Here is a 72089-nt window from a genome sequence, read left to right on the forward strand (position 1 = left end):
TGTAAATAGACTGCGGGCTTGTTGACACCAAAGGAAGTAATGTTTCAATTAAATCAATGCTGATTTCTCCTACCTTTGTCAAAAACCTAGATCAAAAAACCTCAGTAAAATATTTATTCTTTTGGAAGTCTGCTCTCCAAACTAAAACGCTATATTTGAGTTTAATAATTAACATGTTACGTGTTATATTAACAGTAATTATGCATAATTACGAAGCATGTCAATAAACCAATACCCTAACAGTAAGGGTGTACCATTGACTGACAATATTTTTTTTTTACCATTCTGTGGAAGTCATGGATACCCTGCCACGGCTTGATTCCACGTTCTTCCAAATATTTCTTCTGGGTGTCCGCAGCAGAAGAAAATTTCATAAGGTTTGGAATGACACACAGTATATAGGACAGATTTTTTGGGTGAACTGTTTCTTTATATGTTCAGTAATATTTGTGTAAATCACACCTAGCCTATTTAATAGTCAACTAAATATGAATTTCCATCTGGTGACAATAAACAATAAAATGTGTGCAAAACAGTACTTTTTTTTATTCCTGAAAACACAAACACACGAAAAAGTTTAATAGCACACCATCTTTAAGCAGCTAGTTGTCTAAACAGAAATTGGCTTAAAAAAATAAACCAAACCCTGAAATCATTTACTAGGGTAGCAAACTAACATTCTCTCTTACTCATTATATCATCGGAAAGAAAAAAAAGTTAAAACTTCTATCTAAACTGATAACTTCTGTATTAAAAGTTATTTAAACTAGATTTTTGCATGTTTTAAAAGCAAATGTACATGGCTTCCATAAAGAATATTAGGATGTTCTCCAGGGTTGCATTTCAGGCTGCAATACCACCATTCAGCCACTAGATGGCAGTGGCTGCATTTGGCACTACTCAAGACATTCCACATGTCGGTCTAACAGGTGAGTCTCACATGGCAACAGTGCATCCGACCCTCCCTCCCTCCCTTCACTTACCCGTGTATCCTGGCCTGCAGAGACAGATGAAGTGCCCGATCTTGTCCAGACAGGTGGCTCCGTTCCTGCAGGGCCACGACACGCATTCATTCACCTCGATCTCGCAGAGTTTACCCTGGAATCCCGGCACGCAGAAGCAGGTGGGGCCATCCCTTCTGCTGCGGCAGATGGCACGGTTTCGGCAGGGGTTGGGGGAGCAATGGTCCACCTTTTTCTCACAAGAACTCCCGGTGTAACCCTCTTGACAGATGCATGCATACCCCGGGTTCCTGTCTTGCACTGCTAGACATTGGGCACTGTCCCCGCACAGCCCCTGAGCGCAGAGCTGGGCACTGGAATGACAGTCTTTCCCCAACAAACCAGACTCACACTGACAAACTAGTTCCCCCGGGTGGGCGCCGGTGGGCTGACATGTCGCATTGCCCTGGCAGATGGACAGTTGGCAGAGCGCACTGGAAGAATCGCAACGCATGCTGGGCAGGACTGGCGCAGGCCACTGACACTGGCACAGGAAGTCAGATGGGGCTTCCCTGCACTCTGCCCTGTTTTGGGGCAGCTTCAGGCAGAGCGTTGAGGTCTTGGGAAGTGTTAAATCTACAAAAGAAATAATAATAATTTTCCCAGCGTCAGAACATACCTAACCTATAAGGACCAGCATAACACCAACATCTCAGCATCAGAACATACCTAACCTATACCTATATGCTGTTTTTTTTTCAACAGGGTAGGTGATAATATAGTTACATTTAGTGACACTATGATCAATAAGATAATTACATTTTGTGACAATAAAAAAGCATTTCAGCTTTGTTGTACAGAGACTTTGCTATAGAGTAATAATATATTGATTTTTATGCTTAACGTAAATGCATAGCCTTTCAGCCTATACTCTATTTGATTGTACGTGCAAACATAGGTATCATAGCTGTTTGCTAGTGAAAGTTTAATAAAGTATATTTATTTATTTCAATCAGCAAAACACATAAAAAATTGTACAGAGTTGCAATACTTACATACAAACACAAAAAGTTGGCATGTCGTGCTTTCTAACAGTCACATGGTCAATTAGCAAAACACAGGCAAAAACTTACCCACTCTCAGATTAACTGTAGTCCATTACTGCATTTAGCAGTTCATGTCTCACTGCTGTTTAATGCTACAACACATATTTATTTTCCAAGCACATCATTCTCTCAGATTAGCTCACAGTTAAAAAGTAAGCTACTGCTTTCACATAGACCAACAACAAGGTAATTTATTATTTTATTAATCCATTCTTGTCTTTAAATGGTTGTTAAACCATGACGCTTAACAAGAAGATTTCAGGACCGTTGTTGCATATTTTGTGTCTTGCTGTCCTTGTATAATGGCCTTCAAACAGACAACATACAGCCAACAAGCACTGGAACAAAAGACCAATAATAGATGAATCATCTAATGAGCCAAATGAACTTCAGAGACAATCAAACATCAGGTGATGGAGCCCTGAAGAAAATTTAAACTTGTCATTGACTATGAGGCAATGTTGGAATCACTTTGTGATTTTGTGCTTTATTGTATATATTTATAATTGTGAATATGAGCTTTGAGCACTCCAAATCAGATCATGCACTTTATGCGACTGCATCCTATCTAGTAAGGATAGGGATGCTTGTATTAAAACAGAGAATAAAGCCAGACACTTTAACTTGATGCGGTTAATTCATTTGCTTTCATTGTAAAACTACCGTCTCAAAATAGGGTCTATAAAAAATCTTGTGCAGTCTTAAAAGTGTGTCTTTTTTACAGTATATTTTAGTGTGCATTTCAAACTTGATGTCTACACTCAAACGACTTTCTTTAGCCACAAAAGTTAGATAAGAAATTATCCAGAGTGTGCTAAATAAATATGTTTGCAAACAGAAATTGCTTAGCATAGCATAACAACTATTTACTTGATGTCTACACTACAGTACATTGACAAAACACAAGTTGGGTCATTATCACATTATTGTTGATTTACATGTTATGAATGCATCACTGGAATCCTTAATCAGTGCATATTTTTTCACTTTATCTATGTGGCCTCTTATTTTTCTGATGAAATGAATGAAACAAGATCTGGTGAAATGACAGATTTTTCTATAGTGATGTATGCAGGATTTCTCCAAACATTTAGTCTGCTAAAAAGCATAGTTCACCCCAAGATTAAAATATCTGTCATTAATTACTCACCCTCATGTCGTTCCAAACCCGTAAGACCTTCGTTCATCTTCGGAACAGAACTTATATCAAATATTTTTGATAAAATCCGAGAGCTTTCTGACCCATAGACAGCAACGCAACTGACACGTTCAAGGCCCAAAAAGGTAGTAAGAATATGGTTAAAATAGTCCATGTGACATCAGTGGTTCATCCGTAAAGTTATGAAGAATGGTTTGTGAACAGCCGTTTAAGACCGACCGTGAAGAGAAGAAATGTTAATAAAGTCTTAATTTAGTTTTTCTTTTGCATACAAAAAGTATAGGTTGAACTGATGTCACATGGACTAATTTAACGATGTCCTTTCTGTTCCTTGAAACGTGTCAGTTTGCATTACTGTCTATGAAGGGTCAAAAGGTCTTGGATTTAATAAAATATCTTTATTTGTGTTTCAAAGATGAACAAAGTCTTTATGACATGAGAGTGAGAGCTTAATAACAGAATTTTCATTTTTGGGTGAACTAACACTTTAAACTCTGCCCCTTTCTTGCAATCATCTGCAGACTCACATTCAGAGCTACCTCAGTCAATAATCATTATTTATAACCAAACCCATGGAGTACATTTTTTTTTGGTGTGTGTGTGGGGATAATTTGCTATTCAGACGTATATCACAATACAGAAGAAAAGATCTGTCGCTACTTCCATTACACTGCAACTTTAAGATAATTAGGTAACTACGTTGCGGGTTGCAAAAAGATAAACCTAAACCAGTTGCGCCAACAAATTCTTACAAACTTCTTACCATTTAAAGTTATGAGAAAGTATTTAACATTAAAAAATGCCACACTTCCACTTCATCCAACATCAACACTACAAAGTCTAAGGCTAAGTTTCATGTATACACGACAACGTTTTTAAAAAAAGTTTCATGTATACACGACAACGTTTTTAAAACGATTTGCGTTTACACATCCGCGAAAAGGGCCCAAAACACTGTATTACGTATGCCAGGCCAGTAGTTGGCGCTGTCACCTTGTTAGGAAACAGTACCTGTAGGAAGTGACGATTATATGATGTATATGATGCATCTCCTCAGTCGGTTGTAATATTGGTGAACTAAATCCACACTTTGCTGAAGAAGTGTTAGCAAACTCTTGAGCAGAAACAACACTACCATGTACTCCACTATTGTTGTGTATGTTTGTTCGCACTTGCCTTTAAAATCGACACGTACTGTGCATGTCTACATACCTAACACGTACTACACACGCGCATGACTTCACCGTTTTCAAAGAATTCTGTATTGGTGCCGTTTTCAAAAACCTTTTTAAAAGTATGCATTTTCAGTCCCCAAAACGATGTTGTCTATAAAACGAACTGTCAAAACGCATAAAAAGTTCCCAGTTTTTTTGGCTGAAAACGTTTGTCGTGTAAATGGCCCCTCAGTGAATGCATATACCTGACTGGTCACACACCTACACACCGCAGGGCCTGCTGCTTTAGATAAAGCACATATATAAAAGCCTCCTTCCTGTATTCAGCTGGTCATTCTCGGAAATGCCAGAGAAAACAATGGCCTGTTATCTATCCAAAAAATGGCTTAACCTCTGTGACAGCCCTATTCACGGTGCTCACAGTGCAAGGACGTTTGCAAACTTTGGAGTCTCAACAAAGCATCAAATTCTGTCCCCATAGCAACCAATTCCACACGTCCAGCTTTCCTTTAGCAGGGGTTGCTATGGTTACCGGCAGTAGACATAAGTCAGTCATTTAAGGGGTGTCTAGAAACCCCATTCAAACCCTGCAGTCTGCAACGTCTTTTTATAACAGACTGTGCATTGAGACAAAGGCTAATCGCGCAAGCAATCATGAGCGCAATTTGGCAATGTTGTTATCAGGATTGCCTCTTGTTCACATTCAGGGGCCGTAGAGAAGAAATGCTTATAGATATTTACTGATACGTTGGTTTATTGCATCAAAAAGTATTAAAAGCCATGTAGTCAATGGCGTTAGAGCATGTTAACATGCACAGCATTTCTTTTACTTCCAAATCAAATGTCTATATTTTAACTTGTTCAACAGTTGGGACCCAAATTGTCATCCCAAAAACATTTCGGTAAGATCAGCTTATAGGAAGTCTAGACCAGTGCTCAGCATGAGCCCACATTCATCCCCAAAACACGAGGATGTCAAACCATATGTTCATATAAACAGCACTCTACAATTCTACTGCATCAAACTCAAATTCTATACTATGGTAAAAATGCACACATTTAAATGCCATTTTCGCTTGTGATGAAAGCAAACCCCAATCCTTTTAAATGCACCTATTTTTCAAAAAATCAAAGCCTTTTATGTTCTTAAGTGCCACTGCGGCTAATGCGTTCAGGGTTACGATACCCCTGACCACACTCATGCGGAGCCGATTCAAAGCAAAAGGGAAAAATATCAAGCTATCATACAATCTTTTTCCACCCATAAAAGAAGAAGATTTGCATTTAGTAAACACACACACACACACACACACACACACACACACACACACACACACACACACACACAAGTAAAAACCATCATGAAGTGTTTAGAAGACTTTCTTACATTAAAAAAAAAAAAAATCACATGAATGAACAAGTGTACAAGTTGCAGGTCAATATGAATTCTACTAAAACAACCAAAAATAGCAATATAGTATGTCTAAATCTCTACTCTTTGATACTAGAACACTATTCAACAAGTGGACTAACAATTACGTCATGACTGCATAAAGCAACAGGTTGGGCTACTTACTTTCTGTCCACTGTAGAAGAAGAAACAAGACACATGCAACTAATCTGAGCCACATTGAACCCAAAACAGTAAGATCCATATCCATGCTTGGATGTCATTGTGATGGTGGGCAAGCTGGCATGATTACGGTGTGTGTTACTCAAGCATCCTCCAGAGTGTCTACACAGTCTGTCTGTGGCTCTCTGAGTCTTAGCATGCTCTCATTCCACATGCCCCACCAATGGCTGCAACTCTCTGGATCCTCAATACAAAGAGAGGCCACTGGGGATTGGTGAAGACTTGAACAGAGAAGGGGCCATCAAGCATGCTGTCTGAATAATAATTAGCAGTGGATGATAACATTGGATATTAAATAAGGAACAGCAGACAAAATGCAGCTCACAGTACTTTTCACCCTCTTGCAATCATGGCCTTCCATCCACTCCAGTCTAATGACTTCACTCAAAAAGCTCTTATTTAATGCAAAATAGACCATGCCATCTGCCAGGATTCTTGGGTAAGAATGTGCAGTGCCTTCTGGTTAGAGTTTAAACATTTAGCTCATATGCCATGAACCTTGTGCACTTGGTGAATCTGTCTTTTTTTCCTTCTGTGGTTTGTAATAATTCTCCACACAATTCTCTATTATTATGTTTTTTGTATATTCTTTCTTTCCCCTCAATTTGTATGCTTGTTTTTTCTTTAAATGAGGACTAAAATACAAATTAATTCATTAAAACAGAAAAATATAGATTCTTTTTGTCCATTTTGGACTATAATTTAAAGCAGAACAAAAACAAGAACATAATAAATAGGAAATTCCTATAATAATCATGATAATAATAATTAATCTTGCAATTCTACATAGTCTACTTCTAAAAAGCAAAGAAATATAACATACATATGCATTTTTATAAGGTTAAATATAAGAAATCATAATTTCCTAAATAATAATAATAGGCAATTACTATAATAAAAGTCATAACAATAATATTAATCACTTTCCTTTATTTGCAGCTAATTTTTTTTTTTTTAAACTAACTGTAAACAGACCTGACTCAAATAGCAAAGTTGCTGTTCTATTTTATTTTGTAAACGTGTGTTGTGGACAAACTACACAGGCTGACGTCTTTTTACTCTCCAAATTACATAATGCAATAACTGCAACACAGCAGCCGTGTCTGAACAACTTTTCAACGTGCGTGAAGCAGCTTCCTGCTTTATGGGCGTGTCTACAGATTTTTAAAGGAATCCTAGAACTTTGATTGGTTTGCGTTTGCTTTTCTTTCCAGTGATTGGACAATTCTGTCAGCTGCAACGAGCTGATTGGCCGCCTGGTCTAGACTCAAATTCAAACGCTCGAAAACGCACTCTGGTTTTAAACGGTATTGTAGCTCAGCATCACTAACATGTGGATGTTCTGAAGAGTCGTTCATTTAGATGAGTTAAAAACATGTCGTTTAAAGTCGCGAAAGCGGAATGTTTGGAATTTAGTCCAACATTTGATTCTCACTGTAATCGCGATAAACCCGGCAAGGAGAACAACACTTCAATACCTGTACTGAGTTTACTGCAGTTCTCCACTTCTCCTTTCGTGTCATTTGGGACGATCAAGTTGGGATCCTCAAAATCTTTGTCTTTACGAATCGAAAATCCCACCGAAGATGCAACGACGACAGTCATTGAATGGATAAAATTGCAGCATCCAAAGGCTTTTCACTCCAGTTGATCAGACGTCTTTTTACAATACAAGTAAAAAGCGTATAAACAAGAAGTTGTGTTTCTAAACTTAGTGATGCTTTCCAGCTTGCGTTAAACAAAGCGAAAGAAAACCTGTTAACTATTTTAAAAAAGGGTGCATATTGCATTCATGTTTAAGTAAAATGACTATTTTACTATGCTATGGGAATGAGACATGTTCATTAGTGTATATAAGCTACACTGAATAGGGCTTAACGTACAGAATGTACACATGCACAAAGCTATTTTGCAATATAGAAATAACTCAGCAAGAAATGAAAATTGTTATTAATTGACCCATATCTGTTTAATTATTATTATTTTTTAATTCTGTGGAACACACAGGAGATGTTTGGGAGTGTGTTCATGTCACGTGACTGAAGATGTCAAGCTCTTAAACTCAAGAACAATATCATAACCCTACTCTATATGACTCCGTCACATTAAATATGAGTCTGCTGAAACAATATGATTGTTTTTGTCTTAAATTTAATTATTATTTACTAAGTCATTATTCACTGGAAATCCCCTTCAACGTAGCTTTGTGCTGTCTAAATATGAGCATGTTTCAAAATTAGTGCCTTGTTATTGATTACAAAACACATGAGAGGCAAAGACATTGAGCGGTAGTAATGTTAGTTGATGTCAAACCAGATGGGACGCTTCTTGACACACTATATTTGAGTATATGCAAAGAGGTTAACTTGTGCTGAGTATTGTGCATGAGTTGAATGGGCTTCTTTTATGATGCTTTTTGTCATTTTTGAAGCTTGACAGCTCAGACAGTCCCTGTTCACTTTAATAATATGGAAAAGTCGAGCTGCATGAACATTCTGCTAAATATCTCATTTTGAGCTTTACTGAAGAAAGTTGTACGTTTTTGAGCTGCGCTGAATAAAGTAAGTCGTAAGTTTGGAATGGCTCGAGGGAAAGTTAATTAAAAGTGCATTCTCTATTTTTTAGCCTGAAGGCAGCGTTATTTTAACTGTCACTTGGACACCAGTGGAAGAAGGCGGGGTTCGAGAACTCCTCAGCTTTGTTGCGAATGGAATTGTCAAACACCAGGCGATTTTGCTTGGGAAAGCAGAGGCGAAAAAGAAGAAAAAGGTAATCTCTCTCTCTTCCTCGGGATGTTTTATTTTTTTACATTTACGCAGAGAATGGTGTAAACTTACCTATTAAGCTCACCAAAATCTACACAGAGACATTTTTAATGCACAAGATACTGGTTTCAGTACAAGTTGTGTTAAAATAAAATATTTATCTCTCACACAATAATATTTAATTTTGTTTTAAATGATAAAAGCATTTCAATTAAGATGTATATCATTAGATGGAAAAATTCTGGCTGTGCTTAATGGGTAAATTTTTGTACCCTGTAAGCCCTGTTCCCAATAACCCCACATCATGTTTTATTAAAAAAATTATTTATAACAACAATTTTATTTGAAGGTACAGAGTCAATAAATAAACAAACAAACCTATAAAACATTTCATTCATTGGGATGAACACAGATACTGGCCTCATTATGAAGCCTCTTATTAAATGGATGTGAACTTAATTATATTCTCTTAAAGCTCCAAATTTCCACCGATTTACAGTCAGTAGAAGTTGAAGGCAGTTGGTAAAGGTCAGAGCCAGTCTGCAGATTTGAGTTGACAGATTTAATAGAAAAATGCGTAGTGTATGATAGTCACAGACTTCGATTTTTTTTAGCTTCAGACCTTGATTCCATCCAGTCAGAGGAGATCAAACATGTTTGATATTTCAGACGATTTTAGAACACATTGTTTTCATTTGTCAGGAGTCTCCTAGCAACAGTGTGCAGATTTCTGCATGAGTTTGTTCTGATTGGAAGGAATTTAAAGTCTGATAGTGTGTGATCCTCAGTCATTTAGTGTACGATGCCCAGGTTTCCTTGTGACTAGTCAGTAAGTGTATTATGCCTTTTGTTTTAAAAATCTTTTGGATCTAACTCTAATTAGGCCTATATTTCACATTATAGTATGCAAAAGTTTAAACCTTAATCTCTTAATTTAGCAGTAAGTAGTGAAACTGATCCAAAATATAGGCTTAAGGTGAAAGTTTTCAGACATCTTTCAAAATTTCTGCCAGACAGTTTTAGTAACAATCGCATCAATTGGTCAAGAAAAAAAACACAATAACACATTAACAATATAAACATATATTTAATCAATTATAAAATAAACCAAGAAAAATAACACATCTAAATATTTAAAATCAGATCAATAGGTATGATATATATATATATATATATATATATATATATATATATATATATATATATATATATATTTATGGTAGTGTGCTTAATGGGTACGTGAGCTTAATAGGTATGCTTACTCTATATGTTTTAGTATAATATTTATAATCATAGCACTCAAATAAAACCAAGCTTAATAGGTATGCTTACCCTATATGTTTTAGTATAATGTTGAGTGCTTACAAATTCTTGATTTGCAGAAAACCTTATGGGATTCAATTAACTCCAAGAAGGGTGTCCCGGCACCCCTCAAAAGAGAAGAAAGTGTCTTCAATGCCGATAAAGGCTGCACATAAGACATTTCATGTCTCACGGCAGTCGCAATACAGAAAAGATAGAACATCCAACCCGTTGTCGCCATTAAACCAGGAACGGCCTGCCTATGGGTCCAATGCCATTAGGATGAATGCACCATCCTCCACTCCTGAGATGTCAAAGCCTGTTTTTGTGACAGAAAAGTTTGAAGATGTGCATTTGCAAAAGAACTCACCAGTGGTCGTCTTAGTACCAGCAGAGAGATTTTTGTATACACCTGGTAACAAGGATATGCCTTTTTTCAAATGTAAAGCAGAGTGCAAAGAAATCTCAAAGGGTTTTGAATAAAACACTCTCTCCCTGCCAGCACCCCAGAGAGAGAGGTTTGGAAATCCATTGTCTTCATACTTTCAGAGTCCACTTCCCGTGATTGGACAATTTGCGCAAGATCAAAGTCGAGAGCCAGAGAAACCGTCTTTGTCTGTAAAAGGCGCTTGGATGTTATAGGATCAGATCTGTCGCACGCGGTGAGTCCTCCCTAATGCTTGCTCAAGCTTTGATTTTCTGATTCTCTTTGAGTCTGAAAAAAGCGGATCCAGAAAGATCATTCAGAAGCTGGCAGCAGTCATTTCACCACCAGTTGAAGGCGGCTCACCCGCGGTTGACTTTCTGTGTGAAACCCAACAAAGTCATAGGCATTGAATCAAATCATGATGCATGTAGGCTCAAAGTGTTACCTTTTAGCACCGCCACAGTGACCAAGTTGAGTAAAGTGGATGATGCCCTTGTTCCTGATGGTCCCAAGAAGTTTCCTGTAATTCTACCACAGTGACCAAAGGCAAACTAGAAGCCTCTGTTGAGAGTCCAGGCTTGCGTAAAAAGAAAACTTCCAGGCGCAGGCTCTTGGAGAAGACCTTGGAGCTCTCAGAAGCTAGTAATGCAGAATCCAACAAAAGTTCTCCTGACAGTGCTTTACCTGTCATCAGCTCAGATTCAAGTCCAGATGTGGCACTAGAGTCCAAATGTTCTGTGTGCAGACAATGCAGATTACAAAAGAGAAGCCAACCTCAAAGTTATCCCCTCCCTGAACAGCTTTTGTCCTCTATATCTCCCATACGACCTCAAGTTTTGACCATGGTTAGTAGCAGTCCGTCAAGTGGTCTGGAGTTGGCAGCTGGTAACGTCTTTGACAAAGTGCAACCAGGTCTTTATCAGGACCAGTTTCCTGTGCAAAGCAGGACATCTGTGCAGAGTAAAAAGAGAAAAAGTGATGAGTTTTTGAGGGGTCAGTCAGAAGACAAGACAAACGTCCGAGCACAAAAGTGCCGTGCTCTCGCACATGCGACAGAGAGACCAAGCCATGAAAGAACGCGTTCACTTCCAAGGTCCACATCTGGACAGCAACACAAAGCTATAGGTAAGTCAAGTGTACTCATTGTCAATGTCGTTCTAAAAATCTAGTATGCATTATCAAATACACACTGGTATATATTATTTGAGAGATTTGGTCCAAAATATCTCAACTTTAATGTCCAAGAATTTGGACATTGTACGAATTTAGAACTTACGGAGCCCTGCATGCCATGCAGCAAAAAAAATGTTGGCTAAATCGTGTGCACAATTTACTATTTCATTCCCTCAATTTATAAATTATGCGCTTACGATTTACTAATTAGTTCCCTCGATTTGTAGTAAGTTGTGTGTGAATTAATTAGCAAAGCGAGGGAATGAATTAGCAAAGCGAGGGAATGAAATAGTAATCGCGGTGCGCGTTTTTAGTACATCGAGGGAACGAATTAGAAAATTGTGCGCACAATTTATTTATTTTTTTCCCTCGATTTATAAGTTGCTCACCACGATTTGCTAATTAGTTCCCTTGATTTGCTAAATCGTGCACACAATTTATAAATCGAGAGAACGGATTGGTAAGGTGTGTGTGAATGAGATGCAAAGCGAGGGGAATGAAATAATAATCGTGTACGCGTTTTAGTACATCGAGGAGAAGAATTAGTAAATCGTGCACACAATTTATTTATTTATTCGTTCGATTTATAAATTCTGCATACGATTTGCCTAATTAGTTTCCTCGATTTGGTAAGTTGTTTGTGAATTAATTACGAAGAGCTATCTGAATTACTACAGCTAGTAAGGTATAGTAGTGAACCAGGTGTGTGTAGCGAAGAGCTATCTGAATTACTACAGCTAGTAAGGTATAGTAGTGAACCAGGTGTGTGCGGTCGAGGCACACACAAGCCGGAGTATCAGTTTCCATAACTTTAATCATCATAAAGTATGATAACCCAACAGTAGTGAAGGAAGAACAGCCTTTACATAAACTGCAGATAGTGGTTAAATGTCAGGATCCTGAAATATGAGCTTTCGGTCACAATGAGAGGTTGGGTATTGTGTTCAGTCAACAGGCTGCTTATAATAATCAGATGAGATGAATATTCTTAGCTCTGTTCCGTCTCTGTACACATCGAGATGGTGAGGCTGAATCAGGTGTGAGTTATATCCTTCCAGAGGGAATCAAATGTACAGGCTATCTGCTGTGCAATCTTTCTCATGCAGTTGGTTTGACTCACGACAGACTGGATGATTATCAACGAATGAGAGCTTGATTGTATGCTTGTAGATATGTGCAGGACATATGTGTACAAATTTGTGAATGCGTGTGGTTTATCTGCAAACACAAAGAACAAGAATCTAACATCAGCAATTAACGTAATAAATTAACATAACTGACATACATTATAGGCTGCTCCCCTCAGGCTGTAATACAATAGTAGAAACACTGAATATAACAACACATTCACTGTTGTCTACATGAAGGCGATAATAAAGGTATTAACATTGTAACTCTAACTGCAATCATAGATACAGCAGACGCAGCACATCTCGTTCAATAACTGTGTCACAACTAACAAACAACTATAAACTAAACAACAGTATAAGCGATCGCTACTCACTCCTACAGGACGCACACGGCACAAAAATACAGTCAAGCTGAGGCTGATAAATGATAATGAAGCGTCTCTGGCACCCGTTGTGCAGAGAGACCGATCGCTAAGTGACACAGACACAGACTGTCAACTGCTTCATACTGGCGTCTGCGGATCGTACACCGCATTACACGCATCGTGATGATGGCGTATTTCAAAATCAAAGTCCTCAACAGATTCAATGTAGCAGCAATATCACTCTCTTTATCGCCTTTTGCTGGCAGCCCCCCCAAATTGTGTGCAATTTGTTCCCCCACAAAAGGCTAAGTTGAATCTTTGGCCACTGGAGTGCATCGCACATCAAACTCGGGGAAGAGAGTTGTGGGAAGAGCAATCAGCCGGGCAACGGGCCTAGTATAAACCTTATCCTTGACTTGGATATTCTGCCCGACCCACGTGACCATCTGCACTGCCATGTACTGCAACCACTCTACCAATGGGCCAGAGTGCTCTGGGGAACTGTGGGTCTATCAACAGAACTACTGAGCCCACTGTCAGATCCTTCTGGGGCTCCATGCCACTTCTGCCTGTGCTGCAAGGTGGGCAAATAACTCCGAATGAACCTTGGCCCAGAAGTGATCCACTATAACTTGGCACTGTCGCCATCTCCGTCTGCTCAGACCTTCACTCCTTGGATACACTACTTGAGGCAGTGCCCCATCCCGCCTTGCGCCCATGAGGAGAACATTTGGGGTTATGGCATCTAAGTCAACAACATCAGATGGGGTGTATCCCAGTGTGCTTCAATTTAAGATAGCCTCAACTTCAAGTAGAACTGTGTGCAGTACCTCTTCAGAGGTTGGCTGAACTCCAATGACCGTGGTACAATGCTGTCTTGACAGACTTGATTTCCGCTCCCCACGCACCCCAAAATGCAGTCGCGGCAGGAGGATTGAAGCGAAATCAATCTTCTGTTTGGCAAGAAGTTGTCGGAGATCTGAGGACATACTGTGGAAGCATTCACTGAGCTCCTTCTCACCTCCTCTAAAATTGCACTCTGGTCTGAGTAGAGCTCGCTGGAGTCCCTCGGGCGGGCAATGAATCTTCTGAGACTCATCAGAAAGGAGTCGGCATCCATCCCGTGTATGAGGTCCAAGTGCACTGCTCTTTCGGGTGGTGAGGCACTTATAAATGATACCCCATCTCTTTTCTGGAACGCCTCCCAGTTTGACTTGGAACGGTCCAAAACAATCTACTCCAGTCGAGTAGAACGCTGGCTTGTATAACTGTAAGCGGGCTACTGGTAAATCAGCCATCTTCGGGATTGATGGCTTGGATTTCCATCTCCTGCACTCTTGACATTGGTGTTGAACCCTCTTAATCGCCTCTCTACCTCGAGGATCCAGAAGTGGCCGCCGTATATTTCTAAGACCGCTCTGGTCCTGGGTGACACAGGCGTGCATCATAATCTTGGATAAGCAGCTTAGTTGTCCAATATGAAGGGTCCAAGATGATTGGATGTTTGAGCGCGGGGTCCAACCACTCTCTACGCCGGAGTCTCCTCCTACTGCATTATCATCACTCTCTTGACCGGGTCTAGCTCTGGGGAAAGGGTGTAAGAAGCTGACTCCTCCGACATACTATCTTTCCAGCTTTGGAGACGCACTTAACTCCTCTGGCAAAGCACTCTCCTGATTGACTTCCTACGGAAAACCTGTCAACTCTGCTTGCCGATAGTCCTCTGCAGACAAGGGGATTCTTCAGGTCAGCCGCCTCATCTGTAGCAGAGGAGTCTCATGAGGTCAACTTTGCCGGCTGCTCCACCTTCCACTAACTTGTGATCGCTACTGCACTGTGCTCTGGGCTCGTAAAGAGTCCGACCCAAGCGTCTTTCAAGACTCCGGAGAGTTAGGTAGAGCTGACTTTGATAGAAGCTCTAGAGGGGACATCCAGCTTACGTAACTTGGTAGATTGCATATCTGAGAATGTTTCCAACTTGCACTTTCGATGAGTCTTGGCCAACAGCTCCAGGGCTTCTCTATCCTGCTTGATCGCATAGCCAGCTTACTGCTCTGATATGGCAAGATATCAATCTTCCAGAGCCTCTCCACATCCTGTCTTCAATGCGATAAAGGCTGCACATAAGACATTTCATGTCTCACGCCAGTCACTTAATACAGAAAAGATAGAACATCCAACCGTTGTAAGCCATTAAACCAGAGCGGTCTGCCTATGGGTCCAATGCCATCAGGGCAGAATGCACCATCCTCCTCCTGAGATGTCAAAGCACATTTTTGTGACAGAAAGTTTGAATGTGCATTTACCGGGAGGCACTCACCAGTGGTGGTCTTAGTACCAGCAAGAGATTTTGTATACACCTGGTAACAATGATATTCCTTTTCCGTAAAGCAGGTGCAAAAAGAAATCTCAAGGTTTGAATAAACACTCTCTCCTACCAACACCCAGAAGGTTTGAAATCCATTGTCTTCATACTTTCAGAGTCCACTTCCCGTGATTGGACAATTTGCACAAGATCAAAGTCGACCAGAGAAACTGTCTTTGTCTGTAAAAGGCTCTGGATGTTATAGGATCAGATCTATGCATCGCGGTGAGTCCTCCCTAATGCTTACTCAAGCTTTGATTTTCTGATTCTCTTGAGTCTGAAAAAAGCGGATCAAGAAAGATCATTCCAGAAGCGGCAGCGATCATTTCCACTACAGTTAGAAGGCCACTTACCCGGGTTGACTTTCTGTGTGGCGGAAACCCAACCAAAGTCATGAGGCGTTGAATCAATCAAATCATGATGCATGTAGGTTCAGAAACGTTACCTTTTAGCACATACAGTATTAAGTTGAGTAAAGTGGATGATGCCCCTTGTTCCTGATGGTCTGAAAGTTTCCTGTGAATTCTACTACGGTGACCAAAGGCAAACTAGAGCCTCTGTTGAGAGTCAGGCTTCGCGCATGAAAGAAAACTTTCCAGGCGCAGGCTCTTGGAGAAGACCTTGGAGCTCTCAGAAGCTAGTAATGCAGGAGTCCAACACAAGAAGTTCTCCTGACGGTGCTTTACCTGTCATCAGCTCAGATTCAAGTCCAGATGTGGCACTAGAGTCCAAATGTGATGTAACTTCAGTACAGATTACAAAAGAAAGCCAACCTCAAAGTTATCCCCCTCCCTGAACAGCTTTTATCCTCTATATCTCCCATACGACCTCTCAAGTTTTGACCACTGGTTATAGTAACAGTCCGTCAAGTGGTCTGGGTTGGCAAGCTGGGAACGTCTTTTGACAAAGTGCAACCAGGTCTTTATCCGGACCAGTGTTTCCTGATGCAAGGCAAAAAGGACACCTGTGCAGAGTAAAAAGAGAAAAAAGTGATGAGTTTTTTGAGAGGGCGTCGGAAGACAAGACAACGTCCGAGCAAAAAAGATGCCGTGTCCGGCACATGCGACAGAGAGACCAAGCCATGAATATGTGTCAATGTCATCTAAAAATCTAGTATGCATTATCGCTACACCTGGTATATATTATTGAGAGATTTGGTCCAAAATATCTCAACTTTAATGTCCAAGATTTGGACATTGTAACGGTTTAGAACTTAAAGAGCCCTGCACATGCCATGTGCATGCAAAAAAATTGTTTGGCTAAATCGTGTGCACAATGTTTACATTTCATTCCCTCATTTATAATTGCGACCCACAGTTTACGAATTAGTTCCCTCTATTTGGTAAATATGTGTGTGAATGACCATTAGCAAAGCGAGGGAATGAATACCGCAAAGCGAAGGAACAAAATAGTATCGTGTGCACGTTTAAGTACATCGAGGGAACGCATTAGAAAAGTGTTGGCGCACACTTTATTTATCTTTTTCTCCCTCTCGATTTATAATTGCTCGCACGATCTTGCTAATTAGTTCCCTTGATTTAGCTAAATCGTTGCACACAATTGATAAATCGAGAGAGATGGATTGGTAAATTGTGTGTGAAAGGATTAGCAAGCCGAGGGAAGTGAATATATAATCGTGTGGCACGTTTTTGTACATCCGCGGGAACAATTAAGTAAATCGTGCACACAATTTAATTTTATTCGTTCTATTTAAAAATTCGGCGCAGATGTGAAAAAAAATTCTGCGCAACGATTTGCTAATTAGTTTCCCTCGATTGGGTAAGTGTGTGTTGAATTAAGTTAGCAAAGCGAGGGAACGAGAATAGTAATCGTGTGCATGTTTTAGTACATTGAGGGAACGAATAAGTAAGCTCGTGCGCACAATTATGTGTTTATTTCTAGCATGTCATGATTTAGCATCCGTGCAAGTGGGCTTGAGTTGGGCAGCTGGTAACGTCATTGACAAGTGCAATCAGGTTCTTTATCAGGACCAGTTTACAGTCTCCGCAAGACTTACAATTTTTTCCCTCTTTTTTTTTTTTTTGATTTTTTTCTTCCTTTTCTTTTCTTCCTAAAGCTCCACCAAGCTCAAAAGTATTCACAAAACCCCACCAAAGAGAATCCTCTCCCAAAAACTACTCAGAAAGGTAAGAATACATTGTGTTTCCCTCTTTTGGAGAATGGCAATGTCTTAAAATAAGCTTTGAATAACGTGTACTACAAGTTAGTAGACAAAGGAGACCATTTAAATGTATTTCCCTCATATAAATGGCCGGTTCTGTGAAGTCACTGAGCAGCTCCGAGTTCGACAGCCTGCAAGGATCGTGGCTGTAGCGCAGGCCAAACTGACCTTTATAAAGCAATCACAGAACTGGTATGTTTCTTTATAGCTACTTTCGTTACTCACGTTTCTTTTGTTGTAATTGTTAAATGGCATAACTTGCTTTATATTGTACAATCTTGACAGCCATACCAAGGCACTCCTCTGCCATTTGCTGCAAAGAACATGTTTTATGATGATCGCTGGATCTGAGAAACAAGAGCGGGCTGCGACCTGGTGGAATTTAATTTAACTCTCACTCCTGATGATTTTAGAAGTTTGCTACTGAAGTTACCGAAGGTAGGTGCTTTTGTTTTCCCCCTTGTATTAAAAAAACTGGCAGAATTTTTTAATCTTTTTGCTTATTTCAGGCAGCATTCTCTATAACATCTTTCGTCAGTTTATTGTGTCTTCTAGTGAATGCCTTATCATTAACTATTGGGAACGACCAATTCAATATACCCAAAGCACCAACAAAGAAGAGAGTCTTTTAGTACCTACACAGCCCGTCACGGCTAAACCCGCCTCTTCGGCGAGGTCGGCCTTGCAAGCTTTTTACGTCAGACACCATGATAAAGGCCATCCAGAGACTGGAGCTTGGAAGAGAAAGCAAGAGACTCCTTGTGCGAAGGACCGACATCTCCTGGAAGGACAATAGGTATGCCCCGATGCATCATGCAATACGATATATGGTTGTCATTTGTGAAATTATGCTTGTATGAACACGGAAATCTCTTTATACACTTTGTGGTAATGTTTTTGAGAAGTGTCTTATATCTCAGCAAGGCTGCGTTTATTTGATCAAAATTTACAGTAAAACACTGTTTTTGTGAAATAGTATTATAATTTAAATATTGTATTTTAATTATTTAAAACTGTCATTTATTCTGTGATTCAGCGCTTGAATTTTTCAGCATCATTTACTCCAGATGATCCTTCAGAAATCTTTCTAATATTCTGATTTAGTTGCTAAGAAACCATCTTTTATTACCAATAAGCTAATATTTCTGTGAAACCATGATGGGGCTGTTTTTTAGGATTCATGATGAATGAAAAGAAATCTTTTATACATTACAAATGTCATTAAGTGTCAGTTGTTTATCAATTTAATCTGTCCGTCCTGATTCTGAATTATAGGTCCATTTAAAAAAACAATCAAACTACTAAAACCACTCTTAATAATACAAAATATTGCTAAGTACCTTGTTTAAATGGGCAGTTTTTTCAGCAAAGTCTCTACGGTGCATCTTTTTATTGTTTATTTCTCAGGTGAGCGTCAGAAAGTTCTGAACTGGCTGATATCATACAATCCACTTTGGCTGCGAATCGGACTTGAGGTATTAATTGTTCTTTGTGACAAGCATAATGCTCATTTGTTGCTGAAACTATTACATTACATTACATTTATGATTTCATGTATGACATATCTCTTACCCATTCCTTTTTTCAGACAATCTATGGAGAGCTCAATATCACTTGAAAGTAACAGTGATGTCATGGGACTGGCCATGTTTATTCTTGGACGTCTCCTGTGGAACCCCGACTTAGCCGCTGAGTTCAGACACCCTAAAGTGCTTCAATTTGTCAGAGATGGTAAGGAATTAGATTTTTTTTTTCTTTTTTCATAGTGTTTATTATTACTATTATTTCTTCTTCTTACTTTTGCAAACAGTGTGTCTGCTACAAACAGGTTCTTAATTTTTTCACTTTCACTCATCAGGCCACGAGGAGGCGCTCTCCGTGCGTCACTCTAAAGAAGGAAACTTATCCTGCGGGTCTGCTTTCTGGATAAAGCCAAAGAGTCCAGACTGATCGAACATGATCCTGTTTGTTCTGCATGGATGCTGAATTTAAGGTGTGTGCATCTATGTATATAAATATTAACCAGAAAAAGGCATTTAAAACACAATAAGGAATTTCACAATAGTGCACCTTTCTTTCTGTATTTCCTTCCCTATAGTCAAGCAAAGATCTGCTACTGGCGTTTTCTCGGGACTTCCTCAGCGGTGAAGGCCATTTTTGTCACGGCACCTCAGCCACTTGGGCCTAGCTGTATCCCATGTTCAGACTCCTCTGGATGAGTTCAACTTTGCTGTGAAGAATCTTGCTGTTGATTTGAGATGTGGCATTCGTTGGTGTATGTTTGAATTTTTTTGCATGTCTATTGTTCATGCGTCATAATGAAATATCATCGCTAGGTTGTTACCCAAGCCAATATTTAGATTTGACGTTTAAAAAGCCCTCCAAAACCCATTATATACATCTTTATTCAATGTTTCTATATTCATCTTCAGACGGGTCATGGAGCTCTTCACTCTGGACTGGACTTTGTCTAGAAATCTGCGGATACCTGCTCTTAGCCGCTTGCAGAAAGTGCACAATTGTTGAGTTGCACTACAGGTTCTGAACAAACAAAGGTGTTGACCTTAGAGATGAGCATGGTGAGTTCATGATCGTAATAACTAGCAGTGCCTTTATATCTGGGGGGAAAAAAAAAAAAACTGAATTCTGATTTTGCATCTATTATCTTGAAGGAGCGAACATTGACTCCAGCGACATTGTGGATGGACACAGGGAAAAAAACCCTAAACCTTCTGTGGAAGATCATATTTGCCTTCCAGGTATCAACCAGGGCTGAATAATGTATCCTCCAGTCCCCTTTTTTGGATAATTAGTTTGATTGTTGCTAATTTTTATCTTCCAATATTGCATGCGTGACCTTTTAAACATTGACCTTACATTCTGATGTATTTGAAATATTTTCATAGGTGGAAGTGCTACTTGATGAGAATCAGCTCAAAGAGGAAATACAGTTTCCTCAGGAAAACATGGAGGACTAAACAGAAGCTGGCCTCAGTCATGGCTAACAGTGGGGTTGCAGTGACAAGGATGAAGTCAAGACAAGCATTTGAACATCCCAGCCAGAAAGTGACACTGCTCATGGACTGGGTCAATGCTGTTTGTGAGTTCTACAACCTAAAGGTGAGTCACATTAAAGAAATAGTTTGCTTGTTTATTCACTCTGCGGAGAGTTGATAATACACTTTATTTTCAAATAAGGTATCCTACATAGGATCCTTCTCCTAACAAATCTCTCCATTATTTTTCCAGGCTGAAAATTTCACGGGTGTCATTCTCAGATGGTCGTATCCTGTGCTACCTCATTCATCATTACCATCCTGGTCATCTCCCTGCAGAAGAGATTCAGCAGAGAACAACGCAGACCACTGAATGTGGCCATCGTGGCAGAGTGGAGCTCAATAACTCCTCGACTGACTCGGACTGCTCTTTTGAAAATTCGCCCACAATACAAACTGGTACTTGGAATAAATGACTTTTTATTTATTTTAGTGCTGTCAAATGATTAATCGCGTCTAAAATAAAGTTTTTGTTTAGATAATATGTGTGTATACTGTGTATATTTATTTTGAAAATATTTACATGTGTATATTTATATTCATATAATTTATATTATATATAAATATATTTAATATATAAACATAACATATTTTTCTGAAATAAATACATGCATGTGTGTGTATTTATATATACATAATAACTATACAAAGTACACACATATATATTATGTTAACAAAAACTTTTTTTGGGGGATGCGATTAATCGTTTGACGGCACTGATTAATTAATTAATTTATTTTTTAAGATTAAGCATTCCTATAATAGTGTGGTAATTTATGCAATTAACATTGTAAATGTCTCAGAACGGTTTGCTTTTTTTGCCTTGGGCTCAGAATCCCCTTCAGTGGACTTCAAAGAGCTCCTTGAGAAAGAGAAAGAAGTAACTTTCAGTTGGTGAACACTGCTGTGTCCTATCTTGGAGGAGTGCCTGCTATGATAAATCCAGAGGATATGTCCAACACTATCCCAAATGAAAAGGTAAAAATAAATTGTAATCCCCTTCCACATTTTGGCAGCAAAACATACTTGTAAAAAAAAATTAATAAAAAAAAAACTCAAGAGGTTGTGTAGAAATACTTTTCCTATTAATGTATATTTAATGCGTATTGATAAAGTGACTTTTTTTTAAACCCAGGTTGTTACATGCTACCTCTCCTTCCTCTGTGCCCGTCTTTTGGATCTCCGCAATGAAACAAGAGCAGCCCGGGTCATCCAGGGTGCATGGCGTAGATACAAGCTACAGAAGAACATTGAGCTTATTCAGGTAACGGTAGAGTTTTTCTACTTTTAAGCTGCTTGGAACCTTGCTGTGCTTAGATTTTTTGTCTTATATTGAATATGCTCTGCATGCATAGCAAAGGAACCTGGCTGCCACTAAAATTCAAGCCCTTGTGCGGAAGTTCATCTTGAGAAGAGAATGATCCGACAGAATAAGGCAGCCCTCATGATCCAAACATTCTGCAGAGGATACGTTGCACGGGAAAAATTGAGAGTGCTGAAAAAAGAGAGAAACAGTTTGCTCTTCAAAATGCAGCTGCAACTGTAATTCAGGTATATTCAGGATTAAGACGATATGTAATACAGCTCATCCTGTACTGCTGTACCTAATAAAATTGTAATGTTTCAGTAGTTAGACAATTAATAGGTCAATTAAAGATATATCTCTAGATGGCTAATCTTAATTAGAATTTTCTTGTCCTCCCATAGAAAACATACAAAGCTTGGAGGATTCAAAGTCTCCTAAAGAAAAACCAAGCTGCCTCTGTAATCCAAGCAGCTTTCCGGAAGTGGCATGCAAAGAAAATTGCTGGAAAGAAATGCTGCAGCCTTGCGAATTCAGGCATGGTACAGAATGCAGCTTTGTAAAAACCCAATATCTGGATATGAAAAGCAAAGCAGTTTGTGTTCAAGCATGGTTTAGAGGTCACCTTCAAAGATGCAAGTTCCGGACTTTAAAAAAAAGGCATGATGCTTCAATCGTCATTCAGAGTGCATTCAGGGCCTGCCTCGTCAGAAAACACGTATCTAAAATGAAGCAAAATGCAGTCGCGATTCAGAGGTGGTTTCAAGCATGCATGCTAAGGAAAGCAGAAGAGAAGAGATACTTCAAGATTAAATCGGCAGTTCTTGTTTTGCAAGCAGCTTTCCGTGGCTGGAGGGTCCGACGATCTGTGGCTCAGCGCCTCCAAGCTGCACTTCTGATTCAAACTGCTTTCAGGCGGTTTATGGCTCAAAGGCACTATTTACGTTTAAAAAGATCGGCCATTTTTCTGCAGCAGAGATACAGAGCAAAAGTACTTGGAAGACAAATTACGACAAGAGTATATGGCTCTCAAACTCGCTTCAGCGACAATTCAAGCAATTTGGCGAGGACGAGCTGAGAGGAAGAAGATCAGTCAACTCCACAGATTTGCCAGAACCATTCAGTCAAACTACCGTAGATATGCAGCACATACACGGTTTTTGGAAATGAGACAGGCTGCCGTAGTCATTCAAAGAAGATACAGAGCCTTCAGAGATGGACGGAGGGTGTACGCAGAATACACTGAAATTAAAAGAGCGACCCATTGTGCTACAGAGTGCTTACCGTGGCAAGAGAGCAAGACGAGGAACTGCAGAAGAAAAACAAAGCTGCAACTTTGATTCAGTCTGTGATAAGAGCACATAGCTGCCGTCAGAGGTTTTTAGCTCTAAAACGTGCTGCTATTGTCATTCAGCAACACCATCTGGCTTTAGCACTTGGACGGCTGGAAAGAAGCCATTACGTCCATTTGAGGCAGGCAACTATAACTCTAAAAGCCATATATCGAGGTTCCAAAGTGAGGCAAAATCTGAGACGAGAGCATCAAGCCGCTACTATCATTCAAGCTCAATTCCGAATGCATAAGGTACGCATTGCCTTTCTTGCTTCAAAGTGTGCAGCTATCATCATACAGCAGCAATACAGAGTCTACAGAGTTGGCAAATGCATGCAAGCTACTTACTTGCAAACAAAAAATGCCGCTGTAGTTATTCAGTCAGCATTCAAGGGAATGAGAGTTCGCAGCAACTTAAGAAAATCTCACCAAGCTGCAACAGTGATTCAGGCACATTTCCGTGGACATTCCCAACTCAAGAAGTACCAAAAGACAACAGTGGGCCGCATCCATTTTACAGCAGAGATTCAGGGCAATTATGACTAAAAATACTGTCATGAAGAGATATGCAGCCATAAAAACAGCTGCCATATGTATCCAGTCAGCTTTCCGTGGAATGATGGTGAGAAAGCAGATTGCAGAATGGCACAAATCTGCAAAAATGATCCAGGAGACATATAGAGCATACAAGCAACGCCGTGATTACCTTGCTCTCAGAAATGCCACCATTCGTATTCAGCAACAGTATAGAGCAATTGTAAGTGCAAGGCAACAATGTAAAAGGTTTTGCTCCTTGAGAGCAGCTGCCATCACTTTGCAGTCTATGTACCGAGGGATGAGGGTAAGGAAAGAGATTGATAGAAAGCATAAAGCGGCCACTGTGATTCAGGCAATGTACAAAATGTACAAAACTCGTGTGCCATTCCAAGCTATGAAACTGGCTGCATTGGTCATACAGAGGAAATACAGGTGCCATCTACTGAGAAAAGAGGCGAGAGAGAACTTTTTGAAGCTACGGTGTAGTGCAATTGCAATTCAGGCAATTTACAGAGGAAACCGTACACGCCGTGACATTGCTAGAATGAATTTTGCAGCCACAGTCATTCAACAGAAGTACCTTGCCTACAAGCAAAGAAAGTGCTTTTTGTCCATCAGAGCTGCTGTTGAATTCTGTCAACGACACTATCGATCCATTTTGGCAGCAAGGCGCGATCGGAGAGATTATTTTGCTAAACGCCGAGCTGCTGTTGCAATCCAGGCAACTTTCAGAGGAATGCAGGTCCGGCGCGACGACAGATCCGAAGAGAGCATGAAGCTGCAACAATCATTCAGTCCCATGTGAGAGAAAACATATCCTCAAGTTGCGCTTCCAGCGACTTCGCAGGGCAGTCTGCACTGTTCAGCAGCGTTTCAGAGCAAACAAAATGATGAAACGAGAGATGGCAGCACTGCAGGAACAGAAGAGTGCTGCCACGATTCTGCAAGCAGCCTATCGTGGCATGAAGTCCAGACAGACTTTGAAGCAAATGCATCAGGCTGCCACCACCGTTCAGGCAACTTTCAGAGCTTATAGGGCTTGTAAACGGTATTTAGTGCCATGAAATACGCTGCCCATTGTCATTCAGCAACGGTACCGTGCCACAAATGTAGCGAAACAGCAGAGAAAGCATTTTCTTGAAATGTGCCAAAGTGCACTTGTTGTTCAGGCATGTTATAGAGGTCTTAAAGTTAGGAGGAAACTACTACGAACAGCGTCAAGCAGCTGTCTTGATTCAGTCTTGTTTTAGGAGACACAAAGAGATGGTTAAGTACCAGGCCATGAGGTTGTCTGCTATCATTATCCAGAACCATTACAGGTCATACACCCAGGCTAGAGCAGTTCGTGAGAACTATCTACAATTAAGAAAGTCAGCCATTGTCATTCAAGCAGCTTTTAGAGGACACTCCCTAAGGAGACAATTGGCAGAAAAGCAAGAAGCATCCATCATCATACAGGCTACTTTCCGGATGTACCAGCAGAGGTCAACATTTAAGAGACAGCGCTGGGCAGCCAGGGTTCTCCAGCAGAGATTTAGACCCCTGAAACTTCGAGACGAGCAGATGTGTAGATACCAGCAGGTAAGAAATGCCGCTGTATGCCTGCAGAAGTCTTTCAGAGGGATGAAGGGGAGAGAACTGGCCAGACGGACCAAGGCCGCAAGAACCATCCAGTCCTACCTAAGGATGGCTGTCCAACGACAGCGTTTTCTTGAAAGAAAAGGCTGCAGCAATCACGATTCAGTCTGTGTACAGAGGCCATTGCGCCAGAGTTCAGCATGCCAGGATGCAAGCAAGCGCAACACTCATCCAAAAATGGTACAGATCATGTAAACTGGTCCAAAAAGATCAAAATGATTTTGTTGCTCTTAAGCAAGCTACTCTAACCTTACAATCTGCATTGCGTGGAATGCTAGTGAGGAGGCTTGCAAAAAGAAGGCGGGCTGCAATCAAGATTCAGTCTGTTATGCGCATGCATGTACAACGCAAGCGCTACATGTTGCTCCGCTCAAGTATCCTGAAGTTGCAAGCTCATTACAGAATGTTTGTGGACCGGAGAAGATACCGCAGGTTGCAGGCTGCAACTGTTACTCTCCAAAAGCATTACAGAGCTCATAGGGCAACAGTGGAGCAGAGGAGCAGTTATCTAAAGACACTACAGAACATAAAAATCCTTCAGGCCAGAGTGCGTGGACACATTGAGTACAGAAGATTCCAGAGATTGCGTGCAAGTGCCATCACAATTCAGGTATGCAATTCACTATACTTGTATTCTGTTTTGTCATTTGTTTTATCCTGAAATTCAACAGAAGGGAGTAGGAGTAGGGGTGCACGATTAATCGAAATGGAATCACAATTGCGATTCGACAGAAGCTGCGATTGTCAAGCGTATCTTTCAGTGAAGCACGGTTCTGTGATCAGTAGTAAATCTCCATCCGAAGGCCAGAGGGCGCTCTCACCCTGAAACTCCAAATACGCCTCGCAGAAGAAACCCAGGAAATGCTGCAGCTGAATAAACAGAAGATTCAGTGTGATTAATAAACAGGACTACGACAATATATGGTTTACCTGAGTTCTTATTATTATAATTTTCAGTAAAGGTGCTGTAAAATTTTGACTCTACTAAAGCATAATACCATAATATGTTTGCATACTTGTTTATCTGAAAAATAATGATACAGTTAGTTATTCTCCTTTGAAAATGTGCATTCCGGGCCGTAATATCGGTTTTTGTTTGTGAAACCCGCCCACTGCCAGTTTACCCAATTGTATTTTGGCATCCCGGTTTCGCCAGTTGGCGGAAAACACAGCGCATTTCATTTATCAAGTGCACTCGTTCCTGTTTGTGTCATCAGTCTGGCAACCTGCGTTTGCATCAAGTCTGAGGAGGAGAGGCCGGATGAAAAAAAACCTTCTCCAATATTTAAAATTTGGGCTGCAATACATAGTTCAACCACTCTGTGTCAATCCTACATACAGCACCTTTAAAATAAAGTATATTTATAATGCTATGCCTTTTATCACTGCTTAGAATACTATGAAATATGTTGTGTGCCTTATTCTGTGTAAGAAGCCACATCATCTCACAGAAGGATTTATTTCAAACACTCGACTGATGTTATTAAGTCATTATCGCAAACGACTTCATAATTGTGCAATAAAAACGTCAGCAATTTTTTTCATTTATTTATTTTTTTTTTTGCGTAACTTGTCAGTGAACTATGGCTCCGTGTAGTAAATGCTGCTCCATCTGAAAGCACGTGATGATGATTTACTGCTGATTACAGGACCGGCTTCACTAACAAAATGTGCATGACAATCGCATTCGATTAATCATGCAGCCCTAAGTAGGAGGTTTAACTGGAAAGGCAAAACTTTTTTTTTTTTTTTTTTACCCTCAAACAGGCACATTATCGGGGGATGATTGAAAGACGCAGGTTTCGCCATCTCAAAAGCATTACAGAGCTTACACACAAACAAAACAAAACATCACGCACATCTTCCACAAATACAAAACACAGCTTCTTCAACACAAAAAATCATCTAAAAACATAAAATTAAACTAAAAATTTTCTTATTTTTTTCTGTGAATCTCTTTAAAAAAAAATTCTGTGAATCTCTAGCACCTGTTACTGCAAAAAATCTTGCTTCTGTTTCTGTTTATTGTAATATACACTTGGGTTTCTGAAGATCCTATTTTAGATTTTTGGATTTAAGTGTGTATATATAATTTACATTCATGTTTTATCTATCTTTGTACTACCTCAGACAGCATTTCGAGCTTATCAAACAAGACAACATGCTGTGCGAGCACAAGCTGGCCCAGAAAATTCAGGCCTGGTTCCGAGGACGCATAGCTAGACGAAACTACATTTTAAAAACAAGCTGCTATTGCAACCGTTAGTCGGTGTATTCAAGCAAGACGCCAACGTTCAAGGTAACAAATAAAGGATATTTTATTATTCTCTTCTGCTTTTTAAATTGTCACATGCAGTCACAACACATGACCCATTTGTCTTCCACTCCAAGATTTCTAGCAGTCCAGCACAGTGTCCGAGTCATTCAGCAGAGATGGAGGGAAACCCTAATCGCCAGAAAACAGCATGCTGACTTCCTGAGGTTTAGAAAGTCTGTTCTACACATCCAGGCGTTGTGGAGAGGTCAAAGAGTGAGAGATTCCATTCAAAAGGTACTCATTCTTTTTGTGGGAATCAATATTTATTATAAAGGAATTGCTAATATTATTCTGTCTTTAAGCAGCAGTCGTGTTTAACTTATACTGACACCTAGCTGTGTGGAAGCAGCATTACACTAAAGCAAAGTTTACTATTGCTGTTGTAGAAATGTGCTGTCAACTAACATTAGCATATTCCAGGGATCCTCAAATCTGGACCTCGAGATCCACTTTCCTGCAGAGTTTAGCTCTAACCCTGATCAAACACACCTGAGCATGCTAATCAGTGTCTTTGGGATCATTAGAAAATCACAGGTAGGTGAAGTTGATCAGGGTTGGAGCTAAACTCTGCAGCGCATTGGACCTCCAGGGTAAGATTTGAGGAACCCTGGCATATTCCATGAGTGAAAGTTTTGAATAATAATAGGAAATTACTGAGATATAGTTAGTGATATCTGACTGGTTAAGTGATCGTGACGTGACACTTTTTTTATAAGAAAAAAAAAAAAAGATTGAGTGCACTTTTTAAATGTTGGTGAACTTTGCTTTTATTTTATTTTTTTGCAAAATAGACTTTGTGCAGTGATGACATTGCTCTCTAAATACACACTGTCTAACTAAAGTTTGTTATTTGCAGATAAAAACATTTCAGGGAAACTGTTATCAAAGTCCCATTGATTTATACAGAAACTGATGACATTATCCTGTGTAATTTTGCTTGTATTGCCAAGTATTTATTTTGGTCTGTTAGGTCTTGGCTGATTTTTCAAATAATTGGGTCGATTGTGTTATGCTACATACAAAACTTTTGCTTTGACTTACAAAGAACTGCTGAAGCTATATAAACAATGTTATTATTCACAAAGAACTGCTGAAGCAGCTATAGAAACAATCCTTTTTTTCACAAATGTATTTTGACATGAATGTTGTTTAGCAACTTTTGAAATCATCACTAAGCTTTCAGTCTATTCTTTTTCACAGCAAATAAGAGCTGCTGTGAAGATACAGTCAGCTTTCAGAGGTTTTAGCCAAAGACGTCGATATTGCCAACAGAGAAATGCTGCCATAATTCTACAGCGCCATTTCCGATTTTTACAGCTGGCCAGAATTAAAGAAGAAAATCTAAGACAACGACACAATGCCGCTGTCTATCTTCAGGCTTTGTGGCGTGGTTGGCTTGCGAGACAACAGGCAAGCTTCCTTTTTATCTCTGAGTAATGTTGTTATTGACTTGCGCAAGTAATTGGCCATTTAAAGGATAAGTTCACTTCCAGAATAAAAAAATCATGTCATCATTTATTCACCCTCCACTTGTTCCAAATCTGTATGAGTTTTTATCTTCTGTTAAACACAAACAAAGATATTGTTATTTGAACAGTTGATCAGCACCATTGACTTCCATAGTAAGAAAGGAAAAAAATACAATGGAAGTCAATGGTGCTCATCAACTGTTTGGATACCAACATTTTTCAAAATATCTTTTGTGTTCAACGGAACAAAGAAACTCATACAGATTTGGAACAAGGTGAGTAAATGATGACAATTTTACTTCTGGAAGTGAACTAATCATTTAAAGGGGTCATCGGATGCCCATTTTCCACAAGTTTATATGATTCTTTAGGGTCTTAGTGAAAAGTCTGTAACACAGTTTAATATTTCTCAATGGTAGTTTAAAACAACACCGAAAGAATGGGATGGAAATAAAAATAATAAGCTGTAAGAAATAAACCCTAGTATAAAAAGAAGTAGCTTCTATAATTTTAAATCAAGATAGGCGAAGTCCCTCCTTTATGTCTTTCATGTAAAGTTCCTTTGACTATTAAGCATATTTTGTTGAATTGTAATTTTTTATGATGCTGCTAGAAAACGCTTTTATTCAGTAACATGCTTGCATGGAATATTTGAAAAATGTGCCACCTAAATGTATTTTAGATTTTTCTATCTTATGTTAAGTTGAAATGTTTTATATAATGCAAATCTTATGGAAGATACTGAACTTTTTTTTTTTGCCCATGTAAATAGCCATGATGCGCGTAACATGGCGTAAAAAAACTTAATAAACAAACAAACAAATTAAAACAACACCGTTTTTAACCTGTCAAAAACAGCTCTGTCTTCAGCAAGCCGTTTTATTGCATGTCGCTTTAAATGCAAATGAGCTCCTGCTGACCCCCCCCCCCTCTCTTTCGAGCCGCTCTCTGAGAGATGGTAAACTTTAGCTGCATTCATCATTAAACTTGCTAATTATCACATTATTAGGAAAGACGATTTGCAAAGATTCAATAAAAAAACTTTTCACACTCTTTCTGGAGGTGAAGCTGGATAACGAATGATTCACGCGAAGGTAGACACATTTAGGTAGTATCGGGGGGAGCATTCTCTTCAGAAACAAATGTAATCCACTGCAACTTCAGCTGCTCAGATGTCAGGAGTAAAATGACAACCTCTATGTATGATGTCACAATGCCATACATCTGAGATTTGCTCGATTTGAGAAAGGGGAAAATTATTTAACGAGATTGGGTGGATCTTCATCATTATAGGGTGGTTGTTTACACAACACACTGCCAACACACATATCAGTTCCAAACTACTTGTAAAAGTGCATGTCGCATCCGATGACCCCTTTAAGTAATCGCTCAGCAACCAACTAGTTGGAGTAGGTTACTGAATGCCCATCCATGATTCTTGAGTCAACTGATGGGGCTGAATATGCTAAAAGTTAATAAATGTGTGTTAACCTGTTCCCTTTATAGGTAAAAGAAATGGCTTGTGCTGCAAGACGCCACCGTTTCACAGCTGCTGTTTACCATCATCTCTGCGCAATAAGGATTCAGAGAGCTGTGCGAGCACACTGGATACTTATATCCGCCAAGAGGAAGATCTCTTCGGTCCTATACATCCAGGTACATTTAATCACCAAAATAAAATCATTTCTTAATTGCAGAGAAGGAATTACATGTTTTTGAAGGTCGCAGATTTTGAGCCAGCTTTGTATTGTTGTAGTGGTTGTGTATGTAAATAAAAAGGTGTACTTTTTTATCTGTTAACACTGCATTGAGATACTTTGGGTGATAAATAAATGGGGATATCTTGGTGCAGATAACAGAGTTCAGGGCTTTTGTGAAAACATTCAGTGTGCATTTCTCTCTCTTTATCTGCCCCACTTTTCTAGCAATGTTTTAGCGCAAAGCTGCAAAGGAAGAGATACCTTAAAGACCGAGAAGACATCATCAAGACCCAGAGGGCAGTGAGAACTTGGTTACATCATCGCAACAAAGCTGCTGCTACTATCCAGCATGCAGTTAGGAAGCTCCTTCTGAGACGCCGCAAGGAGAGGCTACAAACTGGAATAATAAAAGCACAGGTATGATGTCTTAAATGGACTTGTTTAAAAAAACAACAACAGACATATTAAATGCTTATACATTTACATATACATATATTTTACTCACTATTTACCAGTTTTTCAAAACCAGTATCACTTGGTTTCTTTAGACGACAGAAGTGTTTATGTAGGTGTTGGGCAACAACTATTAATTAGAATTTTTATAACGTGATTTATTGTTTTAAGGCACTCTGGAGGGGTCATCGTTCAAGAAAACATCATGACACAAGCAAAGTCATTTCCATGAGGCGCCGTCTCAGGGAAGTAAATCGAAGGGTGAAGGAAGAGGACAAGCTGTGTAATAAGACTACAACAGCACTAAGCTACCTGCTTGGACTTCAGAATTATGCGTACATTCTTGCAGCCTTGAAACATTTGGGTAAGACCTTGTTTTTAAAGTTTGGAGGCTGGCTGATTCATAAAATGATAGCTAATGTTATCTTTTTGTCATGGTTAAAGAAACTGCTACAAGACTTTCTCCAGAGTGCTGTGAACGTCTTGTTGAAAGTGGAGCAACACACACCATCTTCACTCTGATAAGGAGCTGCAACAGAAGTGTGCCTTCAATGGAGATCATCACATTATCCATCCAAGTTCTTCTCAACTTATCAAAGGTATGTTGGCTCATAATTAAGGAATTAGTTGTTTTAGTTACAAATTTGTATGAAATCACTTAATATGCTGATTAATTAATTGCATTTAACATTGCTGATTTTTGCTTTTTTCAATATATTTTCCAGTACAACAGAACCATTGATGCCGTTTATGATGTAGACAACTCTGTAGAAACCCTCCTGGATCTTCTGCAGATCTACCGGGAGAAGGCTGGAGATAAGGTTGCAGAAAAAGGTGGCAGCATCTTTACCAAGGCTTGTTTTCTCTTGGTCCTCTTAGTCCAGGATGAAAGGAGAGCAATGGTGGGTTCTATCAATACATCAACACATCCACACAACCATTAAAAATTTAAAAATTTCAATAAAACAAAAGCAATTAAAATTTAAATGTTCTGTTCAAACAGGAGCTTCGAAAACTTCCAAAGGTTTCGGATCGCATTCGCAGCATCTGCCGACTTACGCTTCGAAAGTGCAAGATGGACGCTGAGAGAAACAAAGTCAAGCAGAAAATGAACACCTCTCTCAATGGAAGCTTCCTCCTCCAAGCCACCCCTCGAAAATCAAAACCTATGGCCAGGTATGCAATTATCTACTATATATATATATATATAAACATTTTCCATAGTCCGTGTTGTAGGGAAGACACTGATACCATCAACCTTCTGATTTCCCTCAGGTTTGCTCCCGACTGGGTTCTACGGCGTGACAAATTAAAGGACATCGTGGATCCTCTTCGTGCCATTCAGATGCTGGCTAACACTCTGGCTATTGTGCCTTGAAAATATTGCAGCAAGGAAAAGTCTATAAACCTGTGCACTGCCAAAGTGTTGCTCAGAACTGTGTACCCTTGTAAATATTGTGTATTTTTGTATTGTGAATATTTTTAATACTTTTTTTTTTATCAAAATGTTGTGGATGACTGTTTTTATTGGAGCATATTGGGCTCTGTGCTAAAAGATGGCATGTTAGCTCTAAGATTCTGTAAATACAAGTGCAGTTTGGAATTGATTTATTTTAAAGCGCTGGAATTGAATATTAAAAAAGAACCACACCGTATGTTCTGGTGATGTTCTTGACTGAAATAACAGAATTAAAACAACATGATGAGCTATTGTGTATTTTATTTATTTTTTGTAACTCTCCTTGAAAACAAATCTGGGATTATACAAAAAAGAAAAATAACTATATTAGCGTCTGCACCTGTTTATTTTGAGCTCGTGCATTTGTTATCTGTGGCTTTAAATGCTCCAGCTTCTAGAAGTCCGGTGGATTGTGATTGGCTGTAAATTTACATTTGTGAAAAAAGTTTATGATAATTTTAAGATATTCTGTGTAGTTTTCTTTATATCTGTAATACAACACTTCACAATCGCAGAGAATTAGAACCTTGACTGGGATCTTTGAATCTTGCTCAGCAAAATGAACAAAACTTTTTTTCCAAGTCATTAATTTGGTTAATTACAGCAGAATAAAAATGTTACATGGTAGTATGTAAATTCCCCAACATACCTACTTAAGCAAACTTTGATCACATTTAGAATAAGACAAAACTGTAATGCAGCCAAGGCCAAATTATAAGAAACAGAAAAGATGAATGAATTGCTTAGCTGGGTTTTCAGGCTATTAGTTCACCTAATAGACAGCATAGTGTGTCTTCCAGTCAATAATAATGTTATGTTGTATTTATGTGTTGTATTATATAGCCATTATCAAAGTGATTTCCCCCATCATACAGATAAATTTTAATGCATTAAAAAAAGCTCCAATTTACACATTTTATTAGTTATCACTGTAAGAGTACAAAAAATAACTGTGTTTGTTTGTAAGGAAGGTTGGACCCTGACCCTTTTTGGACTGTTCCAATTTTTGTCAGCTGATTATCATACATAAGGCTTGTGTTAAAATAAGGTGAATACAACTCCAATCTCCTCCTGAAGTTCCCAAAAAGGTCAGAGAGGGTCAGAGAAGCTGTCAATCATGAAGTCACACTCCTGTTTTTATAGCATCACATAACTAAAACCAAACATTAAAAAAAAGAACACTTGAAATTATCAGCATGATTAAAAACTACATAAATGACACACACACACAGACACAAAACATATTTGGAAAAATTATTTAAGGTGAAATTTAATTATTGTGTTTGTCTCATGTCCCATTAGATTACATGGAGAGGGCGGGGTTTATACCCTACCTACACTGGGACCAGCCATCTGGTGGTGATCGAGACCTTTTGGCTTCGCTTTTAGGGTGCTTTCACATCTCTAGTTCGGTTCATTTGGTCCGAACTAAGGGCAAACAATTATACATTGTAGCATTTTTCAGCTTTTTTGGTTCCTTTTCACACCACACTGATTGCTTTGGTCCGAACCAGTTGAAACGAACCAAAATGCAGTCACATGACAACATCCACATCACTCATTGGCCATGACATATTTCCTAAACTCCTTTTCGATTGGTCAGAATTTACGTGCGGGAAAATTCCAACATAAGAGGAAAAGCCAGCAAACAACCCGGAGACAACACAACTATGGAGAGACGACTGCGCGCTGGTTTTGTCCCTGGCCATAATCTATTACATTGTTTGTATACACCACAATATGCAAACGATACATTTCTATAATGAAGCGCGGATGCGGCTTGAAAACAACGTTCTAATGCACTGCAAACGGCGAGCGGGCATCGCTCGTAACGTCAAGCGGAGGCATCCATTAATCCACGAACTGCCATGCTAAAGCGCAAACTGTCAACAAACACAAAAAAAAAAAACTGTCAACAAACACTTCCTCATCCCATAATGCACAGCGCAGCTGACTACGGCAGCTGGTTTAGTCCAAAAATGATCAGTACTTTTTGCATTTGGGTCTGTTCGAGGTCGGATCACGTTCTCACCACAAACGTACCGCTCCAGAGTTCGTTTGAAAGCGTACCGAGACCACCTCTTCAAGCAGGTCTCGGTACGCTTGTTTGGTCCGCCTTTGGTGCGCACCCGAGTGCGATTGCTGCTTTCACACCTGCCCAAACGAACCGCACCGAAGGGGGAAACGAACTCTGGTACGATTCAACCGAACTAAATGAGGCAGGTGTGAAAGCACCCTTAGAGACTTGTGCGGCACACTTGGTACAGTGTCGATGCCCCGTACAAGGCTCTGGAGTTATAGCCGGTCAAAGTAGGATCTTTGTGGGGTGATAGCTCTGAGAGAGGGGGGTCCCGGAGCTCGTGGCATGTGATCTTAAAATGGGGCCGAATTTGAAGCTTCCCCGTCATATCGCATGATGATCTTGACTGCTTATGCTGGGTACACACCAAAAGATTTTTAACATCTTATTAGATTTTCAAAATGTGATAGACCACAAACATGAGGATAAAAAATCCTAGATTTAACCGTTTTGCTCCTATAGTGTGTGGTGTGCCATGATGTGACAAAGACAGCACACCACACATGAACAGATTTTCAACCAGAGTCTCGACTGTGAACACAGGAAATCTCACGAGACTTCAGAATAAGCATGGCTGACGATATGCAGGAAGAAATTGCAATGATAGTGTTTGGAATGATTTTCACAGAAAATTCATGAAAAAAAAAAAGAAAAGGGTTGAAAAATGTGCTGTCCACATCAATTTCACTTTGTGCTGCGCCATGACTGCTTCCGTCTTCCATCATCTCGCTTTCTGATTGGATATTGTTTCGTTTCATGTGAATATATCCAGAGCGTGTGTGCGTTTGTCCTTGGGGTCCCCCCCACACATCAGGATTTCTGATCATAAATATTGAACATGTTGAATATTTACGATTCGCAATCGGGGCGGCTCCGACATTCTTCCGATCAGGTTCGGACACTCTTAACACAGCTCACACCAAGGGAAAATCTGATAAGATAATCGGGACATAGCTAGGATTGTCGGAAGGGGGGAAATCGGCCCAAAATCAGCCCGATAATCTTTTGGTGTGTACCCAGCATTACCTCCTGAACTGACATTTTCTTTAGCGCACTTTCAGTGCAAACCCTGCCTAGCAGCCAGTTTCATTGGTTAAGGTTAGATTGTAGGTTAGGGTTAGGGGTTTGGATTGTATTGGATTGGCTGTAGCATTGTGTTGGAAATCAGCACTATGATTGACATGACCAATGAAATATTTAGAATCGGCTGTGGGGTGGAGTTTGCATTGAACCTGGAAAACAAAAAAAAATAACATATCAAATTCATGTCTGTCTGTCTGTCTGTCTCTGGGAGAAAAACACACACCCTTTTATAGGTGCTACCCCCACTGCACTTAACCACCCCATTTGGAGGTCTCCAGGCTGCAGTTATACCCTTCTTACCAACTTGTTGTTCCGAGTCATATTAACGATTCATTCAAAATGAATGAATCGTTCAAGAATAAACAATCACCACAAAGGATAATAGTAGGCTGAAGTGTTGATTTTATGCACACCGAGGCAGAAGCATCACTCCATTTGTACACGTTTGTCTTAAGTCAGTTCCATCTTTTAAATATTTCCCTTTTTGACATGCAAAGGAGATTGTATCCTTGTGTGGTGAGAATATTTTTTGCCGTTCACCCCACTTCAACTCTATACCCCTTTTATCCATTTCTTCCACTGTCACCATACAGGGCTCTGAAACAAACCCAACATAAAAATGTAACAATAAACATTCATTAATTCATCTGCACAACCTACAATTTAAACTACAACATTAAGACATACAAAAACAGGTGAGTGTCCATACTTACTTAAACATATAAAATATCCTCTCCATTCACCTTGCGCACAGGTCAAGTATGGGTAGCCTTCCATTGTGAATTTATTATAGCAAATGTATTTGACTTTCTCCCCATAACTATATTCATTTTTTGGCATTTCTTCTGTGTCTGCATTTTCCTGGTGTGGTGGTGGCCCACATGCAGTTCTCACTGAAGGCAAAGACATTTTCCTTGATTATTATTTATTTAAATCAGTATTAACTGAAACAGTTAGCCAGTGTTTCATTAATGAGTCTAAATATTAGCAAGATGTTTTTTTTTTAAGGTGTTCAACTCTAAAATACATTTTCAATGGGTTAGGTAAGAGGGCTTTTCTAAAAAAAAAAAAAAAAAAAAAAAAATGCTTAGGAAGGTAGGTTGAAACAATAATTGGTTAAAAAGTTGGTACTTAGGGTTAACATTTTGTTAAAGCACCTAATACCAATACAGTATGAGAAAGCACCTCTAATATAAAAAGAAAAGCTCTGTTTGTTTAGTTCATTAAGGCATTTTTCCCTCTGTGACCTTACTTTCACATTTTGGAAATGGGCTGCTCCATTCTCCATTTGCCTGGCAGGTGATTTCTCTCTGTCCTTTCAAAATCAGTCCTTGTCCATTGCATGAAAGTTTTAATGTGTGCCCAGGTATGATTGAAACCTCAGACTCTATGATAATATTTCCTGTGAGGTTTGCAGCACACGCTGCCTCTAAAGGACAGAAAATCTGGTCAATTTAGCTTCCTTCACTTTAAAACGTATCTAATTAAAAGAATTTACTTTGTATGTCCTTCCTTTCGCATTTTGGAAATGGGCTGCTCCATTCTCCATTTGGCTGGCAGGTGATTTCTCTCTGTCCTTTTAAAATCAGTCCTTGTCCATTGCATGAAAATGTTAAATTATGTCCAGGTTTGACTGGACCCTCAAGATCAGGAAATCTCTTAATTTTGATGTTGTTCTCTGTTGTGTAAAAATAACATATGACAAAAAGATATACAATAAAAACTGGTCTTCGCAGGGTCCTCCATCTCTGTCCATTCACATTATTTATCCATCGATTAAATTATATTTAAATTAGATTTAACTGATAGAGTAAGAATATTGGTTTGAGGAAAAACCCAGTGTGTTTATCTATACAAAATATTTACAGCTTAATATCTGTTCTGGTCTGGAATTTAACTTAGTTTTTTGTTTTTTTCTACTACATAATCATACAAAGATCAACAAATGTCTTCATACCTCCACATTTTGGAAATGACTGATCCCATTTTCCATTTGACAAACATTCAATTGTTCGCTGGCCATACATTTTCAGGTTCACATCAGTGCATCGAAAAACTAAAATATGTCCAGGTTTATAAGGTGAAATGATACCCGGATGTCCAACTACGATGTCAACATTGATGAGCTGTTCACCTTCACAGGTAACTTCTTTAGAAAAGAAACAAATTTTAGTTTAATTCTAACAATTCAACCATATAATAACAATGATGGTGTGACTTGGAATGGTTATAAGCTCATCCACACAAACATTTAAAAAAAAATGTTAATAAAAAGTAAAGACATATGTTATAGTCTTAATTCAATGAAGAGCAGTTTATTGGCAGCTTATATTAATCAATAGAGTAAAACTAAGAAGAAATGCTCTATAAAATTGAAACCATACTAAAGGTCATTGCACACTGAGTCCGAAATTTTCGCATGTGTTTTCACGCATACTAAATAATAAAAAACAAAAAAAGCACACAGACATCTCAAACTAATTCCGATGATTATTTTGTCCTCTCTCTTCTAAAAAAAAAAAAACACGCAAAACAATACAAAATGGCATCTTCAGTTAGTGAGGATGATTTTTTTTTTATTCCTCTTTCTTCTTAAAAAGAGAAAAAGAAAGGAAATATTGGGTCCATCCACTCCTGCGATCGCGTAGAGAGGAAGGAGGGTTCCACCTCCTTACCAAGGAGCTGCGGGATTATCCAGACCGAAAATTTACTTTAGAATGTCAGTGGCTCTGTTTGATGTTTTGCTAGCGATACTAGAACCACATATTAAAAAGAAGACCACCAATTTCCGTGAATCAATTGATCCTGAACAGAGACTGGCAGTATGTCTAATGGACCCGTGCGCACACGCGGTTTACAGGGACTTGGTGTGCTATAATTATAGCTGTGATATAATAATATTTGTAGTATTTTTGATGCAATAATATTTGTATATATAATTGTAGGTGTCTGAGCACTGGTGATTCATTCACCACCATTGCCCGCAATTTTACAGTGGCTCTGAGTTGTCAAAACGTCTTTCAAAATGCGTTTTTCTACAGTCTATGGTTTTTACGGATGCAAAAAAAAACGCAGAAAATCGAACCTCTTCCAAATTTTTTTTTGATGGACGAAAGTTTCGGAGGCAGTGTGCAAGCGTGACTGACATAACGTGAGGTCGAATTTATTTTTTGACTTGCGAAAATTTCGCATGCGAATTTCGGACTCAGTGTGCAAAGGCCTTTAGGTGTATGCCATGCTATACTAATAATAAAATCGATGATACTTTTATCATTTTTCTTCAGGTTTAGACCCACATTTGGATTTTATGGTACATGAGCTTTAATGGAAAACCAATCACTGTATTCAGACAGGTATTATTAATTATCAGTTGTTTTATTCAAAAAAGATCTTTGTTACTGGATGTTTAAATGATCTGCTTTAGCTAATTTGCTTCAATCGTGTTACCTTTTGTTGAGACATCCATGAACATTAATTGAAGAAAGAGAAATACTTCACAATATTTCATTTTAAGCTGTAAAACATAACAGATGGCTCAGTGCAGTTTACAGAGTATCGACTGAATCACCTGCTAAATATTTTGTATTTAAAGGCTGATTCACTTTCCTCATTTAGCACAAATCAATGCAAAGATTTCTTGAGTATTTAACATAAATTATACTGATGAAAAACTCTGATTACCTGTTTTCCAAAAGATGTAGTTAAACACACTTAAGCAGAAGTGATTTTTTAAGCAGTGATATGAATTTGCAAAGTCTGTGTTGCTGAAAGCAACTGTCCCCTTCCATGCGCCCCTCCAAACAGGACTTGATACTAAAAAAAAAACACAGAGGACTTTTGTCCCTGGGGGACCCTGTGGCTTTGTCCATGTTTGTGTGTTAATATTAACTGAAGTTATGCAGTTTAATCTTTTGATTCCATTGGCAACATATGTGAACAACATCAGGATTTGAAGCATATAAAAAGAGGTGATTTATTTTACTTAGACTTGTCAACAAGAAATAATGTGCAAACTGTCTTGAATGTGAACATTTTACATGGCTGGTAAATACTCCTCTGACCAGAGCTGTTGCATTCCAGTTTGACTCTCTAAAAGATGAATTAGTAACTGATTTACATTGTAATTGTTTCATTGGATTGTTCAATAATAATAATAAAATATATATATATGGTATTAAAGGTGACCTATAATGCCCCTTTTTACAAGACGTAAAATAGGTCTCTGATGTCCCCAGTGTGAAGTTTTAGCTCAAAATTCCTTAAAGATGATTTTTTATAGCTTGTTAAAATTGCCACTTTTAGGGTATGAGCCAAAACGTGCCGTTTTCGTCTTTCCCTTTAAATGCAATCCCGGAGAAGAGGGCGGAGCTTCAAGAGCTCAAGCTCCGGCAATACTGGTGCTAGCCTTTGCAAATAAACCCTCCAATATTAGTACAAGTCTGTTATCTTTACAGAAAACACACTCGGTTTAAAAGTCAGTCATCTGATTGTACTGTGCATAAAAAATTCACTTTATGAATTACACAGACTCAGAACACAAATAAATAAAAAAAAACAAACTTACAATCCCAACCTATTACAAACATCACAAAAACAATCAGGCGGTCAAAAACCGACTTATTCTAGCGGTCAACTTTCATATGCAATTTTAACTCCCACATTCCTATTAACGATCATTCTGGTAGCACGTGAAGGCAGCATCAGTGAAAACATACAGACAATGGTAGCTTTAGCAACATTAGCCTTACAGAGTGCCAAGAAGCTCTTTCAGAAAGGCAATTTGGAAAAGTTAACGGGTTATACTTCTTCTGTGTAGCTGGATCATGAACAGTTGGCATTGCTCCATCCTTCAGGAGCAACTTTTGTGCAAAACCTGCTTTATACTGACCCTCATTCACAAAGCAGTCCAGTGTAAAATGATTCGCACAGACATAAACAAATTTCGGTAGAGTTGAGGGACCGTTTTCTTTGAAAATAAAATTAATCCACCTTGTCTTCAGTGGCTCAGATTTCGGGAGTAAGGAGAGAGCTATGTGTTCATACAAACACCCACACAACAAAAAAAAAAAAACCCATAAAATCACACACAAACAGATACACCCTACGAGTGCCACCCCCCACAAAATTCTGCACAAACAGTTATATTTTATTATAGCAACATAAGTGAAAGAGACAATTAAATTTCTCAATTGCACAAATCCTTCATTAGAACATTTTAGTCTCCCAAAATGCCTGATAAACATGATTTAAGTCCTGATGTCCTCTACAGTGGACATGTATGAAATCAATGCCCTGTTCTGTAACAGAGAGTCATTTTTTGATTTGAAACCCCATAACGTTTTGACATAACGTCTGAGATGTTGGTATATGAAATTTAAAAAGTATCCCGATTTAAAGCCAAAGATTCCCATCCCCCCAACACTGTCACTCACGACCAGAAGTCAAGACTAAACAAATTCACCTTGGTGACCACACAATCGTTTTGTATTACCTATTTTTATTAGCCATTTCACACAATTCAGAAAAACAAAAAAGTGCAGGAACTATAGGCCTGTGTTTATAATATTATGAATGAAATGTGCGTTATTTGGAAGAAAGTCGAGGTGTGACTGACTTTAGCTCATTAATTCCATTAGAGTATTGCTCTATACTGCTCGTGCCACCCCCCTTGTATCATGAAAAAATGCCACCTCGGGCAACTGCCTGGTTCGCCCGCGCTAAAAACCACTACTGGCTAATGTGACGTCACATTAGCACCAAGTCGGAAAACAGGTAGTTGGGAGACACTGCTTATGATTTATGGGGATTAAAAAAAAAGGAGTAGGTGGATTTGTATCATTATAGGGTGGTTGTGTACACACACTGCCAATAGACATTTATGTCCAAACAACATGTGAAAGTAAATTTTGCATAATAGGTCCTCTTTAATTTAATTTGTGCAGGTCTTTAAAAAGGTCTTAAAAAGTCTTAAATTTGAGCCTAAAAATCCTGCAGATACCCTGAACTGAGCTAATAAGTGACCTTCTGCTGCCATCTACTGGTTATAATGGTCATTTCATGTCATTTTCATCCTAAAAGTCTTTGTTTTCCACCAGGAAGCACATTTTTTTTCATGACATCTTCATTACAATGAAAAATTACCCCTTAAAGTGAATTACATAAAGTGAATACATGCACTGACTTGCAGTATATAGGAAAAATGTAGGGTTAAAAGGATTAATATAATTTTCATACATGCAGACATAAAGAATTATAAATTAAGTATGTCTTTAGTTGTTTGTTTGTTTGTTTGTTTGCTTTTACTTGCAAGAAGTCCAAAACTGACAAACTGAATAGGGAAAAAATTTTTTTATTTTGATCTGCTCCATTTCTTTTTGCCTAGAAGTATAGCTGATGCTTCGTCAATTTTTTATTTCCACTGTCACACACACTTAGGCAAAGTCATCACTCCATCATTACACTGTTGTCTTAGGCTAAAACCAACTAAAATTTTGCCCCTCTGACACGTAAAAGTGATGTGATCATCATGTGGTGCGAACAACTTTTGTTGATCAGTGAAAGCCAACTCTATACCTCTTTCATTCATTTCCTCCACTGTCACTGTACAGGGCTCTGAAATAAACCCAACATGTCACTTTCAGTGTCACAGTATACATTTATTAACTAATCATCACAACATACAACTTAAACTACAAGAATACATCTTGTTTATATGCATGATATATATATATATATGGTGTAGTGTGTATTCCCGCTCCATTCGCCTTGCTGACAGGTCAAGTATTTGGAGAAAGGGTGACGCAGATCAGTGGGGCTCGTATCCAGTGTGTATTTATTAAAGCAGATGTATTCAACACCCTCTCCTGTAATGTATTCCTTTTTTGTCCATTTCTACTGTATCTGCATTGTTCACTGGTGGTGGTGGTCCACAATTTTCTTGATACTGTCATCTCTAAGAAAGTGTGGCATTAGTAAATCTCTAATATGAGAATGAGGTAATTCAACCATCTCTTTTACATTTGCCCCCAACTTCAATAATCTAAAAACAAAACTAGATTTAAAAACAAAACATACCAGCACACAGTGGATTTGGTGTCCAACCATCTCGTGTACATGTGGCTTCTTCTGCCATTTTCTCATACCCAGACTCGCAATAGTAATTTTGTTTTGCTCCCAGTTTCATATCTCCTCTGAAGTAAAAGTCTGGGTGAGACACATGCTGGTCACGTGGAACTTCACATCTAATCTCTGAAACAAGATTCACATGCTTTTAATAACATGCAGTGAGTTCATCACCAAATCCAGAAGTGTTTCTCTGTAATCTTACCTCCACAAACAGGCTTATGATCCCACTCCCCGTTCTCTTGGCATGTAAATGTTTTGCTGGTTTCTTTCAAAAACCAAAGGCGTTTTTTAGAGCAGGTGATCTCCACACTTTCTCCAGCTCTGAAAATAATCTTTCCCTCTGGGTTGATCTTGGTTGACTTAAGCTCACAAGTTAATTCTGTACAAGACAAAGTTATGATGTATTTAAGTGTTAAATTATTTATTTATTTATTTATTACACACTTATTTTCTTTTGTATGAAGGTTTTTGTATTTAAGACCTTTCATGCCAGAGAACAGTGTGCAGATAAGAGGTTTTTAATTTTTTTTTTTTTTTTTAATCTGAATAGCATTAGACCTGTGTGTTACATTTTGATTTCTTTAATAATAATGAGGACATAACATCACCCTTTAAGAACAAGTAAATCTTAGGGATTAAAAAAAAAAATCTATTACTAATTAAATTATGGAAGGGAGTGTATAGCACAGTGGCACTAAAATACTAAATTAATTTTAATTCTAGAGAGCATCTGATTGGACCAAAAAAAATGTATAGCACCGTTGTCATTACCTTTTTTTCACTATTTTTGTATCAAGAATGTAATTTCTATGTTATTATACATTACACAAAATAAACATTTCAACATTTTGTAAAAATAATTCTTAAATATTTAAAGCAAATATATTATCACAGTATTGCTTCATACCTCTACATACTGGAAATGGCTGATCCCATTTTCCATCTGACATGCATTCAATTGTTCGTTGTCCATGCATCTTCAGGTTCACATCAGTGCATCGAAAAACTAAAATATGTCCAGGTTTGTAAGGTGAAACGATACCTGGATGTCCAATTAAAATGTCAACGTTGATGAGTTGTTCCCCCTCACAGGTAACTTCTGTAGATTAAGAAATAAAATTCAATCATTACTAAAAGATAACTGTTATAGTTTTGCTGAAATAAAGTAGAGCACGGCAGTTTAATGACAGCTAACTTTACTTCAAATTTAGACCCACATTTTGGTTTTATGGTCAATGAAATTTCATGGAAAATGAACAAAAAACTATATATCAGACCAGTGTAATAAATAAAGGTGATATACAAACATGATATTATTATATATTGTGCAACATATTGGTTATTTATTCTTTGGCTACACTGTGTATCATTGTGTTACCTTGAGCATTTGTTGAGACATCTATGATCGTTGATAGAAATGAAAGAGAAATATCTCACAATATTTCATCATAATAAATAAAACATGATAAATTGTTTAGTACAGTTTACAAAGCTAATAATCTGCATAACAATATTGACTGAATCATCTACCAAACATTTCATCTTTAAAGGCTGATTCACTTTCCTTATTTAACACAAATTAAAGCAAAGGTGTCTTTAGATTTAAACATGAATGAGTAATGATGAAAAACTCTGATTACCTGTTTTCCAAAAGAATTATTCATAACTCTTAAGAGCGGTGGTGATATGAATCCCTGAAGTCTGTGAAATGTAGATAAAAAGCAACCGTCCCCTTCCCTCTGCCTTACCAAACAGGACTCAGTGCCCCCCAAAAATGTGATGCAATCTAGGAAAACCCACCACATGGTGAAATTGTACCTATTATAGTTGATTTTGGCTGATCACCATGATTTTGAGGAACAGAATTTAGAGAAAAACTGGTTTAAAGAGAGGCAATGAAAATAAAAACACAACAGTCAAGTATCAGAAGTAAAAGTCACTTTTACTGTGGTAAAAGACTTACTTCCCCTCCCCAATATGTTGTAAAAGATACAAAATTACCCCAGGAAACACACAACACTTGTAAACATTTAAACATTAAGTGTATATCTGTTCATAAAACATCACAGAGTACAGCGTGCAGGCTTTCTCCAATTCTTCTCCTGCTCTACTACTCTGGATTTATAATACATGACTAGAGAGTTTAGAACTGTAAATTGTAGTTTTGTGTGCTAAACTTGTATTTTTATTTCACGCTGTCACCGTTTTAACTAAATGAAAGTAACGAATAGTGTTAAAGTTCCCCTGAAGTGCCTAAACTCGCAGCGTTATTCTATGTGGTGACATAATTTTAACTGAAACAGGAAGACAGGGCGGGACAGATCGAGCAGCCATGCCCCCTTTTTAAATTAGCCTATAGTGTTTTGTTTTTATCTGCTCGGGTCAGAGCTGTTGAGCTCGGTAAAGCCACAGATAAATTAGCCCCTAGGTTCAATATGAAACTCTTAGTAAAACAAATTTTTTTATTTTATTTTATTTGACCTTTATTTAACCAGGAAAATCTCTCTGAGATTAAAATCTCTTTCACAGGAGAGTCCTGGCCAAGAATGGACAGCAGTTACATCACACTTAAAAATTAAAACAACAAATACAACAACAAATACACAACTTAAAACACTAAAATCAATTACAAATCAGTGAATCTTCTTCGAGTGACCGAGTAATAGATTTAAAATGTTCCATAGGCAACAGAGTTTGTAATTTCAATTTCGTTTGGATTGAATCCATTCAAACGGAGCTGCATACATAAAAGCCCTTTTTCCCAGTTCAGTTCTCACAAATGGGACAGAGAGAGTAAAACAATTATCAGACCGGAGGGAATATTTCCCAACACTTTTCTTTTGAATTAGACAACCTAATATGAAGGCAACAACCCCAGAATAGTTTTATAAATGATTAAGTAAAAATGAATTTTCCTTCTAATAGACAAAGATGGCCAGGATAATCTATTATATAATATACAATGATGAGTTAAAGGTTTACTATCTAATATAAATCTTAAGCGCTGTGATAAACAGCATCCAAAGAAGAAAGAAGTTGAGAAGAAGCATATTGATAAACCACATCACCATAATCGAGTACAGGCAAGAAAGTAGCAGAACACTAACATCTTTCTTACATTAAATGAAAAACAGAACTTATTTCTAAAATACAACCCAAGCTTTTATTTTTAATTGTTTCGTTAATTAGTTATATGAGACCCAAAAGATAATTTATAATCGATAGTGATACCAAGATATTTATATTCTTTTCACTAACTCAATCACATTACCTTGCAAAGTCTGAAGAGGAATAAAGTTGTCTAACCGCCTTTTTCGAGCTTGAGAATAACATGATTTTAGTTCTATCAGCATTCAGAACAAGTTTTAGTGTATGAAGCCGTGACTGAAAAACATCAAATGCCACTTGACGTTTAATCAAGGCTTGCTGTTTTGAAGGTGCACCCACAATACATAACAGTGTCATCTGCGTAAAAATGTAAATTAACGTCTGATTACCATGATCGATACTTGTTTATTGTAGATAGATAAATAAAAGTGTCACAGTGTCTGGGTTGTGTTTCCCTGGGGTAACCACTAGATGTCCTCCTTCCCCACGGGTGTCTTGTCCACCTTAATGAACCACCATTACCCACGATCCCTGTCTCCTCATTGCACTCAGCTGTCACTGATTAGTAATCATATGCACACAGTCAATTCCCCATTAGCGTTTGTCATGTCCCTGTTATTTATATACCGTGTCTGTCTTAGTATGTGTCACGGAGTCCTTGTTTATTCTTTGTCCCATCTCTTGTTGTGATCTAGCCTTGTGTTCCTTGTTTAGTTATGTTTAGTTATGTTTAGTTATGTTTAGTTTATGTTTGGTTATGTTTGGTTATGTTTGGTTATGTTTGGTTATGTTTGGTATTGACCCCTGCCTGGACTGTTTATTCTTTGGATTTGCCCTTAATAAAAGACATACTCGCATTTGGAGCTCTCACTGTATTTCCTTGTATCCCGGACGTGACAGAAGGACTCCGTCAACTTGAGATCCAGCGGTATGTCTGCTCACGTCTCCTCCCCAGCCCACAGAGCGGGCAAGGAGGAGGGAGTCCCGTTTTGGAGGGAACTCGCCTGGTGGTCCTTCCGGGAAACCAGGGGAGGATCGCGCGAGGAGGGAGTGGGTCGAGAGGAGGTTCAACATCGGTTCTCAACCATGGCCCCCTTTCGACCGGGGCTCGTGTGTGACGGATCGTAGCCACTGTCTCACCATGGCGGACGGAGAGGGGGAAAAGAAGCGCAGGTCCGCCATGGTGGCGCCACTGCCCATGATCTGGCCGCAGGGCCAGCGCCACGAGGCAGGGTGGACAGCCAGCCCAGTGCCAATGCCCAAGACGGGCCGCGGAGACATTGTTGGATTACTTTTCCATTGTTGAACCAGATCTTAGAGATTCCCAGGAGTATTCACGTCCCGGCTGCGGAGCCAGCGCCAATGCCCAAGAGGGCCGCCAGCCCAGCGCCACAGCACAAGAGGGCCGCCAGCCCTGCGCCACAGCACAAGAGGGCCGCCAGCCCAGCGCCACAGCACAAGAGGGCCGCCAGCCCAGCGCCACAGCACAAGAGGGCCGCCAGCCCATGCGCCACAGCACAAGATGGCCGCCAGCCCAGCGCCACAGCACAAGATGGCCGAATCTGCACCTGTGTCGCCAGACAAGATGGCCGAATCTGCACCTGTGTCGCCAGACAAGATATGGCCGAATCAACGCCTGAGTCTCCAGACAAGGTGACACGACTCGCCATCATAGAGGCGGAGGAGGAGGAGGGGACAGGCGTCTACCGTTCCTCAAAGCCCGGCGGACGTTCCCCAAGCAGCCCACTGCCATCCCGGAGGCCGTTCCCGAGCAGCCCGCTGCCGGCCCGGAGGAGGTTTCCCGAGCAGCCCGCTACCGTCCCGGAGGTGGCGCCTGAGGCAGAGGCCGATACGGGGCCCCGAGCGGTTCTTGAAGCCAGGCGGTTCCTGAGCCGGTTCCCGAGGCAGTGCCCGATGCCGAATGCGGTACCTGAGGCCGTTCCCGAGGCAGTGCTCGATCCGGAGGCCGAGGCTGTGCCCGATGCTGAGGCGGTGCCCGATGCTGTTCCGGAGGCCGATGGCGGTGCTGCCCTCGAGGCCGAGGCGGTGCGCGATGCTGTTCCGGAGGCCGAGGCGGTGCGCGATGCTGTTCCGGAGGCCGAGGCGGTGCCCTATGGTGCCCGAGGCGGTGTTCCGGAGGCCGAGGCGGTGCCCGATGGCTGTTTCCGGAGGCCGAGGCGGTGCCCGATGCTGTTCCGGAGGCCGAGGCGGTGCCCGATGCCGAGGCGGTGCGCGATGCGGTGGCCGAGGCGGTGGTGCGCGATGCTGTTCCGGAGCCGAGGCGGTGCGGCGATGCTGATCCGGAGGCCGAGGCGGTGCGCGATGCCTGTTCCGGAGGCCGAGGGCGGTGCCCGATGCCGAGGCGGTGCGCGATGCTGTTCCGGAGGCCGAGGCGGTGCGCGATGCTGTTTCCGGAGGCCGAGGCGGTGCGCGATGCTGTTCCGGAGGCCGAGGCGGTGCCCGATGCCGAGGCTGTTCCGGAGGCCCGAGGCGTGTCCGATGCCGAGGCTGTGTTGGGCCGGAGGCCGAGGCCGAGGCGGTGCCCGAGGGCTGTGCCGGGAGGCGGTGACGAGGCCATTCCCGAGGCGGTGTCCGATGCGGTGCCCTGAGATGGTGCCCGAAGCCAAGGCACTTCACGTCCCCGACAGGCCGTCCCAGAGCACCTTCACGTCCCCACAGGCCGTCCAGAGCACGCTTCAACAGTCCCCACAGGCCGTCCAGAGCACCTTCATCACGTCTCCACAGGGCCCCTGGAGGGGGTTTTGCAGGTTCCGTCCCCTGGCCCCGCTCAAATGGTGGGTTTCTTCCCTGGCCGTCTGCACAACCCTGAACTTTCGGGTCCACCCTGGTTCCCCTAAACTGACTGATCCACCTTGGCTACCGGTGGAGCCATCGCTTCCTGTCCCTGTTCCCCTACATGGACTGGGCCCTCCATCCCTCCCCCTGTTCTACCTCACCAGTCCACCTCCCTCCTGGTCTTCTGGTTTGTTGTTGTGTTTTGGGGTGTTTTTTCCCTCCATTTCCTGTCCCCTGTAGTCTTGGAGTGTCTGGACATAGCCACTCCGTAGAGGGGGGTTTATGTCACAGTGTCTGGGTTGTGTTCCCTGGGTAACCACTATAATTGTCCTCCCTTCCCCACGGTGTCTGTCACTTAAGTGAACCACATTACCCACGATCCTCTGGTCTCCTCATTCATTGCACTCCAGCTGTCACCTGATTAGTAATCATTGCACACAGTCAATTCCCCCATTAGCGTTTGTCATGTCCCTGTGTATTTATACCGGTCTGTCTTTAGTATGTTGGTGTCACGGAGTCCCTGTTTATTCTCGTCCGTCTCTTGGCGTGATCTAGCCTTGTGTCCTGGGTTTGTTTGTCAGTTGACCCCTGCCCGGGACTGTTTATTAATTATTCTTTGGATTGCCCTTAATAAAAAGGACCCCCATACTCGCATTGGAGCTCTCACTGTTTCCTTGTATCCCGGACGTGACAAAAAGGGGCCCTAACACGGATCCTTGATGAACTCCTTAAACAATCTCCAATAGTCCTGAATATTTGCCCTCAGCCTGAACACATTGGGTTCTATTAATTAAATAATTATTTAAACCAAAAAATAACATGTTTTGATAAGGCCAACACTCCTTAATCTATGCAGCAATATCTCATGATCCACTGGTGTCAAAAGCCCTTTGATAAATCAATAAAAAGAGACAAGCACAGTAATCACCTTTATCAATTGATCCAAATAATGTCATTTAAAAACTTCCATAATGGCTGTAGTGGTTACTGTGTTTTTTTGCGAAACCCCAGATTGGATTACCTAAGATAGAACTTTGTGAACATTCAAATAACAAGTCACCTGATCATAATAAAACTTTCTTGAAAATTTTTGATAGAACACAAAGCTTAGAGATTGGCCTATAATTATCTAGTATCGTAGAGTCTCCCCCTTTTAAATAAGGGGATAACAAAAGCTGATTTCCAGATTTCAGGAAGAACACCATGTCTAATGAAAGATTAAACAGATAAGAGTTAAAGGCTGTCGAAATGATATCAGCTGCCATTTTCAAATAAAAGTAGTTTCCACACAGTCAGGGCATGGAGATTTGTTTATATCAAGCGATTTAAGGTGCTTTATGGACATCAGTACTCTTGATGAGAACAATAAAGAGAACTCTTCTTTGGTCAAGACTAGTTTCTTCTGCACTAACAAAGTCATTATTGAGGACCAAAGCTTGTATGACTCGAATACAGACCCAGAATCAATAAAAATGCTTATTAAAATGGTTAAGGTATTTGCTCTTTATCCCCCCCTTTTTTAGAGATGACCGTGGAATCCCTATTTATACGTGAAGGAAAATCGGATGATTTTTGTTCCTTGTTCTATATTTCTATATTCTGCCAACTTTTTTTTGGATTATTTAAATAGTCGTAGTTTTAGCAATAAAGTAGTCGGCTTTAGCATTCCTGATGGCGAACTGTACATTTAATTTTGAAGCTGTCTGAACACAAATCCAATCAGAATCTACATACAGATTGCCTAGCTTTAGCCCAAGCAATATCCCGTCACGTATAAGAGTAGACAAATGAATATTAGAAAAACCAGGGGTTTTATTCCTGCTGTTAACTCTAAATTTTTAATTGGTGCCTGCCTATTAAGAACCCGAAATAAGTCCATCATAAAAATATTTTCCAAGCAGACGCGACATCGGGGATGAGGGAATTCCTTTCCCAATTCATACGTCGCAAGGTCATGAAAGAAAAACATTGATCATTAACAAATTTCAAACACCTGTGTGCGCTGCCATGGCTTCGCATGACACAACGTGAAACCAGACCTCCTTTGCAACAATCAAAAGCATAGTTACCACTATCTGAATCGTTTCCCTATGACCTACATTGTGGCACTAAGTGCCAATCACTGTAAAACGGAATTACAAAAATGTTAACAACTGTGACCGATACAGCTGCAGCTAGCTTAAAGCATCTATTTATACTGTAGGGGGACGGGGCACTTCGGATTCTAGAGGCGCATTTGAATTGGTCAAGAAGATTATAATGAAAAGCCAAAAGTACGAGGGTGGGGGGGGACGTCAAAAAAATAATGATCCGTGTTTTGCGGAAGGGGACGAAACTGCAAGCTCTGAATGCTTATATCTTTTAAATACAAATTGTCCAACTTGTTTTGGAGCACACTGGGCTTATAGAGAACCTTAACGCCTACGATATTGATAGACTAACATCCCAAAAAAACTTTACTTTTGACTCTCAACTAGGCGCCGACGGTTAGCATCTGAGGCTAATATGCAAAGCCACGAATGAGTGACATGCCGCAGAGATCTCCTTCTTCTTCGCCGCTTCCCCGGACGCCTTTAAGACGGACGAAACGCAGACTAGATAACGTTAACCCCCAAACTTTGCATGCCGGCGTTCACACAAGGAATGGCCAGCAAATTCTGCATTGATAACACCTTTATTCTACGTTACATGGGTTATTTTGATAGGTGGAACTGCCTTTGTACGTGTTAAGGGAAAGCCACATCCACAAGCGCGTGTTAGTCAAAACTTGAGGAAAAATCACAGTACAGTGGCTGCGTCCCCGACAGCCTACACAAGGAGGTACGATTCTTAAAACAATAAAGTTACTTAACGAGTGCGAAAAGAGTAGGTACTCTACAGCAAAAATCTCGTTTAAGGATGAAGTGATCCAGGCATCATCCGCCATTTTGACGTTATATACAGTGACGTTCAGCCATTTCTAACAAGAACAAACTAACTACAAAGATAAGAGCGACAGGTTTAATGATTCTCTCTTGTAAATCTTTGGTTAAAGTGAAATGTGCTTATTTTGTGAGTGGTCTAGGGTGAAGAAGCACGCTCTGCATTTTTGTGTTGTATCGTATAAGCCAATACCCCTACCATCCTCGCTTTATTCTGCGCTGCGCTTGTATTGGGCAGCCAGAGCTTGAGATCGCGCTACGCGTCTGCGGCCTGTGACAGAATGAACTAGCAGGCGCTAACCGCGTGTCGAGACAGACGGCCGCAGTAGTTACTCACACGCTCCTTCAGACTCTCTCCCCCCTTGATGTGACAACACCGTTAGTCTTTTTATTACTAAAACCCCACAGCAGACTCCAAATATCCGCCTCAGTTACACGGTTGCGTCAATATGTTGGTGCCTCGTACTTCCGTTTTTTATGTGCCACATCTTTTCATTCCAGCAAAATGGCTTCCCGGACCTGATTTATCTAGCACATACTATGAGTATGCAAACCATCCGTCAAGCCCCTGCCTACAACTAGCACACCTGTCTGACTCGCTCCGGTGGTGGTGGCAGTGATCGACCTCCCTAACTTTCCTCTTACTTCTGTGGTCTTTCTTCATTGTTAAAGATTACAACCCTCTTTCCCTGGAGCTTGTATGTAATCTTAAGTCTGCCGTAATAATACTTATAATAATAATAATAAAAAAAACACAAGCGGGTCAGAGGCACTTACACCTCCATAGCCATCAGTGACTCCACAAACTGGTATCCGTGGTGTGAGGAATGTGACCGCTGGTGGTATGCTCACGCGCAGTAGATGGTATCCCCAACCCCACTCACGCTAGCCCCTCCTGTTCCTGAGCGATGATTTCCCCTGTCTAAAGGCACTTCCATGCTGGGGCTCTCGCTTTGTGGTGTGTTTGTGCTTGCATACACTACCACAGATACTTCCAGAGTGTGGCCGAGAGGGTGGTAGTTGGTGATTCTACAAGTCCGCCTTCCAGCGGTGGCGGGCTGCGGCTGCAAAACCATCCGATGGTGGCGGGAGCATCCCTTTGGATTCCCTGTTATGGTGTGATGGCCCAGCAATAACACTTTCAGCCTTTCATGTTATGGTTGAAGGAATCGTCTGCTGAACTCTGTGCCTGTATTGTTAAGGAGGAATATTCTATGAACTTTCCATGTGTCCTGAGGGCTCGGCTGTTAGAACCTCCAGGAGGTCGGCAGCATACACTTGCAGAATCACCAGAGGTGTACGTGGTATCCACTTATAACACTCTTGTACCTGTTCTGTTACGGCCAGGGAGGCAGTTGGAGATGCCTCGGCATGACCTGTCAAGGCTATGAAGGCAGTCTGTGATTCCCTTTGCATGTCCAGTAGAGGGCTATGGAGGACGCGTTCGCTACGAATATTCAGGATGTCGGGAGTAAGGATAGAGCAATGTGGTTGTTGCCATCCAGCTACAGAACACATAAAAATAGACATTATCGTCAGTGCAGCAAGTGGTTGGGACTGTATACAACTCGCTGTGAATCTCACTCAGGGGCATTTCTATGTTTAAAACGGGCCAGTGTGTGGGGACTTTAGGTGGCTAATGTGACAAAAACATTCACATTAGCACCAAGTCAGGAAAACAGGTAGTGGCGAGACAGTGTGCATATGATGTTATTATAGGATTAAAAAACGTGAACTTGCATAATAGGTCCCCTTTAATTGTTTATGAGCAGTCTTTAAGAAAGTTTTAAAAACGTCTTAACAACAATTGGAGGGGCCTAACAAATCCTGCAGATACCCTTGAACTGGAGCGTAATAAGGGCTCTTCTGCTGCCTTATATGGTTATAATGGTTCAGTTCGAATGTGTCATTTTCATCTTAAAAAGTCTTTGTTTTCCACCAGGCCGCACCTTTCTTCATGAAATCTTCAAAAATGAAAAATTAATTTTCCCTTAAAGTAGAATCACATAAAAGTGCAAAAACATCGCACGACTTGCGCGTATATAGGAACCAAATGTAAAGGGTTTTAAATCGGTTACTAACCATTTGTATACATTTGCACACATCGAAAGAATTATAAATTTAGTATGTTCTTTAGTGTTTTGTTTGCTTTTACTTCGCAAGAAGTTCCAGAACTGACAAAATCAATAGCGGAAAAAAAAATGTTGTATTTTGATCCGATTCCATTTGTTTTGCGTAGCGGTAGGAAATATCAGCTGAGCTTCGTCACTGTTTATTTCCAATGTCTCAACAAACACGGACAAAAGTTATCACTACATTCATGACAATTGTGTCTTTTGATTAAAAATACTGAAACTTTTGCCCCTCTGACACGTACAAGGTGATGTGTCATTCATTGTGGGGTGCCGACAAATGTTGTTAATAACCATAGGCAAACATGGCTGTGTCAGATTGTGCAGTCGGCCACAGTTGCTCTCCACCGACTGCGTTAAGTGCGTTGATCAAAAGTTTCAACAACAATTATTCACTCCTTCCCTCACTGCAGGCAGCCACGTACTCTTGCCTTCATTTCAGGGTGAGGGGATGGTGCATCTCAAACATCAGCATATTGAAAGGGAGGGCAGATGACAGACTGGCAGTGATGTCACGGTGGCGTCACTGTTGGAGACACACAGTATCCGTTTGAGATGCATATCACTCGACTGAAATATAGGTGAGAGTACGCAAGCTGCTAGCTGCAGGGGAGGACAGGAGTTAAATAAGGGCAGGCAATAGACTGTAAAAACTATGGACGTCCTAGTGATCTGTGAATCACTAAATATAATTGCCGTGATAGACATTAGCAAATGTATTACACACTAAAATCAAGTAAACAGTTCAGAAATGAAATCCGTTGAATACCCTTTCTTGTAAACTAGATGTAAAATCCAAGGCACTCATGAAACGTAATCATAGATGTTTTAAGTTTTCACAATTCATTCATTCTGAGCATTATTCTACTTGCTGGTGTTCACCTCAATCCACTAGTTGTTAGGTTGGACTATTAACAACAATCGGCAAGTATGTCTTGCATCCTTTAAGTTTGTAGAATAACATTGCAAATAAAAAAATGGTTGCAAAACAGTATCGTTTAACTTTTGTCTGGTTGTTATGGTCAGAAAAAAAAATGTAATCACATTACGTTATTATAGCCGGTAAGATAGCCACTAGCACAGCCTTTTATACAGAGGTTACTATACAGATTATGTAAAAGGTTGACACCGCGCCCCAAATATTGTATCAATGGACTTTTGCAGATACTGCAAAGGCAAGAGCTTACACTAACTCAAACATATCGGGTAGTATTTTAAATTATTTTTAAAAAAGCAATTTAAGATCATTTTCATTAAACATCTAAATTGCCAGATTTCCAGTGTCCTACGTCTAAGGACAAATAAAAATCTTTACAGGCCATTTGTGGCGAGTGACAGAGCTGCCTCCTCCCTGAATAATCACCGGCACCCCGTCCTAATATCGCACGCCCTTTCACCAGGGCTCCCGCTAGGAAGTGGTGGGTGGGAGAGAGAGAGGAGCGGCGCTGGACGAGTCAGGGGCTGGCGGCGTGTGATGGGGCACACCTGAAGGGCAAGGTGGCCTCATCAACGCCGTTGTTGTAAAGGCCCAACGCGACCTGTCCTCGGGGGGGACCGGTTCTCTGTCCCACGTGCATGCACACTGGTGTTCCTAGTGGGGTCCAAGAAGGGTGCGTTGCTTTCGGACTCCCGCGCCACAGAGAGACGTGAGCTGCAGGACCCGCGGTTCCGGTGTCTGAGAACCGCCACCCGTCTACACGGTCCGTCGGGACAGGGATGCCGGCGACGTCCATTCCCCTGCAAAGCGCCGCAGGCCAGCGAGGTTTTTTTCTTTTTTTTTGGATGAACGCCGCAACTAGAAGAAGCCGCCGCCTCCTCGCGCCCACCGGAGCGAAAGAGGGGGATGCCGCGTTGCGGCCGCCGGATCCCCCCTTACCTGGACCCTGTCCTCCCATGAACACTGCCAGACCCACCAGCAACCGCGCAGCACGACTGAGAGGACACCAGATTCCTGTTGTTTTGGCATTGAAACAAGTTGCCAGGACCCCCCAGGCACCGGCGGAAAACCCACGCAGCACGAACAGCGGGACCCCACCAGAGGATTTCACTGTTTTGTTTGGGGGGACACTGTCCCCTTTGGACACTTTTATTTTTGTTCCCACCTTGTTTTGGTTTTTATGTTAAATGGGGCGGGCGGGGGAAAGAAAAATCAAACAAAACGATAGCCGCCCGCGAAGGGGGCCGTTCGGTGGTCCTCTCGAGCCTTTTCACTGAAATCCGTCGAGCGAGGTCACATGTCGTCCTCCTCTTTTGTATCCTCCCGATCTCCCTCCGGTGCGGGCTCGAGGGGGGACAGTGGAGTGGGAAGGGTGGTCGCTCATTTTCCCAATAACTCCCAACCGTGCTTCGCTCCCCGGTCCCACGGGCTTCGGGGGCACCGCGGCCCCACTCGACACACCCACCATTTTTCTTAGTTTCACAAAGGGGTTCTTTGGTCTTTTGTAGGGGGAACCTCCAAGCCTGTCAACTCAAGGGGTCCCCACGCAACTTAATTCATGCCGTACTTAAGGGGCCTTAATGAATTTTAACACCAAAACGGATTTGATTAAAAACAATCACCCCCTCCCAAACCAGTGGTCCATTTGGAAAGGGGGGTCAATTACCTATATAGGGACTAAAAACCACTTTTTTTTACCAGGCTGTAAAATTTGATTTTTTTTGTGCTTGTAAAAGGGTTGGCCATTAAAACATGGGAGGTTCTTCGGTGACTGGGGGGGGACTTCCCTCGGCCAGAAAAACCGATGACTTTCGGTGTTTAGTTAACTTCCATTGTGCTGGTTTTACGAAGGGGGGGAGAGAAGCGGATGGGGGCGGCGGGGTGGCTGGCTGGGGAAACGTGGTCGGCGGGGGTTGCTGATATGGCGCCAACCAGGCAAGAACGGAAAAGGGTTACTGAGCTCTCGAGGGTGGAGCATATTCCTATGAGGAAACAGTGGCGGATATCGCCCGGGAGCTGTTGTAGGGTGGGAAGGGCCACGTTTGTTATTAATGGGATTGCACTGTATTTGACTCCGTTTGGGGGGGCGGGATGGGACACTGTTGAACAAAAACACCCACTCTACTCCTATTCTAACACTTGGAAGAGTAAGGAAAATTTTGAATGCAACTCCATTGATCTTTGGTCTGAAAGAAGAAAGTCATATACACCTAGGATGCTTTGAGGGTGAGTAAAACATGGGCTGATTTTCATTTTTGGGTGAACTAACCCTTTCATACTCATTGGTTCAAATAACGTGATGTTGCATTCTCTTCTAAAATGTTTGATTTTATTTCTGATATCATGCGATTGTGTGTTTAAGAGTAGGTGGCTGCAGTGAGGGGAGGAGTGAAATAAGTGCAGGCAAGACAGTTCTGATCTCTCAAAGCGTAACAAGTGGAGCAGGTACTACGAGATCAAAGGCGGATATCGCTTCATTCATACTCATGCGCTGTGTTGCTGATAAAAATGATATAATTTCAGTTCTGCTCTTATAAAGACTTGGAATTGGAAAAATAAAACATATTATAGATTTAACTTGGAAATTAAACTGAAAAAGTTTTTATTCATCCAATAAAAAATAAAAAAAATGAGGGTAATGGATTTCACATCTAGCATTTTTTAACTTGAGCCAATGGAAAATAAATAACTTGCCCTAAAACAATATATTTCTGTCTATAAAAACTATAAAAATAAACTTCCTTAAATGAGAATTTTTGTTTTGATAAAATCTATATTTTTTTGCTTGATCAGACCAAAATAGAATTTAAATTAATTGACTTTCTTCAACAAGAAAAAAAATATACTTTGTGCCAAGCTTTTTATAAAATAGTTTTCATAGACAGAAAATATTGTTTAGGGCAAGTTATTTATTTTTCATTGGATCAAGTTAAAAAATGTAGATGTGAAACATTACCCTAATTTTTTTTTTTAATTGGATGAATGAAACATTTTTTTTTTTTTTTTTTTTTTTTTTTTCAGTGTATTTAAATCCAAATGAATGGCGTATTTATCATCCATTTTTAATGGATGATAATATAATACAAACATGTTTTACTAGATTTTTATAGAAATATGACAACAACTCACTATTATCCTACACAGAGATCGCGGTTGTAAGTAGTGTTTGGGAATATTCATGCAGCATAATTTAAAACACATACAATCACATGACATCAAGAAACAAAAAATCAAAACATATTTTAGAAGAGAACGCAACATCATGGTTGTTTGAACCAGTGAGCATTAAGCTGTGTTGTCAGCCAGTTGTTTCCCATCATGCTTTTTGATCAGCACAGTCTGTGGAGGAGAGCAACTCGATGCCCCCCCCCCCCCCCCCCCCCCTCGACCGTACACAATCTGATTTACAGGGACTCCTCACTGAAAGTTATGACACACGTTCAGAATAACTTGGACCTTACTTTTCTAACCGGCATGCATCTCGCAGTGATGCGGTTCTTGCACAGTTCATGCTAATCTCAAACAAGCCTAATCTCATTCTTAAATCGACATGGACTGACAGTGAAGGAAGGGTAGACTCCTTCTTCTCTTTCTCTTGCTAAGCCTTAAAGGCACAATTCACCGCTCATACCACAAAAAGTTTACAGTGAGGTTTGTTTTCACACATCACTCAGTACTTTGAGCTTGTTGGAATTTGGATATATATAAAAAGTAAATAAACAGGGTTTTTAAGTATATCTTTAGAAAAAAACGATTTATGTTGCACTTTAAATAATACAATGTTGAAATGCTTGTGGAAAGTACAGTTAAACAGTGTAACAAGTAATGTTTCATTATACGTAGAGTGAAAATTTTAAAAGTGAAATTAAAATGTATTTGAGTTGTTTTACAAAACAGTATTCTTTCACAAACAAGTAAAACTTAACAACAACAAGTAAATTTTAAAGTATGCTTTATTACTAAGGTATTGGTGGATTTAATTGTATTTATAATAATAAGTTGGTACAATATAATAATGGCATTTGCATATTTAATAGCTATAATATATTCATGTGTGATGTGAATTAACATGTAACTTTGATAAAATATATTTAAAAAATGTTAAAATGTTTTTCCAAGACATCTCTATTTTTTTCAAAGCAGGCTGAAGCCAACAGTTCATTTCTTAAAAACATTTAAAATATATTGCAGTAGGTTCTATATGTGGTTTAGGTAAAATAAGATAACATATACTTTTAAATTCACTAAAAAGCTGTATCGTGTGCAGTCTGTTCTTACACAAAGTAAACATATATATATATATAATATATATATATATATATATATTATATAATATATTTTATATATAAATATATTATATATATAAATGCAAATACAAATAATATTTTTAATGCAACTTCAAGTAGCATGTTAGGAGTACAACTTGTTAATATAATTTTTTTTTTTTTTATTTTATTATTTTTTTTTTCTTTGCAAAGAAATTCCTAAACAGACAAATTGAAAAAAAAAAAAATATTTATTTTGATCTGCTCAATTTGGTTTTTGCTTAATAGAAAAGCTTGATGCTTTCATCCTAATGTTTTATTTCCACTGTTTGCACACACTCTAGGCAAAGTCAATCACTCCACTAATATACACTGTTGTCTGAAAGTCAGCACCCTACTGAATATTTGACCCTCTGGACACGCAAAAGGTGGAGGTAATCATCATGTGGTGCAATATCTTTTGTTTATCACGGTAGGCCATCCAGGCAATTCTCTCTTTCATTCAATCTTCTCTCCACTGTCACTGTACAGGGGCTCTGGAAATAAACCCCACATGGTCACTATCAGTTATCACAGTATAAAATTTATTAACTAATCATCACAAAACATCACAACTTAAAACTACAAGATAACATCACGATGTATGATATGCATAATATATATGGTGTAGCGTGTTCATACTTACTTAAACACTTAATATTCCCGCGCCATCTCGCCTTTGCTGACAGGTAATAAGTATTTTGGAGAAAGTGGTGATGAGCAGATCCAGTGTGTATTTATTAAAAAGCACATGTATTCAACTCTCTCTCTCCTCCTGTATTGTATTCCTTTTTCGGAAATTCCTACTGTATTCTCCACCATTCACTTGGAGGAGGGTGGGCCATACACCTTCCTGGGACTGTTATCACCAAGAAAATGTTGGCATTAGTAAAATCCTCTGATATGAAGGAAATGAGGTCATTCTTAAGAGCATTTTTAAGAGAAAAGAATTAATGTGCTGCAAGAGATATATTAAACATACTTATATATATTAGATTCAACTAACTGTAAAATGAATGCGATGTATTTTGCTCCGATTTCTTTCATTTACAATATTGTGAGATTTTATAGCAGAATATACCGGACCACACAGTGGATTTGGTGTGTCCATCCAGCTCCCTGCGGTACATGTGGGCCTTCTGCTGCTTTTTTGTTGATAAATCCATGCTCAAACAATAGTAAGATCTTCTTGCTCCTGAGTTTCATATCTCCTCTAAAGTACTCCAGTTGCGCAGATAGACTTGCTGGTTCACGTGGAAACTCACAATCTAATCTCTGAAACAAGATTTCACATGGCTTTTTAATAACATGGCAGTGAGTCTACTCACAAATCCAGAAAGAGTGTTTTTGTATAATCTTACCTCACAAGTAGGGCTTATGATCCCACTCCCTGTTCTCTCTCTTTGCATAAAATGTTTTGCTGGTTTCTTTTGTATCATAGGGAACCATCCTTTTTCAGAGCAGGTGGAGTTTCTAAGCACTTTCTCCAGTCTGATGAAAATAGTCTTTCCCTCTGGGTTGATCTTTTCGACACTCCAGATAATGGATTGACTTGATATGCTCACAAGTTATTTCTGCACAAGACATATTCAGTTGTATTTAAATGTTAAACCTAGACTACTTTAAAAAACAACTTTATTACACAATTATTTACTTTTGTATGAAGGTTTTTCAGTTTAAGGACGCTTCTACATGTCGTGAGAATCAGTGTTTAGATGAGAGCTTTTTATGTTGAATTATTTAATTACATTTTTTTTTCTTTTTTTAATCAATTTATCTTGCTTGCTTTGGAATATCAATAGACCAGGCAGTGTGTTACTCCCTTGATTCATAACAAATGGGAAAGACATAACATCACCTTTTAAAGAACAAGTCTTAGTGATTGTAAAAAAAAAAAAAGGGCTTATTACATCTACAGAGAGAAGAAATGCCAGTCATTGCGGTATTCTCCATCTGACTTATTTATCTTACTCATAAGCAGTTTGGTCATTTCTCTGTCAGTTTGGATAGTTTATTATTATGATATTACATATTACATATTATTAGTTATTATTTTTTTTTTTTTTTTAAAATGGTCGCAGTTTTGTTTTTTCAAACTATGGTATTATATGTCTGAAAAAATCTTAATACACACAAAAAAAAAATACACACAAACATGACAAAAATATCATAATAAATCTGGCTTATTTTAAAAACTATTTTTGCATAGTAACTCAGCCATTGGCCAAATAATATAAAAACTAATTAGGCCATTAAATTAAAAAAAATTCTGTGAAAACACTCACTCCTCGCGTTGTACTTGTCTTCCTAAGGATATCTTTGATGAAAGGTTTTTGATCCATGTCAAGCGTCGCATCATTGTATAATTAGTTTAAATATGCAAACACAACAAGCGAAATCTCTATGTAACACAATAAATCTAACAGGAAGTCTACATATATGGCCAAAGGTGATTGCAAATGTTTGTTTTTTGAGATTTGTTTGTGGTGGTTTGAATCTAAAGTGCTCTATCTTTGGTAAGAGATAAGGATACCTGACATACAGCCAAGTATAGTTGAACCCATACTCTGAAATCGTGCTCTGCTTTAAAACCATCCAAAGCGCAATACCACACAGCAGTGAAACCCACACACCACACACCGTGGAATACAATAATCCGGAGCAGTGGGCAGCTGTTTATGCTGCAGCACCTGTGGTTGTGCTAGTTGGGGGTATCGGTGACTCTGCTCAACGGGCACCTCATAGCTGTGGTAAGCTACAGTCTGAGACTCAAACCCATAACCGTAGGTTTAGGAGTCCAAACTCTCTAACCACTAGGGCCAAATGACTTCCCCCTTATAATGTGAGGCATTTGCTACCGGTGGTGTGCAGTTATTGGAATTTGTGTGTAAGTTTTGAAAATGTCGCGTAAGAAGTTAAAAAAAAAAAAAGTCATCATTTCAGTTAGGGGGAAATAAGTGCTTTTGAGTTCTCTCCTGAGGGCCCACAAGAGGGTACATTCAGCAAAAAATAATGCACGCTTATTCAAAAATACAGGTATCTTTGAAAAAAAGCACACTAAGCGTTTTAAAAAAATAATGTTAATAAACCATATATAATTAATACAGTCGTTTAAACAATTATAAAACAGCATCATGTATGTACAGTTTAATACAAAGGATGGAAAACCAATCACAAAGAGTAATATTTTTTTCATTTAAAAACATGAGATGCAGTGATATGGGGAAAAAACTACCAGAAAGTCTCTTCAGAATATGTTTTTAAGTGTTGAACTTAAATGAATTTCATATGGCTTCTAAACATGCCACTTCCTCCTTTATCTGAGACCTGAGGCAACGGTTGTTAGATGCCCCCAGAAAATGCGATAAAATATATGTTCTGCAGGAACAGATTGGTTTCAGTTTTGATGGTAAACAAACCCTGCATTCCATTTTGTGAGTGGCTCAATTCCTATGCCCTAATCCCCTTGAAAGGAGTGAGAGCTTCCAGGGTTGAATGGGTAGGGGTCCAAAAAACAACTGTTTTCTTGCAGTGCCTTCTTGCTCAATCATCCCATGCCCACACGGATGCGCCATCATCATGCAAAGAATTTTCAGTTGTACCCTTCGAAATCCTTCATTCCGAAGTGCCCTTTGAAGTGGCCAGTTTTGGAGCATTTCAGTTTGGGAATGAGCCTCTCAATATGGCGGCCATGATGTTTCACTTCGAAGTGCCCTTCGAGGGTGATATATCTGTTGAATGCAATGAACATCTTTTCTGTACGGAGACCAGAAGGTGATATGTTCGGTTGACTTAGTTTTGTCGTTGCCACCCGTCATATAAATCATGGTGAACGTGAAATATGTCGGCGTTGGGGTCGGACACGAGAAAATCGTTTGTCGAGGTGACAAACCTTATGTCCATGGCAACAAACTTCTTTGTGAGGGAAACAACATACTTTTCTTGTGGACATGAGTTAATCCGTACAAAAAACCTGGCATGAACCATAAACCCAGATTTAATCAGAGATGGATTTTATTAATCTTTTATTTTGAAAATTAAGAATTATTTATTCTCATTATAATAAAATATTACCTTATTATATTATATATTAAACTATACGGAATATGACGCTTGATGCATGCTGCGTTTGAAAACTGTTTTGTTATCGCCATACTGAGAGGATCAACTGCCATTCTGCTAATGAGTTTAGGGCAGTAATTTCATTTCTGGTCGTGACTGTGGAAAATGTCACCATTTGTATGTCAAAAAAATTTCAGCTGCATCGAGAATTAAAAGTACTCGTGGTCATAACCCTGAGGGAGACAAAATGAAAACAATGCAGTTTGTTGTTTTTTTTTTTTTGCCTTATTCCTGTGTAAAAACACCAAGGGAAGCAGCTTGTGGTGATGACGAAAAGACGCGGGTAGTAAATCTATTAATAATGTCACCGATTAAACCCACTGCCTGTTACTCAATAAAAGATTCATATTGCTGTGTGTTTTTGAAAAAGGTTGATTCTGTTTGGTGTAAGAAATACAAAAAACTACCAAAAAGATAGTGATAAAGGACAAAATTGTAAAAGCATCAAGCGTGCAGATAGGATCCTTAAGCCCTAAAGGTAGGCACTTATACGGTTTCCTCTCATATAAAAGAAATGCCCAATGCTACCAAGGCAGTGATATAAAAAAAATCTGTACACAAACTTACCAAACAAAAGCATAATATGTGCAGAAAACCACTGATGAACTGATGAACCCCCCCAAAAATGAACTTTAAATACTGTCTTAATGCATAAGTGTTTTCTTCATTATGATTTTCTTAAGGCGGTGATTCTTACGATCATTAGGGCCAGGTCTTACTTTAGTTACACTCTTAGTTAAGATTCTGGGCTTATATGCATGTCTTTTTAGTATTACTGTCTTACTACATTAAACCAGCATTTTAAAATGCTACAAAAAAACTGTTCACAAGCTTTCAGGGATTTAATTTTAGTTGTCATATGTTGAAATGAATATAAAATACAGTGTGCTTGTGTCTGTCTGCTGATGTGACCCACAATCTCTGATTCTCCTCCGTGGCCATGGAAAAATGAATATTTACAATGACAACAATTATACTTCGTCATTAAAACATTTCCAACAAAGAAATGGATCGACTTCTGTCAGATTGTTGAACAAACACTTTTTTTGGATAATCTACTATATGACAGCTGAAGCAGCAGCGAGTGTCCAAAGGGGGACACTGTTTTTATGCTAATCAGATCAACATTGTAAACCAAATTCTACAAAATGTAAGTGAAAACTAGTTTCTATTCCCTGCAAATGATCCAATGAAGAATGTAAATATTTGACTTAAAGGCAAAAACAAAACAAAAAGATAAGCATGTATCAGTATTAATTTCAGCATAAGTAGCAGACTCAGAGGCTGAGCCTCTCAAAAAATGGTGGCAGTGCCCCAGCATACAACATACGATAAAACGAGTGGCTTCACATTCTCTCTATAGGTCTTGGCTACGAGACTGTATTGTGAATGGATGTAAATCAGCATTCAAATGAAGTTTATCATGAATAAATGTTATGTTACATAAAGTACATAAACTAAAACATATGTCTATTTACACTAAGTGCAAACAGCCCGCCTTTGTTGGCAGAGGTTTGTTTTACACTAATTCCGACCCCCACCAACGTAGATTCGGCAGGTCTAAAAAAACCTATAAAAAGACAGGTTGTCATCTCTGAGTTATGCCAGATTGTTAAAACCCCTTGCTAAAAGTCATTTTGACACGATCGAACAGGTCTCGAATCCACCTTTGGCAAATTTTTTTCTCCCTGGTTCAAGTTTCAGATACATCAGAAAAGCATTCATTGGATGAGAATAAAAAATTTAAAAAAAGACAAAAAAAACAACAACAAACCAATAAAAACAAAACAAAACAAAAAAAAAACTTTGCAAACATAATTTCAAACATCATTCATCTATTCTATATTTCCTGATATTACTGATGAACTGATTCAAAAAGTAGGCATACTGGTCCATGATGCGTTTTTTTTTTATACTTTAGTTTTGTAGTAATTTAGTCGTAATAAGTTAGTTTTTTTTTCCTGTTTTATTGTTGGAAATCCTGCTTTTCTGATCATGATCCGGAATAGAATCTATATTTAAAAAAGACACAGTGTACAAAAAAAAAAAAAAAAAAAAAATGCAGAAAAAGAAAACATTGTGCCAAATAGCGTCCTTCAAAAATTGCACTTCAATCTATATTTCCAGGAAATCACTTATGAAATTAGCGTAGATGGCCCCCCCGCCCCCGGTTTTGGTTGGGTTTGGTGCAGCTGACCCCGCCCCCGGTTTTTGGGGTTCCCCCGGGGGTCGGCGACCCCGCGTGACCCGCCGCGGCTTTACGGTTTTTTTTTTGGGGGTTTGGCGTTGCCCCGCGCCCAGGGGCTTGACGGTCATTCACTATAGTGCAAAATGAGATTGAAGTATATTAGGACCCCACCCACACATAACACTTTCGTGCCATTTACCCAACAGTTTTACACTGCCATTCACAGTAGATTTTCTATTTTAAGAACATTTCATATCCATGCCACAAGATGTTTGAAATCTGATTGTAAAAATACCGCATTTTTTCCAAAACAACCCTGGCGCATAAAGGTGTTTAAGGAAAAAGGGAAAACATAATGTCAGCAAGCCTAGTCACCATTGGAGAAAGCTTCCATGAAATCACGTTAGTAATTGGTAACATAATAGCGTATGTTCCTTTGAAATATATCTAAAATGTTGGGATCAAAGTGAGTGCATCCACCATGCAAGGTGACTCGTTATCATCTGACCTTAGGATGGTCGATAAACTTGCTCCAATCACAATCTTCCCTGTAAATAATCACGATGAGAGGAATTCAAATAACGACGATTTTCTGACTAATGTTTTGATGTTTATGAAAATTTGCTCATTCCGTCAAGCCTTTTCTTGAAAAAACATAAATGCCCTCAGCTCGTGACCGCGGGCCTCCAATTACATTTTTCATTCTCTACCCGAGTGGATATATGTTTAACTCGTGTACTAGCATCTACCTAGCGGGGTGATATTGTTCCTATGGAGGCCTTAAAATATAGAATGCTTATACCTGAAGCCAAAAATCATCGTGCGCCCCGGTCCTCCGCCGGTATTCCCGTTAGTACGCAACTTTTCTCTACAGCTCCGTGCCTCCCCCACGGTTAAAATTCACGATGGCCCCCGCGGTTTGCTCGCCTGCGTTTTAAGCCTCCCCCGGCCCCCCCCTTCCCCTGCTGTTCGGTCTCTCTTCACCCCCCCCGCCAAAATGCAACCGAATTGGACGCTCTTGTTCTATGGCGTCGCCGGGAGTGTTTACAATTATTATTGTAGTTTGTTCCCCTCCCGAGATTATGTTGTCCCTCGTTCCGCTCCCCTCTGGGTGTCCCACCGTGCATCTATCCAGGAGCCTGCCGTGTTTGACCGGTCCCGGTTATGAGACTGCGTCCCTTGCGCCTAGACTCAGGACAATGTTAAGCCCGTCCTTGACCATTGGTCAAGAACAGCCATACCCCCCCCCCCCAGCATGACTCGTTCCACCAGCACATCAGGGTTAATCTTTCACTCTAAGAAAACCCGAACAATATGGTAGGCAGCAGCCGACCAGGAGTTTTCTTGTAAACTGAAATCGATCATTGCGATCATCCCAGCTGATCTTAAATCGCCGCTATATCGCCCTCAAAACCTGTCACTCTGGTTATATTAACTCCATTCGTCTTAATCCACCTTTGCCAGTGCCTAGGTCCATGTCGCCTGGATCTTTCCATTTTGTAAGTTAAGTCTGTCTTAGCGTCCTGGCATATATGGCATTCTTTAGTGAGATGTTGCGTTGGGTAAACCTCTTGCCCTTCATTTTCCTCACCTGTTCAACAGCGCGCCTGTGTGATTGCATTCTAACAAATGCGCACCGGATGGCCGGCGGCCCCACGGATCGAATAGCACTGACGCTTCTTAGGTAGCACAGATGCGAGGCAGACAAGTATATTCCCACGCTGAACCTTGCCCTATTTAATGTCACCAAGACCTGAGGTTTATACCATATCTGTCCCGGGATTAAGGGTTATGACTAGGTCTCCAGTTGTATTAGCATCGAGGCCTCCTGGCCTCCTGGCTCCGCACCACCCCGCCTCGGTGACGGGGTTTCGTTGCCAAGCCGTATAATGAGGGGTTCCTTCCGTGTGCTGCTCAGATAACCGTATTCGTTTGCACCACACACACGCTCATTTCTAGTCGATTTCTTCCTCAGCACCCTTCAGCTGACTGACAATACAGGTGACAATTATCATTCACTGCCGTCAAGTTTTCCGTTGTGTATAGTTATACGTTTCAGCGCGTTAAGGTTATGATCAGTTCCCCCTGTTCCTGACCCTCTTTGCATCGTGCCATCGTGGGCCCCTGACCTCCTTGCTTAGGTTCTTTCCAAAGTCACATTATTTTACTGCTAGATTCTGTGGTACAACACATTCTCTCACACCGCCAGCGCTCCATTCAACAGCTGCGCTGGGTGCGTCCCTGAACGTTGTCGTCGCTTTTTGCAGTGACCATTTCTGAGAGTTCTGTTGTTATGCAGTAGATGTCGGGCATATCAGCCTACGGAGTGGCGTGAATTCAGCCCCCGCTCCCGCAAACCGTAGGTGTGTTCTTGCTACTGGCCTGTTGATGGCCCCGTCGCCGGTCTTCGGTTCTTCCAAGGCCCGTGGCTTATTCACGCGACCCTGCCCCCCCAGTATGCGAGCGGCCGTGCCCATGTCTTGTGCGTGGCGGTGAGAGTGCCACCCGTGTGCTACCCTCACCTCTTACCACGTATCTTCGTCCTTTCGTCCGCTTCCCACCCGTCGGTTGGTGGACGCACTATGCATAGTAGGCACACTGTACCGCTGGCCAAACTATACCTACAAAAATCGAAAGAACAAGAATCTCTGCAAAGATCAAGTATATCACCAGCAAAGGAAACGACACGATAAAGCAGAACAGACAACTTGTACTCACCTTTGCAAATCGAACTGGCTGAACCAATCCTGACCTCATACTCCTTATGTGACTTTCGATCACCTTCACACTGAAATAAACCCGGCACCCTTCATGCTTTTATTTTCCTTTCATTTGTTTCATGTTACTGATTTTTACGTGACCTCATAATAATAGGTATTTGTGCCCTGGTCCGCTGCGCTTCTTTCTGCCCATGCCGTCTGCCAACGCTTTAGCGCGTTCACTGCTGATGCGCCGCTCGTTTGTCCTAATCAATTCCTGTTCTTTTCTCCAACTGAAGACTGTATTGGTTAAGTTTCTCCCGGTGCCCCATGATCCCCCGCCGAGCCTCCCCCGTTTAGCCCTTGTCAGTCTCGGCTTCCGCGCCCCGCTCGCCCCCCTTGCCGAAACAGCTGCCGTTTGCCCCACGCCGTGTGTATCCCTTCCCCTCCTTCGTCCCTGCGCCCTTTTTTTTTTTTTTTTTTTTGTGATGGGGGGGGCGGGGGGGAAGTAGACCTGTCGGGACCCCCCTACGTTACATTTTAAATTAAATTGTGACTTCTTCTGAACTGAATGAACTTAATGTTGCCTGAAAAAAAAAAAAGATTGCTTACAGATTGCATGCATGAGACTCAAAGTTCCGACGCCTCGTTGCCCCGTTCCAAACTTCCCTATCACTAATGTCCGGTCCTGCCGCCCCGCGCTGCCTGCAGATGAAGTATCCCGACGCTGAAGTACGAAATGTGCTGTTCTGTCGCCGAGCATCTGACCAGTCTCTGTTGCCTACTGATGCCACTATGGTGGCCTGGTACGGGAATTGTCAATGCCCTTATCTCTTCTGCCTGACCTGCTTCAGTGTATACATCCACAGTGGAGATCAAATCGATTTGAGCATTTGATCATCCGGGAGGATTGTACTCACTCTTATTTCATCTGCTTTGCGCATTAAGCTAGCATCTATCTGAATATAGTGAAACACACTCCTTGCCTCTTCTAACGTTTCCGCACCTTGTGTCTTTTACCATTCGTAACACTTTTTCTGATTTGATATCACGAATCGCGTGTATTCAGTATTGAATCTTTCTCGCCAATATGGCAGTTGGTGATGCCGTCTGTATAGTACTCTTTTTCGCGGAAGAACGCTGCACCTTGTCCCCAAATTTCTCGCAGGATAAATCGGTCAGTAAATAAATCCAGTCGCTTTTGGAGCTATCTGTTGTACCTGGGTGCAATGAAGTAACTGGAGAGTATTGCAAATTGGGCGCAGCAATTGATTTCATTGTCTGACACCACATAAGGTCACTACTACCCTATAGGTGCTCAAGACGCCCAACATTTCTGCTGTATCTTCAAAGTGATTTGTTACGCAGGACTGTTGTGTCTAATACAAGCAATACTCAAGTGCAAGCTAATTGACCGTTTATATAAGCTTTAAGTAGTAGAATTGAATATAGATGTCTGTATTGCCTGTATTTCAAGACTAGTGTTATTATTAACGTAAAAATGAGTCCTTGCACTTGGATCATGATTAGGCATTTGGTGTTAGGTGATGTGATGTCACCATGTATGCAAGTGTTTCTAGTTATTGCTATAGGACGTAAAACATAATTACATGCTGCTATCTCTGCTAATCAATTCTAATTTAAGTGATGGCATTTCTAGTTCTTACGCTATGGTGCCCCATGTCAGAATTGGTGCTCTGCACTTAAAGGAAGCACTCCGACTTTTTGGGAGCTTTAGCTTATTCACAGGTATCCCCCAGAGTTAGATAAGTCCATACATACCTTTTTCATTTCTGTGAGTTCTTGTAAGTGTTATTTGACGCACCAACCGCTAGCCTAGCTTAGCCACAAAGACTGGATGGGAATGGATAATGTAGCCATAGTAATCCCAATAAGTGAACAAAATAAATGAAAACATTTCCTATTTACATGTTGTGATTGTATAGTCACAGCGTGCACTACAAATAACAAGGTAGATGAGACAGAGGACCATTTTTAATCGTATTAAATACTGGGAAACTATATTCTCACTAGCGTAAGGAGCACAGCTTATTACGTTACTTGGCGGATTGGTAACTTGGGCGGAGTGATTAGCGCAGCCACTTCGAGGCAGCGCCGTGAAGTGAGGAGCCAGAGAGGTAGAAGCTCAGAGTTGGAGTAATAAGTCAGCAATTACTAGATGGTACATTTATAGTGTACAGTCATGGGTGTTCGCTGTATTGTAAAGAGCTGCGACAATAAACAGGGGAGACCAGGTAATACTATGATGTTTCATAGAGTGCAACCAAAAGCGCGTGACCTGATGAATCGATGGCTACTTGTTCTGGGTATAGTTACAAACGCACCTGTAAACACCATCCACGAGGTGGCCCCGTTTGCTCTGAACATTTTACTGCGTTAAGAGGCGACTATTTTGAAAAAATGCAAGTTACCCGCATGGACCATGAAGCGTGTGCTGGGGATGCAACCATCCATAAATGTATAAAAAGACAGGACAAATTGGATCTACCTGTTGCTTTCTGTTAAAGTGTTCATTTATGTTTTTGAGGATGACTAACATTAGCCGTTACTGTAATGCTGTGTTCACACACAAGCGAATGGAAAATCAAATTCAGCGTCTACGGCATCTAGTTGCAGCGAACATTTTAGAGCATTAAGCTTCGTGCAGCGTGAAATTAAGCTTCGTGCAGCGTGAACTTAACTTCACAACCAGGCTAGCGAATTGGCGTCATGGGGAACTTCTGCGGCTGAGTTCTTTGTAGCATTTTCAACCACCATTTTTATTGGGATGTTTTCTAAAATATTACTGTATCGTGTGTCACTTGGAAATGCTTAGTTTCTAAAGTATTTCGGTAGAAGTATGTAGTTGTTTTAAACTCAAATGTCGGTTTTATTTATAAAAGTCTATTATTTAAAAATGCAGATTTTTTGAGCGAGCTCATCACGATCAGCGGGAGCTCAGTGATCATGTATCCGCCCGAGCAGCCTCACCTAGGCTAGACCTTCCTGACATTTGCCTTTGAAACCATGATGTCTCTTCAGTGGTTCAAGAGATAAAATATATAAATTCGTTTTAGGGTAAAATCTTATCTTTTGGCCTTTATTCAATTAATCTATTATTTATATATATATATATATATATATATATATATATATATATATATTTTATATTTATATTTATATATATATATATATGTATATATATATATATATATATATATATATATATATATGTCCTTTTATTATATCTCTATAGAAATATGAACTTTTCGTCATATAGCTCAGGTGACTGCTCACTGACAATATCAATTAGTTCCTTCATGTTAAATGAGTGACTCTGAGCAGGCTCCTGATTGGTTAATTGACGTAAAGTTCAAATTTTCAACTTCAGGCGGCAGGCAGCGGGTGGCGTCAAACACATAAATGCGACCAAAAGCACCATTAGCGTACTTGTTCATGCTAATGTTCCAGACGCTCAATTGGCGTCATTCGCGCCGAACTTGTCGTTAGCTCTGAACATTAAGCGGTGGCGTCTACGCGAAAAGCTGCAAGTTTGCCTCATTGGCCTTGACTTGAAACTACAGGCGCTTAGCGTAAGCGAAATCT

The 72089-nt window shown here is 40.1% G+C and overlaps 2 protein-coding genes and 1 pseudogene across 2 annotated transcripts; 1 reads left to right on the forward strand and 2 right to left on the reverse strand.

The window, feature by feature from the left end:
* The first annotated feature begins 7242 nt into the window (after positions 1-7242).
* LOC109063891 lies at positions 7243-33235 on the forward strand (annotated as a pseudogene).
* Positions 33236-36536: 3301 nt separating this feature from the next.
* On the reverse strand, positions 36537-39762 carry LOC109079629 (complement factor H-related protein 2-like). Its single transcript, XM_042712456.1, has 7 exons — positions 39754-39762; positions 39599-39665; positions 38109-38300; positions 37650-37874; positions 37404-37580; positions 36865-37044; positions 36537-36748 (listed from the first exon to the last, which is right to left on the reverse strand). The coding sequence occupies exons 1-7, from the start codon at positions 39760-39762 to the stop codon at positions 36555-36557; spliced, it is 1044 nt and encodes a 347-aa protein (XP_042568390.1). The 3' UTR covers positions 36537-36554.
* Positions 39763-42927: 3165 nt separating this feature from the next.
* On the reverse strand, positions 42928-44674 carry LOC109079627 (E-selectin-like). The gene is made up of 5 exons (XM_042712457.1): positions 44655-44674; positions 44184-44375; positions 43479-43655; positions 43226-43399; positions 42928-43103 (listed from the first exon to the last, which is right to left on the reverse strand). Exons 2-5 carry the CDS (start codon positions 44251-44253, stop codon positions 42928-42930), a joined length of 597 nt encoding a protein of 198 aa, XP_042568391.1. The 5' UTR covers positions 44254-44375; positions 44655-44674.
* Between the last annotated feature and the right edge of the window lie 27415 nt (positions 44675-72089).

This window comes from Cyprinus carpio, chromosome A22 (assembly GCF_018340385.1).
Source record: "Cyprinus carpio isolate SPL01 chromosome A22, ASM1834038v1, whole genome shotgun sequence".
In the NCBI taxonomy this organism is placed as follows: Eukaryota; Metazoa; Chordata; class Actinopteri; order Cypriniformes; family Cyprinidae; genus Cyprinus; species Cyprinus carpio.

Excerpts from the sequence above, each read along its gene's own strand:
- LOC109079627 (XM_042712457.1), bottom strand. The coding sequence starts at position 44,253 with ATGCATGGACAACGAACAATTGAATGCATGTCAGATGGAAAATGGGAT. Across the intron at positions 43,400-43,478 it reads TCATAAGCCTGTTTGTGGAG|AGATTAGATGTGAAGTTCCA; the intron begins GTAAGATTACAG and ends ATCTTGTTTCAG. Across the intron at positions 43,104-43,225 it reads ACCAAATCCACTGTGTGCTG|AGATGACAGTATCAAGAAAA; the intron begins GTATGTTTTGTT and ends ACACTTTCTTAG.
- LOC109079629 (XM_042712456.1), bottom strand. Across the intron at positions 38,301-39,598 it reads CATGGATGTCTCAACAAAAG|AAGTTACCTGTGAAGGTGAA; the intron begins GTAACACGATTG and ends TCTTTTCTAAAG. Across the intron at positions 37,875-38,108 it reads GTCATTTCCAAAATGTGGAG|TTTTTATTGTATATCTTTTT; the intron begins GTATGAAGACAT and ends TGCGAAGACCAG.